This window comes from Myotis nattereri (assembly GCF_964212035.1).
Source record: "Myotis nattereri genome assembly, chromosome: 5".
Classification (NCBI taxonomy): Eukaryota; Metazoa; Chordata; class Mammalia; order Chiroptera; family Vespertilionidae; genus Myotis; species Myotis nattereri.
Window position 1 is genome coordinate 70,197,211 of NC_138080.1, and position 72,089 is coordinate 70,269,299.

The 72,089-nt window shown below is 38.9% G+C and overlaps 1 protein-coding gene across 1 annotated transcript; it reads left to right on the forward strand.

Moving 5' to 3' along the window:
- Window positions 1-28,803: 28,803 nt before the first annotated feature.
- Window positions 28,804-57,730, forward strand: ANKRD50 (ankyrin repeat domain containing 50). The gene is made up of 4 exons (XM_081093214.1): window positions 28,804-29,371; window positions 42,794-43,023; window positions 49,865-53,415; window positions 54,772-57,730. The coding sequence occupies exons 1-3, from the start codon at window positions 28,827-28,829 to the stop codon at window positions 53,410-53,412; spliced, it is 4,323 nt and encodes a 1,440-aa protein (XP_080949340.1). The 5' UTR covers window positions 28,804-28,826; the 3' UTR covers window positions 53,413-53,415; window positions 54,772-57,730.
- Window positions 57,731-72,089: the final 14,359 nt, after the last annotated feature.

Sequence of the window (72,089 nt, forward strand, 5' to 3'; positions counted from 1 at the left end):
TGTGGCTGTAGGTGCTGCCATCTTTGAGGGCGGGACAGTCACTTAGCATATTCCCTCCTTACTGGCTGTGGGTGCTGCCATATTTGAGGGCGGGGCAATCAGTTAGCATATTCCCTCCTTATTGGCTGTGGGTGCCATCTTTGTGATGGCATGAGGGTCAATTAGCATATTCCCTCTTTATTAGATAGAATATATATAAAAAGCTAAGTTGAGTTGCACATGTGCAATACATATACTAAAGCTCTCGCTGGCACCAATCACATGCATGAGTTTCGATCTGTCATTGTTGATCATGAATTTGGTTGACACTTCTATTACAGAGAAAGGGCAAATAGTGATATTAAAATATTTCTTCTAATTAATTTCCTTTCAATGTGCACGAATCCATGCACCAGGTCACTAGTACAATTATAAGAAAGAAAAGCTAAATGCATGAAAAAGTACTAAATGCTACAGAGGTTCAGAGGAATAAAGACTATCCAATTCAGTTAGGAACATGGATGAAATGAGACTTGAACTGGCCTTAAACATTGATAGATTATCCCAAATTAGAGAGAGAGTGGTTTAAGGTCCAAAAAGATCATATTACTCTCTAGTTGAAAGTCCTCCCCACAACCTTTCATACCTCTTGCAAACAAGGAAATACAATATAATATTCTGCATCATATGGGCCCTGTCTGCCTCTCTGTCTCTTCATCTCACCTCTTCTTCACTTTGAAGTCCATGCCCTTGTCTTACTGAACTATGTGCAGTCCCTAGTAGAAGGTCAGCACTCTTAATTTTGGACATTGAATCTGCAGCTCTTACTGCAAAGAATATAGTAGAGAACGCTTTCTAGTAAGATTTCACTCTTTAACACTGGGCCTGGTCAACTCTTTTCATCCTCACGAAACCCATCTCAACCCTCACATCCACCAGGATACCCCACAAGGCCATTATTTTACTTATGCATGGATTATTCCATGCCACGTTATCATCATGAGTCCAAAATTCCTCTCCTGTTGTGGGTATTTATTTATTACCTTTTAGCTCCTCACCCACTCCTGTCCCTTCCTCTATCATTTGCAACTAGTGCAATTTTTCATTTGTTTAATGAGAATAATTTTTATTTGTATATTTGTACAAAATGTAGATTGAGCACATGTATTTTCAAATGTACATTAATGTGTTGTTTTAAAATTCTCCCTGTTTCTTACTTTTCACTAAAAAATATGCATTTAAGCTCCACCTACGTTGCTCTGACTCCATGTGACCTATTATACCTAGTCCATCCACTCTCCCAGTGCTGGCCATTTGGGTGGTCTAGACAAACTTGCCACCACATGTATGCACACACACACTCATACTCACATATACACACACAAATACTCACACATGTACACAAATACTTGCACAGAGTCACACATACACACTCACTTCACATAGGCACAAATGATGCAATGGCAATACTTCTAAATGCCCGATTATGAACATGTAAGAACTTTGCTTATGGACCCTAAAGTGGAACCACTGAGTCATATACCATGTTTACACTAAATTTTTCCAAATACTCCAGCCTGCTCTCCAGAGGGTTCCCATATCCTCACATCTCTTCCAGCCCTTGGCATTATCCACTTTCTGTTTCCAGTCCCATAATTTGTGATACCTTACTGAAACAACTGCTCAACACTTACTGGGAATTGTGTCTCCTTGTTGTCTGTAGCCTGTAAAATTGTAGAGGCTATTAAAACACAAAGCTACTAAAGCATATTGAAAGAATATGCAAGGCTAGCCATGAAAAAGTGAATATTACCCAAATTCATTAAACTAGGAACTGGTTGAGGTGACATAGCTGTGACCCAATTCCAATTCTAATCCCATGCTCAGGTCCATATACCAGAAGGCAACATATCCATGCCTCATGTCAAGAATCATTATAAATGTTTTTGCATATTCCACTTTTTTGGTGATAGTAATCATCAACACCTCAAGGTCTTTTAGATAGCTCACGAATTCTAATACATCCCTGAAATGTAGAGTTATACGTTTCACAATATCATCAATGGGAATGGAAGCCAAGATAAGCTGTTCCGAAGCTGTCTTCCCATCAGTTGGATGAGCCTCTCAGCCTGAGGTTTCAGCCTCAGCAACTCCATCTGGCTCAGCAGGCCCCAAGCACCTGCTCGGGTGCTCCAGGCTTCACGGCATGAGGGCTGAACATCAGCACGGCCTCCTGCCTCACAGATGTCAAGATTACCCAAGGAATTCTTTGTTCTGACCTTTTCAAAGTTGTCATTAATTTCTACATTCAAAAAGTACTCCTTGAAGTATTTTGTAATAAATATTTTAGTCCATTTGTCATTGATTTATATCTTACTCATTCCAAAAGGAATTTTAAGTGGAAAAGAGTTTATCACTTTTTATTTCAATGACATATCTAATTTTATGTCCTTTTCCTATGAGCTGGACATCCCCCTCCCTAATGTCTTTTGTTCCTTCTTAGAGAAAAGGTCATACACATTTCTATGTGGCTCACAGTGGTTATCAGTGAGGGAGCCCACTATATATGTGTGTGTGTGTGTGTGTGTGTGTGTGTGTGTGTGTGTGTGTGTCAGCTTTTCTGAAAGATCTTTGATTTTATCCTTGGCAGAACTATAGAGAATTCTCTTATCCTGCAGCCCTGGGTAGCAGAGAATTTCTAAATCTGTGTGGCTTGACTAGTAAGAAGCAGGTGCACAAGGGACCAATAGCTTTGAAAGGCAGAAGCTCTGGGCTTGAGCTATTCTCCTGTGAACTCTACCCAATGATGTGGAGCACCTGACAAACACTCAATTCCCTCATCTATAATTTATAGTGATACACTTGTATTTAAATATAAATGTTCATTATTATTTATTGAACACACACTTTCCACAGAACTAACGATGTGGGAGATACTGTTCTTAGTATTTTACATATATAAAGTGCTCACATCCCCGGTAAACTCTATTAAGCAGACACTAACATTACCTCCGCTTTATAAGTGAATAAATTAAGGTCCAAAGAGGATAACTTGTGCAAGTCTACACAGTGTGTCAATACTGAAGCCAGGATTCTAATCCTAGCAGTCTAGTTATAGAGTTAGTGGTCCTAACATGTTTCTAACTAAACATCCTAAGATATAACATAAGCATAATAGTTTTCAGTCAAATTCCATAGGACTATTACTATTGCGTAAGAGGAACAGCTTACTCGGTAAAAAAGGAAGAGAGATACTACCCTAAGGAATCTACATCGTATAATGTGGCTTTCTTTACTTTCCTAATTAAAATTTTGCTAACAATCTCTTGAGGATTATAGTGCTACAAGACAAATTGGACAAATCCCTCACTTCCTTTAAGCCTGTCTTTGTAATTGCCATTGTTACCCAATCTCTTTGGACCAAAAATACCACAGCATAGCCCGAAATATCATAAGTTAAAAGCACTCCAATTTGATCCAAATCTAGCCATCATTGTACCAAAATTTATATATCATTCAGTTATTTGGTATAGAAACATAAAAGTCACCTTTCCACCATCAATATTTCATATTTTACTAAAAAAGACAATCATATATCATTTACCTTTTCAAGTGAACAAGGACATGTCAATAAACCTTTATGAAACACTCACCATGTGACAATCACTGCACTAGGAAGTGGGAATGCTGAGATGAATAAGGAGTACCTAGCCTCTGAAAATACATATACACAAAACAGAAAAGTTAAAACCTGGTGTAGATTCCAGAAACCTTTAGAGGTAAACCAAGGTTTATTTTTTTGTTGAGTTTATTTGAATTATAAGCATAATATGCAGAGCTTAATATATTTTTAATGATAAAATAACCATAAGAACTTATTTTAATTAAGGATGTAAATACATAAAGACTTTCTTTTAGGTCTTATATAAATTAAAATAAAAGGACCTGTAGATTAAGACCAGTGGTTCTCAACCTTCTGGCCCTTTAACTACAGTTCCTCATGTTGTGACCCAACCATAAAATTATTTTCATTGCCACTTCATAACTGTAATGTTGCTACTGTTATGAATCATAATGTAAATATCTGATATGCAGGATGGTCTTAGGCGACATCCTGTGAAAGGGTCATTCGATTGCCAAATGGGTCGCGACCCACAGGTTGAGAACCGCTGATTTAGACTGTTTTCCAAGGTGAGGTTAAAGACATTTAGAAAAACAACCTCACTTACCAAGTTAACACATTTGAACAATTTATTCAAATGAAAATTCTAAATCATCCCCTTTTAGGCCTTCTATGTTGAAAACTTCATTTTTTGATGTTTTTAATAGATTTATGTTTTGATTTTGTGCCTCTTTAAACTCACACATTATTCCTCAGTGTAACAATGTGTCTAAAACAGGAATAATGTAGTGATGTCATGGTAAGAACTGGAAAGGCTTTCAAAACAGAGATAACAAACATGTTATTCTGTCTACCCATACATTCACCGATACAGAGTCAAACCTAACGGAGGAAAATTTTGGTTAACCTTGTGACCTCAGTCTGCAATGCTCACAGCTGGTTACTACTCATTCCTCAGATACAGCCTTAAGCTCTCTTTGGAGAGTTTTCCCCTGATCACCATCTAAAGCGGGCTCTGTACACATATTCTCTCAAGTAACCCTACACTTTTCTTGTATAGTACTTTATTAGTTAGCTCAGGCTGCCATAACAAATTACCAGAGCCTGCATTAAATGCACTCTCACAGTCCTGGAGGCTGCAAGTCTGAAATCGGGCTGCCAGCAAGATCTAGTTCAATAAGAGCTCTCTTCCTGGTTCCCAGGGGGTTGTCTTCTCCCTGTGTCCTCACAAGGTGAAGAAAGCTCTGGTGTCTCTTCCTCTTCTTGTAAGGACACCAGTCCTATCAGATTAGGGCCCCACCCTTATAACCTTATTTAACTTTAATCACCTCCTGAAAGGCCTGATCTCTAATACAATGGTGGTGGTGGGGTTAAAGCTTCAACATATGAATTTAAGGGGGGAGGGGCACTCATAGTGCAAATTCAGTTAATAGTGAGTAATTACCACAGTTGTTGTTTTTTCATCATCTAATAAGTTATTTATTTGATGGCACCCTCCCCAACTCAATTATAGGCTGTAGGAATCAGGGATCCATTAGCTCTGGGCACCACTGCGTGTCCAGCACTCAGCATAACACCTGGTAGAATATACTCTGGTTGAATATGTTTTAATATTTTTATTGATTTTAGAGAGAGAAGAAGGGAGAGGGATAGAGAAACAGAAACACTGAGCTCTAAACATGGGCATGTGCCCTGACCCAGAATCAAATCCATGACCTCTTGATTCATGGGTCGATGCTCATTCACTGAGCCATACCAGCTGGGGCCATAGCTACATCTTAAGTATATACATCAGTATCTATAGAATATGCTCATTACATGTTTTGTGACACTGGGTAAATTAGTTTAAGAAAATAATATAGACAACTAAAATATAAAACATAGTGTATTCATCTTTCATTCTCCAGAGCTAGTAGCTATTACTAGTAATACTTATACTTTAAAACAAAGGCTCTACAGCAAGAGACAAACAAGGACCCAGCAATTCCACTCTGGGTATTTATCCGAAGAGACCCAAAACAATAAATCAAAAAGACATATATATCCATATGTTCACTGCAGCCTTATTTGCAATAGCCAAGATATGGAAGCAACCTAAGTGCCATCAACAGATGAATGGATAAACAAGAAGTATTCCATATATACAATGGAGTATGACTCAGCCATAAAAAATAATGAAATCTTGTCATCTGCAACAACATGGGCGGACCTAGAGAGTTTCATGCTGAGTGAAATAAGTCAGGCAGAGGGAGACAAATGTGATATGATTTCACTCATATATGAAATATAAAAAAACAAAACAAAGGAACAAGCAGAAAAAAAACAAACTCCTAAATACAGAGAACATTTTGATGGTTGCCAGATTGGAAGGAGACTGGGGGAATGGTTTAAAAAAAAAGGTGAAGGGATTAAGAAGTACAAAATTAGTAGTTAGAGAATAGTCAAGGGGATATAAAGTACAGCATAGGAAATATAATTAACTAGAGACCCAGTGCGCAAAATTTGTGTACTGGGGTCGGGGAGGTCCCTCAGCCTGGCCTGTGCCCTTTCACAGTCCAGGGGCCCTCAGGGAATGTCCGACTGCTGGCATCCTTAGCGCTGCTGTGGAGGTGGAAGAGGCTTCCGCCACTGCCGCTGCTCTCGCCAGCCATGAGCCCAGCTCAGGGCTTCTGGCTGAGTGGCACTCCCCCTCTGGGAATGCACTGACCACCAGGGGACAGCTCCTGCATTGAGCATCTGCCCCCTGGTGGTCAGTGCACATCATAGCGACTGGTCATTCTGCTGTTCAGTCGATTTGCATATTAGCCTTTTATTATATAGGATAATGTTGTCAGATGAGTATTAGATTTATTGGGGTGATCAGTTAGTAATTTATATAATGTCCAATCACTGGTTGTATACCTGAAATTAATATAATGTTGAATGTCAATTGCAATTAAAAAATAAAAAGTTATTTAAAATCAAAAAGTAATTCCTATAAAGAGGAACATGGAAAATTAACTGCACTGGTTAAATCAGTAACTAAAAACTAATTATCTTGGTCTGTTTATTTAGCCTCAGAACATAGAAATGATCTAAGCAGCATCTGAAGAGAAGGATTTGTGGTATCAATTATGTCCAGTATGAGCTTAACAAAACACTCTTGTGTTTTATCTCCCCATTTTACTCTAAAATTTCAATCTAATGTATTTCAAAGTTTTACAGTCACCTTTTATTTAGTTCTACCAATACAGTCAAGGCTACTTTTTTCAAATTTATCTCAGACAGCCTTCATTACCTTCCCTGAGAGAAATATCTGTTTCAAAGATTCTGAGACATCTAGATTTAATGTCAGAAGCACTGAGCTTAATTGACATGAATTTTATCTTTAGTATTACCACATCTTATAAACTAGATCTGTTACTTTTATATTACTCTTTTTACCCACCTAAAAAATGAGGATAATAATATTTAGATAAAATTAAATGAGGAAATTAACATAAAGAGCTTTTCAACTACAGAGGACTTTACAAAGTTAGGCAATTATTTTCACCAAAGTACTATGAATTAAGGCACTAGCATAAAGAATTTATGCTCATAAAATTGCATGAAGCATTAGTGCTAGAGCAATTATTTCCCACCTTTAATGTAGTCTCCCATTATGACACTCCTGGCCTCTTGCTATTCTCTCACTCAATTTGCTTCAGGCAAATTTGGATCACTAATCAGACTGTTGAGTTTAGAGAAAGAAAGTTGGTCCACATAGTTTGGCCTCACCTTCCTCTTTTTTTTTTTTTTGGTAGTGAGTTCTGTAGAAAGTCATGCATTTTCTCTACTGAGGTCATTTTCAAGCCTTTTCATTTCATGGCACACATAAACTAATTATTAAAATTCTGTGGAAAACCAAAAACCTATTTTGGGCTGATCTGAGAAAAAAATAGGTATGATTTTGATTCATTCACACTGGACAGCTATTATTGTGTTGGCTATTGTCATATTGTTATTCTATAATCTATGGGAAAAGAGGTCAGGTATTGCATGTTTTAAAAATTCTTATGCCACATCCGTTGAAAATCACTGCTCTACTGTGTCCTCCCAGTGGCAAGTTCAGGGACCTATGGAGAGGCCTGCCCCAGTTCAAGACAGCTAGTGACAGAGGGCGTGGTAGCCAGAACCCAACCTGGCCATCAGTGATTCATGCACCTTAGTATCCTTGCCATTCGGGTAGCCCTATCCCACACTGAAGCTGTCTGACTTGTAATACCAATAACATAATGCAGAAATGACAATGTGTAACTTTAGAGGCAAAGCCATGAAAAAAAAATTGTGACTTCTATCTTGCATTTTCTTGGGTTACTCCCTCTGGGGGAGGCCAGCTGGCAACGTCATAAAGACATTCAAACGGCCCAATGGGAAGGAACTGAGGCCCACTGCCAACAGCCAGCATCTGCCTGTCAGAGATACGACTGAGCTCTCGCGAGCAGGCCCTCCAGGCCCAACCAAGCTTCCCACTGCAGTCCAAGCCAACGTTTTGGCTGCAACCTCATAAGAAAACCTGAGCAAGAACCAGCCAGCTAAGCCATTTCTGAATTCCTCATGCTTAGAAAAGTGATATAATAAGGGTTTGTTGTGGCTTAAGCTGGAAGTCTTGAGATGTTTGCACAGCAATAGATAATTAATATAAGAGATTAAATTTTATATCTTTTAGCAGATATAAACTATATTCTCCAATATCAGCTTGAAATATCAGGGGTGAAATTTTACCTTCCAAACACTGAATCTTGTCTGTTTTTTGTCATTACCTCAGAACTTGAGCAGGAAAGATTTTTGTGTTTTTTTGTTTTGTGTTGGTTGTTTTTTTGTTTGTTTGTTTTTTTGCAGGAAAGTTTGATTCTAGTTATTGAGCCCTCTCAAGCATCTAAATACTATGCCTTGCATTTTATCACTTATCCATCTATTCAACAAGCATTCTATCAAACATCTACTAAATTCTAAGTACAGTGCAAAAGCTTTGAATACCAAAACATTTAGATCTTGAATAAGAACTTCCACTGAATCTGAAGTTTCCAGAGACTATTTTAAAAAGGCAGAACTTCCGTACACTACCAAAGAATATCATAGAGAGTCAAATTTTAATTAACTCATCAATGGAGAATGAGGGCAGGAAGAAATTTCAACAAGTATAAAACTGATTTGCTATATTTACTTAAATTAAAGCTAACTCCTGTATGCATACATGATGTTTTATATGCCTGAAGAGCAAAGCACAGTGCTGGAGTCAGGCTTCCAGTTTCTGTCTTAGCTCTGCTTTTTGGGACCTGTGTCACCTTGGGCTACTTATTTCAACTTTCCTCAACTGTCCAATGGGGTTATTTGAGGACTTAAATGAATTTATATTTGTAAAGTAATTAGAATAGTGTCTTGTACTACATTATTGTTTTATATTACTATCAGGATTTATAAAATAATTTAATTATGTTAACTATGGTTAGTCTCAACTTCCTCAAACTGATTCATGCACATAAGAGTCAAATTACTCATCAAAGTTATTTTCACTAGTTAGTTTGCCAAACGATATGTTAGAGATGTTATCTAACTTCCCATGATTTTTCACCTCTTTAAAATTTTACAAAACTGGGCAAAAATGCAGAAGAAACAAACTGATCATTTATATTTTTTAAGTAAAGAATCAATCAAGCAATCCCTAATTCATGTTCTAATTCAAGTTGTTCTGTAGTCCCTTCTTTCTATAGTTCTTCTAAATCATTACATTTCTTTTCTGAATATAAAGTACCAGATATTTGTAATTGAAACAAACATTTTAATTACTGAGCTATATATTTGATGGGCAAGAGAGATCAGCTTTCCCACTCCGTATTAGCTATAATATTGCATCTTTTGCTCATTGTAGTTTAAAATAATACAAGTTTTTACTGACTCATAGGAGTTTCATATTTTTCACTGATGCACTGTCTATTCTTTTGACTTTGCATAATCTGAAAGTTACTTCTATCCCTGATTGATCAAGAGTGTAAAGTGACATCAGCAAGGTGATTGGATAGGAAGTTTCTATCCTCTTCATCCCAAAGAACACCCAACTGACAATCACTCACAAACAAGAATACCTCTCAGGAGTCTAAGGATCCAGCTGAGAAGTTCCAGCACAACATTGGAGAAAAAAAATCTGAGGTTAGATACATTGAAGACGGTAGGAGGTAGAGTTTTACCTTACTCATGTCAACCCACCACAAGGCAATACAATTCAGTGCCAAGAGAGATCCCCTTGCCTGCAGTTTTCTTGACGGGGGACGTGAGAGTGTGTGAGCATCTGGCTTCCCACTGTGTGGGATGCTGACCAAGAGGCTCACTTCTTTCTTGCTCTATCCAGGACACTGAGGTGCTCTGCATGACTGGGGGGTCAAGAAGGGGCTGGAACATAGCCTAAACCTCTCTAATCATCAGATAAATGCAAATCCAAAACACAGTGAGACATCATCTCACATCTGTTAGGATGGCTACTAACAAACTGGTAAGAGATAGCAAGTATTGGTGAGGATGTAGGAAAAGGAAATCCTATACATTGTTGCTGGGATTATAAATCGGTGCAGCCATTATGGAAAACAGTATGGTGGTTTCTCATAGAAGTAAAAGTAGAACTACCAAATGATCCAGCAAGTTTGCTTCTGATATTTATCCAAAAGAAATGAAATCAGTGTCTCTAAGAAATATCAGTATTCCCTTGTTCATTGTAGCTAAGATATGGTGACAAACAAAGTATGCATAGACAGATGAAGGGATAAAGAAAATGTGATGTTATTTATATGAATACACACAGATACATAATGGAATATTCTTCAGCAATAAAAAACAACAACAAGGAAATCCTGCCATTTGTGACAACATGGATAGACCTAGAGGACATTATGCCAAGTGAAATAAGTCAGAGAAAGACAAATACTGTGTTACCTCACTTATATGTGAAATCTAAAACAGAAATGTCAAGCTCATACAAAGAGCAAAAAGGTGGTTACCAGGGACTCAGGAATGGAATAACTGAGGAGATGCTGGTCAAGGGATACAAGCCTGCAGCTAAAAGATGAATAAGTTCTGGGGATCTGATGTACAGCATGGTGACTACAATTAATAATACTGTACTGTGTACTTAAAATGTGCTAAGAGGGATTAAATCTTAAGCATTCTCAATTTGGAAACAGCCTAAATGCCCATTAGCAGATGAGGGGACTAGAAAACTGTGGTACATCTACACAATGGAATACTACGCTGCTGTAAAAAAGAAGGAATTCTTACCATCTGCAACAGTATGGATGGAAGTGGAGAGCATTATGCTAAGCGAAACAAGCCAGTCAGAGAAAGATAAATACCACATGATCTCACTCATTTGTGGAATATAAAGAACATTATAAACTGATGAACAAAAATAGATACAAATGCAAAGAAGCATCGAACAGACTGTCAATCTACAGTGGGAAGGCAGGGGAGGATTAGCGGGGGGGGAGGGGGAGGGGGTTAGAGATCAACCGAAGGACTTATATGCATGCATATAAGCATAACCAATGGACGCAAGACACGGCGCGGGGAGGAGGGCATGTGCGGGGGGAGGGGAGGCCAGGAGGAGGTCAATGGGGAAAAAGGAGACATATGTACTACTATTTGTAATACTTTAAACAATAAAATAAAATTTTAAAAAGATCTTAAGCCTTCTCACCTCCCCACCCCCACATACACACACACACACATGCACATGCACACGTTACCTATGTTAAGTGATGGATGTGATAATCAATTCACAATGTATATCAAATCACTACATTGTATACTATAAATATACATAATTTTATTTATTCAATTATACCTAAATGAAGCTGGGAAAAATATGAAAGAATAAAGTGATAGTAACTGTAAAAAGAAAGTACTATGATATAGGCATGAATAAAATCTTAAGGAAATACAGGAGAGAGTATATTTTTAAACATTAAAGAACATCTGGAACAAAAAGACAAAGGAGTTAATGAGCATGACAGATGTGTAAGGGCCATTAATTGCATGTTAGGTGGATTAGTATTTAGCTTATACACTAAGATTGATAAATATTTGCCCATGGACTAAATCTGACCTGCCTCCTGCTTCTGTAAGTTTTATTGGATCACAGCTATGTTCATTCAAGTGATGCCCAGGACAGCTTTCACCCTCTGCACTCAGGGTTGGTAATTATGACAGAGATCATGTGGGCTGCAAATTCTGAAATATTAACTATCTGGCTCTTCACAGAAAAGGTTTGCTGACCTTTGCTATAGATGACAGCATCAAAGCGAAAAATGTTGAGCAGAGGAGTAATAAGATAACATATTTAATGAGGTTTTTTCCCTTAATATTAGTTTTTAGAAATATAATATTTTTATTATCATTTTTAACGAGTGCCGGGGAGCGCAATCGCACTCCTCCTGTCTTTTGCCAAAAATGCCGGGAGCGCTATCAAAGCTTTGAAATGGCGTCCAGTTCTAAGTCTGCTTTTATTAGTGATGATGATATTGCTAAATATGTCAATGTAGTAAAGGTTTCCTTAAGTTTTTGAATATGTAACTTCATTTACTTGCGATTCATAATTTTTTTCCTAAACTGCTGTAATATCAGCAAAAATGCCTTGCAATTTTAGCATAGTTCCTAGGATATTGGTTGACACTCAAAGGGTTAAAAGATAGAGAGAGGAAACACTAATATGTTGTTCCATTTATTGATGCATTCATTAGTTGGATTCTTATATGTGCCTTGACTGGGAATCAAACCTGCAACCTTGGTGTATCCGGATGACGCTCTAACCAACTAAGCTACCCGGCCAGGACCCAAGAAAAAGAATTCTTATAAATAAATAAAATGTAGGCACAGCCATCCCCCTTTACCTTTGGGGAATACATTCCAAGACCCCCAGTGGATGCCTGGAGCCCTGGATGGTACCGAACCCTATATGTACTGTTTTTCCTGTACATACAAACCTATGAAAAAGTTTAGTTTATAAAGTAGGCACAGTAAGAGATTAACAACAATAACTAATAATCAAATAGCACAATTATAACTGTAATAACTGTTATGTGACTATGGTTTCTCCCTCTCAAATAATCTCATAGGACTGTACTCACCCTTCTTGTGCTGATGTGAGATGATAAAAAGCAAAACTCTTCCTGAATCTGTGTAGCCGTCCCTTACTTGCAGCAAATGCTTGGGCTCACCTGATTCAGGTCCTGTAAAGGCTCATTGCTTTCAGGTGCAAAACGTTGCTGTCAATCAGAGCACATTTTCCGTTCATGTCTTCCACCCACAAACATAATGCCTTTTCCATCTTAACTGAGCTGTATCATGCACTGTGGCCATGACTTTGGCAGTTTGAGGTGCAACAGCAAAATTGTCATGCACTTCTTCCTCCTTAATCACAGTTTCATGAATAGAAGATTCGTTCATGCCATAGATCTTAGCAACTTCAGCATACGACTTTTTTCCTTTCCTTGTTAAGTAGAAAACTTTTCCCCTTTCACCTAAAGGAAGCACTTTACAGCTTCTCCTTGGCATATCTGAATCCCCGGCATCACTGCTCGTACACATCGGGCCATTACGAAGTAAAACAAGGGTCAGTTGAACACAAGCACTGAGATCCCAAGACAGTAGCAACCTTGCAAAATAGCACAACAACCCCAAGGTTGCTACTGCGCGGCCAACAGCTGCGCGCACGCCTAAATCAGCCTGGAGACGCTGCAAATGGTGGGTCACGTCTGCGCAGGTCCTGCGAGATTTCATCACGCTCCTCAGGACGGCATGCAATTTAAACTCATGAATTGTTTATTTCTGGAATATTCCATTTCATATTTTCAGACCATGGTTGAAGGCTGGTAACTGAGTCTGCGGAAAGCAAAATTGAGGATGCAGGGAGGGGCTCCAGTAGTGGTTTTATGTGTATTTTTCTCATTTAGAAAAACTGCAGAGTAAATATTAATTTATAAATCCATTACCTTGGAGTAGGTAGTATCTAATCCATCAAGTAAATATATATATGTATACACATTTACTTTAGCAAAAATTAAGACAATGGAGAAATCAAAAAGACATAATTTTTAGTGGAAAATGAATCAGAGAGGTGACAAGACAGAAGAGCAGGAAGACAGGTATTACTTAGAGAAGGGAAGTTTCCCATAGGTCCAGAAAGAAGCCAACAGCAGCTAGATAGGCAGAGGAATAGACTGAGAAAGAAGTTGCTAATAAAAATTGGATGAGTCATGAGAAAGGTAGAGTGCTGAAGAAGAAAAACCACCCGCATCACAATTTTTCCTCGAGTTCACGCTAAATTTACTTTGATGCTTGAAAGAGTTGCCTGTAACAGCTGCAAAGTGTTAAAATTAATTAAAACTTCAAGAGCTGATGGTTGTTTTTTGATACAATAGGGAAAGCTCTAGTTAGCTTCAATGTCATGAGAAGAAAAAGGTTGATGAATCTTAAGAAATCTTTGGCAGGAAACTTGAAAAGCGTATTAATGCAGCTCAACAAACCATGACCATGAACAGCTTCTATAGAAACGTCCCCACAAATACTGAGGTGAGTATAATCTTGATTTTTATTATTTTAATATTTGAATGATATTTTTATTATGATAATAATAAAAGCTTACAATAAAAAATAGATGAATATGAGCAAAACTCAATCACAGCATCCAGAAATATCACTGTTAACATTTCGATGTATATCTTATCAAATATATATTTTTGTAAACAGAGTTGAAATCACACCATACAATTACATATCTCACTCTTTCTATTTGCCATTTTGCAAATTAAGCAGACCCAAGTTTTATTTAACCCTATAATACCATTTGTTAACACAGTATTTCATCATCTCAATATACTAAGCCTTAACCATTCCCCTATTCTCAACATTTAGGTTGCTTCCAATTTTTCACAATTATAAATTATACAACTTGATAAGGAACATCTTTATGCCTGAATCTTTAACGACATTTAAAATTACCTCCTTGAGCTAGCTTTATGGACGTGTGATTATAAGATAAAAGGCTGTGACCCTGGCCAGGTAGTTCAGTTGGTTAGAGCATAGTCCCGTATGCTAAAGTTTCTGGTTTGATCCATGGTCAGGGCACAATCAAGAATCAACCAATGAATACATAAGTAGGTGGAACAACAAATCAATCTCTTGCTCTTTCTTCTCCCCCTCCCACCCCCACCTCCTCAATCTCTAAGTCAATAAATAAAATTTTAAAAAAGAAAAGAAAGATAAAAGGCTATGGATATTTTTAAGCATTGTGATCCTTCATGCCAAAATGCTTCCCAAAAGAGGTGGATCATCTTACACGACCTCCTCCCAGCAGTGCAGGGGAGTAAATAGGCAGCATTATGATGTGAGAGAAACCAAGTTCAAAAAAGGAAGGACAGAAATCCAATTCACTGGCAAATTTTAGCCTAATGGGAAAGGTCAGAAAAAGGGAGTGAAGCTTCACCTTTTGCAGAGAAAACAACTTTTACAAAAGGGTTATAGAAACAGCGAACCAGGAATTCTTCCAGTCGCAGTGGAGAAGTGACCTGCTTTTTCCTCTGCTCACCAACCTGGGCGACTCCCTATGTTCACTTCTTGTAGGACAGAGGGCTGATTAGTGGCACCAGCCAGCCCCCTGGGGACAGATGGCCTTGCCCATTACATTCTTCATCCAAAAGGCAGAAACAGGCCAGTAGGAAGAGACCTTAAAGATTCTTCAATCCAACCCCTCACTTTATCAGATCCAAGCCTAGGAAAAATCATGGCAAATAAACATAAAACAATGCTCCACATCATATACCATCAGGGTAATTTAAATGAGAACAAGAAAGAGATACCACTATACACCTATTGGAATGGCCTAAGTCTGCAACACTGACAACACCAAATGCTGATGAGGAAACGGAGCAACAGGAACTCTCATTCATTGCTGGTGGGAATGCAAAATAGCACAGACATTTTGGAAGACAGTTTAGAGGATTGTACTAAACTAAGCTTACTCTTACCATACAATCCATCATCACACTCCTTGGTATTTACTCAAAGTAGCTGAAAACATATGGCCACATAAAAACCTTCACATAGATGTTTATTGCAGCTTTATTCGTATTAGCTAAAACTTGGAAGTAACTGAGATGTTCTTCAGGAGGGAATGGATAAATAAACTGTGGCATATCAGACAATGAAATATTATTTAGCACTAAAAATAAATGAGCAATCAGGCCATGAAAAGACATGGAGGAAACTTAAATGCATATCACTCTGTGAAGGAAGCCAAGCTAAAAAAAGTGCCTGATTCTTTAAAAGGCAAAACTGCGGAGAAAGTAAAAGATTAGTGATTGCCAAGGGTGTGGGAGTGGGTAAAGAATATGTAGATAGGAGAGAATTTTTAGGTTAGTGAAACTACTCTAGTATATATTGCTATAATGGTGGATACATGTCATTATAATTTTGTCCAGACTCATAGAATGTACCATGCTCAGAATGAACCCTAAAGTAAACTATGGACTTAGGGTAGGCAATGTTGATAATGGGGAGACTATGCATGTTGGAGGAAGGGATTTGTGTGAAAAACCTTCCTCTCAAATTTGCTGTGAACGTAAAAGTGCTCTAAAATATAGTCTTTTAAAAATAAATTTAAATAAAGTAATAAACCAAATTGCTTACCTGAGACAGGGGTATTATTGCATGGAGGGGCTATGATAGACCTTTCCAAGTAATGGAAATGTTTGTTCCTTTTTTAATGGTGGTAATGGTTACATGGGTATATACATTTGTCAATGTGGTGCAGTTAAGATTTGTGCATTTTATAATATGCAAATTATTCTTTGTTAAAGTTGATTTTTTTAAAGTAAAAAATGTAATTGCCAAATGAAGAAAAATTTAATAGCCTCTATGAGATAAAAGAGATAGATAATCTGAATAAATAGTATATAATAGACAGAAAATATTAAAGTATAAGGGACTGATAAAAAAAATAACACCTTCCCCTGGTACAAACCATGTTGTCAATATATTAACTCTCCTCATAGAAATAGTCAATATTACTCAAAAATAAATAGGGACCAAGCCTTAGATGGGGACTGTGTTCAAGGGAAGAATCCTGAAGTTTAAGAGTCATAAGCTTCCATCCGGTATTTACATTTCTCATGAGTTGAAATGAAAATTCCATAAAGTTATATCCTGTGAAATCTAATTTAATAGAATCCGCCTAGTTCAGGTTTTTAATTAACGTATGCTTATGGCCCCATTTGCTTTATAATGAGAATAATTCCAAATAATGATATTGTTTTATTTTATTTGTAAATAAAATTGGAGTTAAAGTCAGGGAGAAAGGAAAAGTTTGCTCAATTAAATTTGCAATGTTGTAGCTTAGGAATTAAAAGAAGTCAACGGGAACTGGTTTGTGATCTTTTTTTTTCCCCTTTTCCAAACACATTGCATCATTCATTTAACCCCATTACTAATCCTACTTAAAGTGTTTTCTTGATGTGATGTTCAAAGGATTTTGGGTTTCTCTTTTCTAATCTAGAGAATGAAAGGTCGCTACCAATGATGTAACTGAAATATTTTCAGTGAAGTTCCAAAGTATGATAAGATAAATGTAAGTGTTATTTCACACAACAAGATCATCCCAATGTGAAAACATTTCTCTAATAACATGGAAATTGCTTGCAGTAAAGTGGGAGCAAGAGGAAATAAGAAAACACAAACCACCATTTTAACCTCTCTGGCCTTTTCTCCACTATGTATTCAAGTCAATTAAAAAAGGGAGTAAAAAGAAGTCTCAGTGGCATATCTCTTGTAAACAAGTAAAATTAGCAATCGGAAACCAGGAAATGAGCCTCCCTGAGTTTAAGATGGGAAATGGTGTTTTATAACACAGACCTTGTAAAAAAAAAAAAAGCTAAACTATCCCATATAATAAAAGGCTAATATGCAAATCAACCGAATGTCAGAACCACTGGTTGCTATGATGCGCACTGACCACCAGGGGGCATACGCTCAACACAGGAGCCTTCCCCTGGTTGTCAGTGTGCTCCCACAGGGGGAGTGCCGCCCAGCCAGAAGCCAGGCTCATGGCTGGCGAGGGCAGCGGCGGTGGCAGGAGCCCATCAGTCAGACATCCCCTGAGGGTTCCTGGACTGCAAGAGGGCACAAGCCAGGCTAAGGGACCCTCCCAGTGCATGAATATCATGCACTGGGCCTCTAGTATTGAATAATCTGAATACAACTTGCAACAAAAAATAATTGATTGTATATCTGCATTTAGATGAGTTACTACTAAACTTTAAAGATAAAGTAAACCAGTGGTTCTCTTGGCAAAAGATGGCAATCCACATCATAGTCTTTGAAAATTCCCATCTACCTCAAGTTGTTTTCCACACTATCTTCTCTGGTCCCCCCAAACAACCTAGATTACTGGAAAGTCCTGGTGTTGTGCTGATGACATTGATGTATTTGAATGGAGGTTGGCACAGAGATTTATCCTCTGTGCCAATGTTTGTTTCATTTTCCCCTTTTGCTTCCAAAAGCCACGATACGAATGGACACATTGTGCTGGGATAGAGAGAGATAAAATATGATAACCCTAGAGATGGCCCTTGATTTTTAGCACCTTGGCACCAATAGTGTAAATGTTATTCTTACTGTAGACATGCATAAATTATAGAAATTAATTATAAAGCAAAAGGGTTTATAACACTAACTGAAAAGTATGTCTGGCCTAGAATTGGAAGATAAGACTGTAGACATCAGAGCACCCTAGGAAGTTGCTTGAGCCAAGAGGAAGGAGAGTCATGGACCAATGGGAACACATCATGTCTTTATCTTTGAGTGGCTATGCTGTTTATGATGACATCACTTTAAAAGTGTTTTTAAATTTCAGTTGTATTTATAGTGTGTGGATCATTTTTAACATGTTTCTTTAGAAAACAAAAATATGCTTATTGATGATATAAGAAAATCGAGTTCAAATGCAAGAATAAGAAAATGTTGAATTCCTGTTTTTCCTATTAAGTACTCAAAAGTCAGAAAACTTCCAAAGGAATCAAGGAAAGGTAACCGGGATTTCGTTATAATGTTTTTAAAAGTGGCTGTAATGGAAAGCAAACTGGGCCTTGCATACATTTTCTTATCCAGAGCCTGTCCTGTGAAGCATAGCTTTCATTGTTTTATTTTCTAACCCACTGATTTAATTAAATGCGTCTGCAAACTAAAGGGAACTTTAAAATTATAGATACACATAATGGGGGAAACTCCAATGGCTCATCAAGCATATTTTGCCATTTCCCCCACGCTGAGAGTTTATGAAAAGAAAACTACATCTGGGTGATTCATCTTCTAAAGTTTTATTGAGAAATTACCTTTTCTTCTTTTTTTTTTCACAATAGAAATACACATTTCTTAAGAATATATATATTTGATAGCATATTCTTTAGGCATGTACTCTGTGCAAAACTGTCATAACAAACCTCAGCACCATACGAACTAGGTCACTAGAATAGTTCCTACAGGCTGTCCTTGTGTCCTGAGTCCATTAGAATTATGAGATTTTAATGTTTCCTCAGTCAACACAGTTCACTGACCACAGAATCATTTGTTAGCTAAATGGGATTTATTTTTTTTTAAAGAATAATAGTCTTTCTTTAAAAAAAAACAAAACAAAACCACTTTATTCACAGGAATTAGCATAGTGATATGCCCAGGAGGTCTCTACCCTGAGCAGGCCAGCCCTGTCTATGGTGTGCCACCATCTCTTGCAGGAGATAGTCGAGCAGGATGAAAACTTTATGCAGAGAAAATTACAAAGTAGTAATCAGAGGGCCAGTATGAAATATCACCAAAGAAAAGCAGAATGTGAAATGAACTTAAATTTAGCTATTGTGCAGAAATAAAGATTATAATTTGATGATAGTAAGATGAATGGAATTTGTTAATACTCTGAAATTACTTGAGTATTACTGGTCTATAAGGTGGGGACTACAGATAGGATATTGCCAATTCAATGGTTGTGGTATAAAATATACTCACATTTTTATTGAACTGTAATACTTCTTACTACTTGATATATTTTATGTTAAGAACATAAAATTTGCATATCATCCCAGGGACAGACACTCCTTCATCCTCTCACTTTAACAGTTGCAGGTTTTAAGGGCATTGGGATGAAAAAATGATGTTAATCATTATTGAAAAAAGCCAACTCACTTGTCCTCATCATTGAAAACAAACATAAATATGTTTCAAGATGTCATATTTAGAAACTACAGAATGCTGTGTTGTTTTCTTAATTTAATGAAATAGTACATTTAGGCAAAGTTTAGCATTCTATGTGTGGTGTTGGTTACAAATTTTACTTTTTATTAGTAAAGGAAATTGAAATTCTGGCTTTATTATTGTTAATTTATAGTCATTATTCATGGCTATTCCTTTGCAGTGAACAAACATAATGTGTTTTATACCCCAAGAGATGATTTGACAATTGGATATATGACTTAAAATTTAAGAAATAAAGAGGTTCATATTCTATAATTCAAATTAATTTATTCCTCAATTCATTTCCACAAGAATTTATCATGTGCCTATTGAATGACTGTATGAAATACATCCTGCTATATTCTGTTTTTAAAATTTATTTCTATTTTTATTGATTTCAGAGAGGAAGGGAGAGGGAGAGAGAGAAACATCAATAATGAGAGAGAATTGTTGATCAGCTGCCTCCTGCACACTCCATACTGGGAATCGAACCCGCAACCAGGGCATATGTCCTGACCAGGAATTGAACCGTGACCTCCTGGTTCATAGGTCGATGCTCAACCACTGAGCCATGCCGGCAGGCCTCCACCAGATTCTAAAGGCACACATTTAAAAAATATATATATCTGTGTCCCCAAAGGGTCTAATAGCAAAGTAGATAAACACAATGCAATTGCTTTAATGGACAGACATACACAGAAGAAGAGCTCAGACTGCTGGAGGAATCAGGAGAGGTTTCACAAATAAACTTAAAGCTGAAATGTAAGAGTTTTTCTGATGAGTTGAAGATGTGAGAAGGAAGAATTCTACAGAGATTGCCTCTGCAGGCATGGAAGTATCAAGAGCTCGAGTAATTTGCTGTATACAAAGCATACATGGGAAAAAAGCCAAGAGATAATGTGCACTGCCAGTTAGGGGCCCTAACAGGAAGAGCTATAAATAGGTTAGGGGCAGCCAATTTAAAAAAAATTAACAAAGGAGCAAGATGTCAGCTTTTTGTATTCCACGGGTTATTTTGCAATAGTGTGGGAGATGGAATGCATGAGGTAGGAAGACCAGGAGAGATGAGAATGTGAACTAAACAGTAAGGATGAGAAGCAGAAGTGAGGACAGATATAAAAGACAGTAAGGAGAAAAAATAGTTTAGTACAGTGATTCTCAACCTGTGGGTCGCAACCCCTTTGGGGGTCGAATGACCCTTTCACAGGGGTCGCCTAAGACCATCGGAAAACACATATGTAATTACATATTGTTTTTGTGATTCATCGCCATGCTTTAATTATGTTCAGTTTGTAACAATGAAAATACATCCTGCATATCAGATATTTACATTAAGATTCATAACAGTAGCAACATTACAGTTAGGAAGTAGGCACGAAAATAATTTTGTGGTTGGGGGTCACCACCACATGAGGAGCTGTATTAAAGGGCCGCGGCGTGAGGAAGGCTGAGAACCGCTGGCTTAGAATGAAGAGTGAGAAAAGGACGACGTGCAGGGTGATTCCCAGGTTTCTGTCTTGGGCAGCCGAGTGGATAAGGTAGCCGAACAGTAAGAGCAAATCCAGGAGGAGGAACAGGTTTGTGTGCGGTGGGAAGATATGATCATTTGAATTGAAATGAAAATATCATGTTCTGGGTATTTTCAAGGAGGTGGCTTTCATAAAAGTAGTTACGTGGTTGTCTGCATTAGTCATGGTACATTTATGTATTCGACATCCTTGCTGAGGAATTACAAGCCAAGGGTAATGGGCGGGGTGGACGGTACAATAAGCAGTGTGCGTGGCCCCTGCCCTTCAACAGCGTATCTTTGGGTGGGAGAGTGGCAGTAAACCGCGTGCCTCAGCAGCTTGTATCAGCAGAAATGTCCAAAATGGTGACTGTGAGAATTCAGGCAATCCTTTCCCATGAGGGGTGTTATCAGCCCGTTTCCTGCAGGAGATGGTGGGATGCTGAGAGTCTCCTTTTATGTCAGATGCTTTCTGTCCCTGTTAGTCCCAGCTGGCAGTGCTCCTGGTGATAGAGTATCACCAAGCCCCTTGTAGCTTTATGTGGATTTCAGGGGAGCTCGCTCTATTAGACAGAACGCTCATCCACAGGTTTTTGTTTTTTTGGTGGGGGGAGAATAATTCCATTTGTATTTTGGGCATCAGCTGAGATGGCTGAGGGGCACTGCCAATAAGCTTTTTGGAGGCTAGAAGACAGAAGAGACCAAGTCTCACCTTTAAAACTTTGCTTAGAAACCATCTCAACTCAATTGATATTCAAGTTCATCATTTACAAGTTCTGCTCACTACCTCGGGTAATTTTTCTAAACTTCTCACTGCGACCTAACAATAATCTCTCTTCCTCCAGTTTCCAGGATATCTTCTCACTTCCCTCTAAGCCCTCACCTGCAGTATTTGGAGTGTCCTTATTTCTACTAACAGTCTTTGCCAAGCAAACTGCACTGCTTACACAGTTCACTCCCTGATTTCAAAAACCCTTTCTACTTTTGGGGGTATCTTTCATGTTAACTCTTTCAGTACCAAAGTCTGTATTAGTTTTCTATTGCTACAAAATAAATGATCACAAACAAAGGAGTTTAAAACAATACCCACTTATTATTTCACAATTTCTGCACATCAGGAGTCCAGGCAGGCTCGAGTGGGTTTATGTTTTCAAGGCTGAAATCATGTGTTTTCATGAGGAACTCAAGGTCCTCTTCCAGGCTCATTCTTGTTATTGGTGGAATTTCGTTCTCTGCAGTCATAGGAACTAAGATCCCCATTTCATTGTTGGCATTTAGTCTGGGTCACGCTCAGCTGTTTGTGGCCACTCTCCAACCCTTGCAAAGGCTCTCTCCATCTTCACAGTCAGCAATGGTGCATCAAATCCTTCAACTGGAGTTTTTTATTTCAATTTAGTGTACAATTTGTGGACTTTGATTCTGATATAACCTCCCTACAATGAACTTTTCAAGAATTGTTTCTGCCTTGATCTGAGAGCATACATTGATTAAGATATTTTCCTCTCTCCAGACTCTGGGTTTTGTTATCAAATGGCAGCACCTTGTTCCTCTCAAATTTCAGGAACCCTATGAGGGCTTCCTTTATGCGACCTGTGTACATATTTGAAAGTCTTGCTTTTATCTTATCAAGGACAGATTATAGACTGAAATGCCAGGCACCTACTTATATGACATTTCCATCTTCTCTGAAAGCAAATAATAAATGTATATAAGCAAATACAAGTAATAAAATAAAAGTCTTCATTAATTTTAATTGGAATTTAGCCACATTAAACTACCATTGGAAATGTGACCAAATATCATAATATAATATTAAATAGATATATTTCAAGAAGGTATTACATATGTCAGTTATTAAGTGTGAAATTATTTTGAAAATGTTCATGTTGATGTACATTTCAATACACACTAATTAATTTACTCATTTATTTATTAATAATTAACCAAACTAAGCAAAAACTCTACTTGACTTTCCTATTTGAAGGAAAAATTCCTTCAACCACCAATGACTAAAAAAGGCAAAAATTTGTTTTTAACCTCTTTAAAAGAATTTAATCAGAGGTTGAGTGATAGGCTAGTTAAAATCAGAACTTTCTTATAGAACTAGAAAAGAGAATTTGTCAAAGTCAAAAAATTATCAATCTCTGTTCAACTATGATATTCAAATTTCCTGAACCTTAACTCTTTAAGGTCCCATTATGTTGAATAAAAACATAAATTTTGATAAACACAGAACTAATACTGAGAAAAGTAGTGTAAATGGATATATGTACATATATTTGGACTGTATTCCTATTTATTCATGTTAAGTAGCTCATTGAATTTAAGAGAAGCTGTTTTGTAATCTGGAGTTTTGTGACATAGAAGGGCATTATTCCTTTATAATAACACAGACTGTATATGCCTGCATTTTTTTATTTTTCTGGTGGAAAGTTTAAATTATGTGTCAAATCCTAAAAGGTTTCCATTTGTGGCACTTCAAAAACATGACCGTAATATTTTGCACTCATTCCATCAAAAGGTGGAGTTTATTTTGCCCCTTGAGTCTGGCCCGTCCTAGTGAACTGCTTTGACCTCCAAACTTGGCAGAAATGACACTGGGTGAATTCCAGAACAAGGCCTCAAGAGGCTTGCAGATTCTGCTTGGGCGCTCCTGGAGTTCTGAGACCACCTTGCTGTGGAGAAGCCATGGGGAGAAGACACATACACCTCCCTCTCTGCAGCCACCCTTTCTCCCCAGTGAAGCCAGCTGAATGCAAGTGCATGAGGGAGCCCAGGGGAGACCATCTGGAGCCGCCCAGTCAATCCCCACATTGTGAGAAATAATGTCAGTTTTGTTTTAAGCCACTAAGCTTTAGGTTATGATATATGATGTAGCAACAGATAACTGGCACACCAAAAGCCTTATACCCCGCGAGAGGTTGATTTAGAGGTAAAAACAAAACAAGTTTAACTTCCAACACTACCGAGCCTTTTTGGCAAATATGCTAGAAAAGACTTTTGTCAACATTTTAATGATGTTTTCTTCTAATACTAAGTCAAAATGTGGTAATATTGATTTTCAAGATAATTTGATTACAACAGTTCGGACTTTTAAAAATATTTTTAAATTAATTTTTATTAAACATTTAATTAAATTTACTAAAGATTTTGTTCTATTTGTATAAAGTCAAAATGCCCAGGATCATTTTATCAACACAAGTCATATTCCGTTTCTTCAGATTAGGCAGCCACTTTTACAGATATATTTGCTCCACTCTATTACTGTCTGAAAGGTAGAAGGGGGAGGCCTGATGGCACTGCAGAGCTAGTTGGCCACGCCATCCGGGCTTTTTATTACATAAGAGAAACAAGCCCTTAGGTATCAGACCATTGGAAGTGGGTTTTGTTCAAGGTGCTCAAGCAAGATCTGTAACTGCATCCACTACCTGGAGACACTGCTCTGAGAAGTGCAACCCGGTCCATTTGATTGGCGCCCCCTGTGGTTGTGCAGTGCACAGCCGACACAGCTGTATGTGGTGGCTCTGGCCAAAACCATACTTTCCTAAAGCATGAACCTCCTAGTGTTGCCATGGTGCCACCTTACAGACAAGGAATTGGGGGGGGGGGGGCGGGGGGGGGGGGAGAGAGCCATAAGTATGAAATGTAAGATAAACTTAAAAAAAAAAGTCTAAATGAGTCTGAAGATTACAGTTTAGCTATCCCTTATGTTATTTAAAACAGCATTCATGATGGTTAGTTAGCATTAAAAAAAAAACAGTCCCACTTCTCGATTGGGCAGAAATGATTTTGATTATATTGGCAAATAGTTTTAATGGAAATAATATGTTGTAAATATTTCTCATTTAATTTTTTGTTCTCTAAACATAATTTAACAACCATGAACCAGAGGGAGCCCATGACTTATAACGCTGCCCGCAAACTAGCTGTATAAACAATTGACTTGGTAATGAAGTGAGTCAGTGAACGTAAATAAAAACTGTAGATTTTTTAAATCAATTTTCATCACTCTAATTCTAGAGAATTAGTCTTCTGCCTTTTTTTTTCTTGTGTTTTGGAAAACAACCTCAGAATTCACAGTAAATGAATTACGGTTAAATATTCAGATCAACAATGGATGGGGAGGAAAGAGAATGGAAAAATAAGCACGCCCCGTTTTTTTCTAAATATGACAGCTATACTTTGAAATTCCTAAAACCAGATGGAAAATAAAAGCTTAGTATTTGCGAAATAAACACATGCAAATGAATGAAGAATTGGAGATAGAGCGCAAGGTTTTAGCAAAATAACACAGTACGTTTTCTACTCTATCAGTTGACGGTAAGTACATTTACTGTCCCCGCAGAAATCGGAGATCTAAACAACCCAGGTCCACGCGACGCAGACCGGCCCGTCTAATCCTGGTGCCGCTGGGTCCGGGGCGCGCTCATCTCAGTCCCCTTCTGACCGCGACCTTGGCCGTCCGCCCCACAACGGCCTCCGGAGGCATCACCCCGCCCAGGGGGCATCACCCCGCCCAGGGGACATCACCCCGCCCAGGGGGCATCACCCCGCCCAGGGGGCATCACCCCGCCCAGGGGGCATCACCCCGTCCAGGGGGCAGGGGCTCAGCCCGGACCGCCTTCCACCTCCATCGAGTGAGGCCACGCGCTGGTCCCGAGGCGGCGGTAGCGCCACGCAGGCCCCTGCGCTTTCTATTTGTGCACTTTCCAGTCTTCCCCTTCCTTCTCCTAGTTCCAGGCCAAGAAAGTAAGAGAACCACCGGAATTGAATGGATGGAAAGGCCACCCGACGACTGAAGAGGATGACGAATCTGGAGCGGCCCTTAGGGACCGGCGGCTGAGACGGGCAACCCCCAGCCCCGCGGCCCGTCCTCCGGGCGGACATGGCCCCCAAAGCCAGCCAGTCCCAGGGGCCTGGAAGACAAAGGAAGGCGAGGGCCGAGCGGGGACGGGGAGGTGGGAGCAGCGACTCGCGTGAGCGCGGGGACGTGAGAGCGCAGCCCCCGCCCCCTTCCCGCCCCGTCCCCGCGAAAGGCGGGGCCTCCAGGACACCCCGGGAAAGCGCTCCCCGCAGCGAGCGCCGAGGGTCCCCGGCGGCCACCCGCGTCCCGGCAAGGGCGGCGCCAGGCCCGCAAGGTGGGGGAGGGGCGGGGCGGGGGGCGGAGCCGGCGCGGAGACAGACAGCGGCCGGCGGGGCGGGGCGGGGCCTGGGCGGGGGGCGGGGCCTGGGCGAGGAGGGGCGGAGCCGGCCGGTCCGCGGCTGCTTGAGACAGTCACTGCCCTGGCGGCGGCGGCGGCGGTTGGCCGTTGGGGGCTGGGAGGAGCTGGACCCTGGCTGTCGGCGCAGCTGGAGCTGGCAGTTGCCGGGGCCAAGCGGAGGATCCGGCGCGGGGAGCGCGCCCCAGGCCGGGCGGAGCCTGCGGCTGCAGCGGGACTGCCGGGCGCGCTGGCCTCGGCGGCGTCTCCAAGAAGCAAGTGTCTGAGGCTGAGATTCGGCGGCGGCTGGGGCGGAGGTAACCGAGGGCGGCGGCGGTGCAAGCGAGGCTGCTCCTGGGGTCGGGAACCTGGGGACTGCAGCCGGGTCGCCGACCTGACCCACCCACGCGCTTTCGAGGCGGGGACCCCAGACGGCGCGGATCCCCTCGCTCCGCGGAGGGCCAGGCGGGGGCGGGATCGGCGCGCGGGTCGGGGGCGAAGAGCGGGGCAGAGAGGGACGCGGATTCGGAGGCGACCCCTCGGCACGGATTGGCAAGGACGTGGGGCACCCCTCCCCCTTCGAAAGACACACCCCAATCTCAGGGCGGGGCGGGCTGCCGAGGATTTCCCAGCCTCTGCGAGGGAAGACCTCCCGGAGGAGGCTGCACCTCGGTCTGGGGGCCCCCTCTCCGCTCCCCAGCTCCGAGGTGGCCCCCTGTGGCTCGGTGGGGCTGCTGAAGCGGAGGTGGCTCTGTCGCCGGGAATCCCGGAATTCCTTTTGTCTATCAGCCGAAACCAGCGGCCGGAACTGTAGGCAAACACCCACCGGCGCTGGAGCACTCCACTCCTTCTGCCTTTCTGCCCGGGGAGGAGTTCTCCCGGGCCGCCTCTTCTCCGTCCGCAGGAGTCCCTGGCACTCCTCACCCCCATCCCAAACCCTCATCTTTGGCACCGAGCAAGGAAAGATTCACGTTGTACCTGTGTTTGGATTTATCATGCGTGTGAGATCATCCCCCTCCGCCCCTCTTTTTTTTTTTTTTAACCCTTTGCCATCCAGCCCCCTCGCTGGGAATCATCCCCGTAGATTTTGCAAACTATCAACAAAGAAGTGTGGCTAGTGGAGTAAACAGAGTCCTTGACTGGCTGGGCTGTGCAAGTTAACAGAGCTTCGTTCGCTGGTGCCGATCTAACCCAGCTAGTGGAACGATCTTTTGGGCTAGGCTTAAGGATGTCACTCTAGGGTGCACGTTGTCTTTTTCCTCCCGTCTTCAACCCTTTTACAAATCTAGGGTAACGATTAAAATGTAGCTCTTTAGGAAGCGTGACCGTAGTGGAAGAAAAATACAGAAAGAAAAATGTAATCATTATTTTAGGGTAATTGTCCAACTTTTTGAAAGTGCCAAAAAATGAAAATATGGATTTTGGGGATTAACTGGTAAATTGTATCCTTTGATAAGGAAGCTTTTAACATATATTTTTTGCACAAAAATATTTTTGTTTTATTTCAGTTACTTGTGGAAATTGTTGATTACCGGGACACCTTATAAGAGGAACCTGTGAACAGGTTCATTAAGCATCTGTCTTGAAAAATGCATTTTATGAATGCTTTGAAATAAGAGGTGTGAACAGTGGCCTGTCACATAAGAGACCACAATCTACACAGTTGCGTCCCTGGCAGTTGTCCCTGTGCCTGAAAGTGGCAGGATCTGGTAGTTGGAGGGGCTATCCTTCAACAGGAAATATAGAGCTACCAAATATAGAGCTACCTACCTACTGTATAAATATAATCTCTGATGACATTTACTATAATGGACACCTTTTCTGATCTAGTTCTCAGATACAGAATTAACAATTTGAATCTGGAGAAGCATTTTGTACAAATGGAAAAATTGGGCTTTCTCTTTCGTTTTCCAGATGTATTGTCTTATCTGCATACTTGAAGGATCTACAATCACGTAAACTCGCTTGTAACCATGGAGCCATGTGACCCATCAAGACATAGAAAAAGTGCTGCTGAGCTTGGGAACCAGGCACTTGTTCACCAGTTCAACAATTAAACTAATATATTCTCTGCTGATAATCAAGAATAGAGAGCCAAGTAAAGTCATGCACATTCTATTGACAAATGGACTCTGGCTGTTGAATTTTGCTGTAACTGGTTACTCTGTCATTCAAAGTCAACTTACTATGCCAGTTATGCCCTAGTGGATGTAAAGACCTGTGTTGATGTATTCTGATGTTAGCAAATGTTGAAGATAAGAAACCTATTATGACTAATCCTTGGGAAGAGAAAGTCTGCAAAATGGCTCAAACGAGTTTACTGCAGGGGAAGCAGTTTTACTGTAGGGAGTGGGTTTTCCACAAGCTTCAGCATTGCCTCCAGGAGAAAACTAACTGCTGCAACAGCACTGTCAACACACCACCCCTCTTAGTGAATTCTGGGAGCAGTGCTAGTGTTGTCTCTGGAAAAGGCGCTGCCTGGGGTGTGTTGTTAGTAGGAGGGCCTGGCAGTGGCAAGACAGCCCTATGTACTGAGCTCTTGTGGCCAAGTTCACCTACAGGCTTGCAGAGAGGTTTACATCGCCAGGCTTTGGCCTTTCATTTCTGCAAAGCCCAGGACTCTGACACGTTGTGTGTCGGAGGGTTTATTAGAGGTCTTGTTGCCCAGATTTGCCACAGTGGGCTACTCCAAGGATATGAGGACAAGCTGAGGGACCCAGCCATCCAGAGCCTCTTACAGCCCGGGGAATGTGAGAGGAACCCAGCTGAAGCATTTAAAAGGTAACAAGAATGAAATGGTGTTCTAGTTCCTATGCAAAAATGAAAATTAAATTTTTTCGATTATTCTAGTTTTTTTATAAAAAAAACTTTGTGGAGTACCTGTACTTCTGCTGTAAATTTGGGGATAATCTGTGGTTGTGAGTGAACATGCTTATTTGAATATTGAAGGAAACAAAATTTAAGCTCTGTTTGCACAGGATATGGATTAAAAATGTCTATAACAGAATTTGAAGTACTGTAGAAACATTGTTTTTCAAATGTATGCCAAATATTTGCTTTTCTAATATTACTTATAATTGGTAAGGGATATCTGTTCTTGTGTAGTGAAGAACATTTAGCTACTTGTAGTGAAGAACGTATACCTGCTTGGAAACTGGGCTGCATTTTTAGGAAGGGCCAACTATACCTGGTCCTGAGTTTAGAGGAATTCTCAGCATAGAATCTACCATCTTCTTTGTTTACAGTATTATTCCTTTAAATAAGAAAAGTTCTCTTTGAAAGAGACCATTGAGAATCTGAAGAAAATTTGCTAATATGTTTTGCAAGTAAATGAAAAGTTGACTGATGAAATATGTGATCTTTAGAAAATAATGGAAATTTGTCCTCATTTTTAGTACTTTTAGTGAGTGATACAAAAAAACAATTTTAAGTTGTTTTTCAGAGTGGTTCCAGATCCAAAATGTGTTTTAAAAAAATGATTACTTGAAAATGTTTTGCATATCACTCCTCTACTCATTGTAAAAGGAGGAGGAGGCAAATAGTTATTCTGTGCTTGCTGTTATTGCCTCCCTGCTGCCTTAGTCATTTTGTCATATACTTTTATCACCTACACAATAAGTAGTTCTCAGCTGGCAAAAGTTTGTTTCCCAAAGACAGGTATACTCTGCACTGAAGGTTAGTGTGCGTGTGTGTGTCCCCAGTCATTTGAGCAGGCTTTGAATTGCTGTGAAAGTGATTTTGTTCTTTTGACGTCCTCAGATCTAATGGTATGAAATCTATTGAAAATAATAATAGTAGCAAGCACTTTGTGTGAGTCGTCGTTTAAGTGCTATACCGGTATTAAATCATTTAATCTTCACAACAGCCCTGTGAGGTAGATACAGTTATTAGTCCCACTTCATAGATACGGAAACTGAGGCACAGCCTAAGTAACTTGTCCAAGGTTACAGGCTAGTAAAGGGCAGAGCTGGGCTATGAAAGGTGTGTGTGTGTACAGGTTTGTAATCGTAGACAGCCTTTGGAGGACTTACGGGAAGAGGAATAGGTTTGAAGTTTGTGGAGAATGGGTGTTTGTCACAGTTGTGGTTTGAGTGTAGTTTTCAGATTACCCATATAGGTGATCAGTGGTTAGTCTGGAATGATCATTATGAATAGAGGCACACAGTTCCAACAGGTGAGGGGTTGATGAAATTCAGCCGAAGGGTTGTATCTTTGAGAAGTGTGATATTCTTGTAGACCTTTTAATGTATAAGTGCCATCCAATCAAATCTGTTATCTTTTGCTGTTAGCAAAGTCTGGGTTAAAACTATTATATCATTCATAAACCAATGAGGAAATCTGCTAGCACAAATATGAGATGCCAGGTTTGATGGACAATGTTGAACATGGACTCACTATTTCCATATGAAATCAATAATGTAGGCTTTAATATAAAACTTTACTTCCTAAGAGACTTCAAGCCTCTGTACACAAATAACTCTTCTCTTGACGTAATGCTTTTTCTATCACTAGTTGAAGAGCTGAATTTGCATTTCATGTAAGTTGTTTCATAAGCTATCTGGATTTATTCACACCTTAGAAAATCAGTTATAGAGTATAGTCTAACTAAATTTAACTTAGCCTAACTAAATATGTACTTTATTTTATTGGAATTCATATTAAATTTCTAATACTTTTAAATATTTGAAATCATGTCTGATAACTGTATATTTTTATATATTCTGATCCTGAGCAAATCTTTATAGTATCATAGATTTTCCTGAAAAAGATCCTTCTACTCAGAGGATCCTCTTATTTTCGTTTTCCTGTGTGAATTTTAGTGTTTAGCTAATTGGAGAGAAATAAGAAGCACCTGGAGCTGTGTGTAAAATCCACACCAGTACGGATTATCTGATTGGCCGAAGGAGCTAATGAACACTTTGTACTCCCAGTCTGTATTTTGGTAGAGAAAACCTAGTGTTTCTGCTTGGACCGTCGTGATGCTCTAACTTAATCTCCTACTAGATCTTTCAGAAACCTGAGTCACTTTTTTTTTTTTATAAAGTAATCAATCATTCAATAAATTAGGTAATTTTGGTATTGGAACAACTGTTTCTGATAATTCATTAGATGTATACTTCTTCTATGATTGGGAAGCTGTAATATAACCATAGTCAAATATAAACATGAGAACACAATTCAAAGTTAAAAGAAATATTTTTGCATAGTCTATGGCCTTAGATGGTTGTAGGCCTCTACTTTGGGACAGATAGTCAAGGTTTTATTGTAGGTTTGGTTAGTGACTGCAACTGACTTGTTAAATAGGTCCTTTAGAGAATTTTAATCGGAATGTATGTTATTTAGGCTGGATAGAGGTAATTCAACAAGTAGACAATGGGCAGAAGATCGTTTGATCATTGTTCTCAAGGAGTTAACAGTATTTTGTGGGAGATGGAGATCAAAGTAGCTAAATAAAAGAGAAGGATAGAGGCACCTGAGTTAAGGAATGAGGGGGTGGGGCAGTGGTTTTGGGTCCTATGCCTGGTTTAGAAGCACAAGTGAAGATGGCTATTTAATTCATTCAACCATAAACTCCCTTTTGAACCTGCTGTCCCTACTGTCATGCCTTGAAGCCAAGGATCTTTTTGGAGATCATATGTATGTGTCCTAACTTTTATTTGTTTAACAATCTGCAAGACCAGGTGTGAGTTTTCTGTGTATGATGCCAATTTTCCCCTGTTGAGTAAAAGATTGTGCTCTGTGTGATGATAGGAATGGCTTGTTAGGATAGGAAACTGGAAGTCTGAACTCTGACAATTTGTTTTTTATCTTGAACAGGAATCCTTAGATGGTGTAATCTTTTTTCTATTCATCTCCTTCTCCTTGACATTTATAATTATTCATGCATATCTCTTTAGATTTTAACTTTTTTTGTAGTTATTTATGCATGTATCTTCTGTTATCTCCTCTATATGGCATATGCTTCTTCATGACATTATTTATGACTGATTAATTTTTTATATTTACCATTGTGCTTTGAACAGCACTTTTCATATAGTAATTGCTAAATGATTATCATTTGAATGACTGAATAATGCTACTTACCTATCTAGAATATGTTTGAATCTAATTGAAGGACAGCTGAAGTTCTTGCATATGAAAGGAAATTGAAATGTTTTATCACTTAGGTCAGTTTTCAGTGCAGACCAGAGTGGTGTGGTGATTATTAATTTATTGACTTGCTGTCTGTTCCTTAGCACGTGTGTATATGGCATTGTTCCAGATAGTTTTAAGTGGCCAGATGTCTATCTTCTGTCTCTACTGGCTCCAGGTATTTTTGGCAAACTCAATAAAAGGATGAAGAACAGAATGGGACTAGAAAGGGTGCTTCCTTCTTACCCTCACTAGTGGGGTATTTTCAAGGCAAAAATATTCCCTTTTTATTATCTGCCTCATATAACTAATACTATTTACGATAACTGTTATCCATTCTTAAAATAATGTCAGAGTAAAAGATCTTGTGAAAGTGTCTTTACTGTTCACATTTTGAATAAAATAAATGAATAAATATAATTTTCATAATCAAAATTCCATATTTCCTTTAGTCTAAGATGGTCACTTTTCAGTGAAATGTCTGTTGTTTCCAACATTTAACTGTTATACTTATTTTAAGATGGACTTCCATTCATTCAGACTCTTCTTTCTCTTCCTAAAATCTTCCCTTTCTTCCTTGGATGGGCTTTCTCTTTTATGCTTCATGTCTAAGTGCTGTTTCCTTTGGTCCCTGGTACTCTATCATTTGCTGAACCTTTATTAATCACTTCTGCATTATAATGGCACAACATATTGCTCCCTGCTTATACCATGTAATGTTAGCCACATTCTTAGTTCTGCTTGGCCATGCTTTTATTTGTGTACTTCTCGATAACTCAGATTTTTTTTTAGACCAGAGAGAGTAAAGTGGTGCCCTACAGGGTGAATATGTTTTTTACCCAATTCAGGAAAGTTCACACACATATCCGGCTTTTTGTTTTTTCTTGAGAAAAAAAAAGGAAATTTTGACAATATTAGGCTCTAATTTCTTTGGAGCAATAATCTGGTTGAGCTGAGTTAGCTGCTGTCTGTAGATGGGCTTACACACTAATTTGATCCAGTCGTCCCTTCTCACCCCTATCATTCTATCCAAGACCATTTCATTTGTTTACTGTGCCAGCCTGGCTCCGGTAGGCATTTTCAAATATGAATATGTTTCCTATTCCTTTGAAAAAAAAAAAAAAGAATCACTATATTTTATCTCCCCCTAAATATGCCTTCATGTTATCACGAATTTGTGTATACAAATGCTTCTTCCCTTCACCTTGCTTCCTAACTTACTGAGACCTGACCTCTCTCTACATATGCACAGGAAGTTATTCAGGTAAAGTAGCTTCTGAACTCACTGCTCTATCTTTAGCCTTGGGTGGTATGTTTTAGAACAATATTTCATTATCTGTATTTTGTTCCTTTCAGAATCCCCTCTCCAGCTGTGTTCTTTGGTGGCTGTTCCTCTGGATTGTGCCTGGATGTTTACCCAGCAAAACTTACTTAGATCTTCTCTCCTCATACTCATTCCTTTAAATATTGTATTTACTTACATGGATACCAATGCTTGTATCTATTAAGATAGCAACCAAAGCTGCATCAACAGCTTTTATCTTCACTCTGATCAATATATATCTTTTTTACTGGAGTGTCCCTCAAGTACCTTCCAGTGTTCAAATCAGCATCTCTTTCAGCATTTCTGTTCATTGACTCATTCATTCATTGCTTAAATAAACATTCAGTTCCTGCTATGTGCTCAATATGTGCTGAGTGACAGGGCTAAAAAGGTGAGCCAAACAGGACACTGAATTAAGTGTGTGTGTGTGCGTGCGGGGAGGGGTGGGGGGGGAGAGGAGGGGCAGGGATTGCATTAAACAAGCAATTACAGATATAAAAATTCAGCTTTGATAAATGCTAAGAAGAAAGGAGACAGGATGTTTAAAATACATGTTATGAAGCTTGAGCATTACTGGGAATTCTGGGAAAACTGATTATCTAAGTTGTTTCATAATTATTATTATTTTTAGACCCTTTCTCCTTAAAAGTGTGATCTCAAGATCAACATATTGGCAACTCCTGGGAGGTAGTAAGAAATGCAGAATCACAGGTCTACTGACTCTGAATCTGCAACTTAGATCTCCAAGTGAATCCTGTGCACCGTGATGTTTGAGAAGCACTGCCCTGGGCTAGATTCTAGGGTGTTCTCTATTTTCTATTATATTAAATTTTAAGGTATTTAATCTTTTTCTTGGAATGTTTCTTGAATTCTTTTACCCTGATCTAGAATGTTTATTCATCTACTCCTGCTTGGTCTACTTAATTTTAGCCCCTCTTTATTCTGATTCACTTGGTTCCAGTTGGACAGTTAACCACAGTAAAACAGTGCTTTCTTTAGGTCATTCCTCGGAGCCTGTGATAATCTACACAAGTTCAGATTTCTCTGCCTGGCTTTAAAAGCTCTTGATAATGTGGTTCTGCTCCATCTAAAGTATGTATCATGTTTCCAAACTTCATCAAAGCACATTAAGCTCATTTATTCTTTCAAGAAATATTTCTAAGCATCGGAGATAGTATTAAGTTGATAGGGAGATATGACTAAATAAGAATATTCTTATTTTTCTTACTGTTTAGTAAGACCTTCATATATATATAATAAGGATTTGGCCTTTAATTTTGTTATATAGGTTGAAGATTTTTTGGTTTGTTTTTTAGCCCTTCACTTGTTTTTAGCAATGTTGCTTTCTTAAAAATGTTTTATGAAATAAAATGGTTTTTATACAGTAAAATAATTTGGGTTTATGAAGTAAATAAGCAAATACTTATTTTTCTGTCCTTAAAAAGCTTTGAAGTGTATTCCGATTTGTGGCCTGTCTTTACTCTCTAGTTGATCTAGTGATGTCTTTGACCACATATAATTGTCTTAAATTTCAAACCACTTTCTTTCATGTTGTCCTAATCTCTGAAATACTGCTAATGTCATTTTTCTATTATATACATGTATAACTAGTCTTTTATTATAAAATACACTTTGAAAATGTTCATGTAATTGCTTAATTAAGATAAGTATTAGTTAAGAGAACTAATTATGTCTTACCTGTGGTTATCTTGAAAAAAGGTTTGGAGCTTTCCTGAAACTGGTGACCTTTTACAATTCGGACTCATTTGCATATGTAGAAACTAGTGCTTGGACTCCTCTGCCTTTGTTTCCATCGCTCCGGGCACCCTTGCTCTTTGCCATGCGCTATTGCTGATCCTTGTGTAGAACTGTACTTCTCTGCCTTTTTGTTTGGGCTCAGCCATGTGGTTTCCTTTGGCCAGTGGGATGTTAGCAGACAAGATTCAAACAGAGGTTTAACATGCAAAGGAGTGGTTGGGCCTGTCCTCTCTGTGTTGCCATCATATGAGGGGGATATGTTCTGGCGAGCTTGTTGGTAAAGAAGGAGGAGGAGAGAGAGATGGAGCAGACAAGACCCATCCTGCACCATGACTCCAAGTCTAGAGTAGATCAACAGACACAGGAGAAAGTACAAATGATTATTATTTTAAGCTAAGCTAGTGAGTATTGGGGTGGTTTGTGATATAACAATAATGTGAAGAAAAAAAACTAACAATATAAAAACTAAGGAAGTAATATTTTAAATAGGAAATCATTAATTTTCACAAAAAATTTAGGAGTCCTCATTGATTCCTCAATTTTACTCACCCTCTACATTGATTCATCAGCTGCCTTTGTTCTATCCCAAGATAAAACAAATACATCCCACTCTTCTCCATCTCCCATGGCTGCTGCTCCTATGATCTCTTGCCTAGACTCCTGCACTGGCCTCCAATTTGGTCTTCTTGTTGCTATTGTTGTCCTTCACAGAGCAGTTGAGTATCAGATCATGTTACCTCCCAGGCTTAAAGCTTGCCCACAGCTTCTCACTGCCTTTAGAATAGAATCTAAGCTTCTCCCGCTGTCCAGGCCTTGCCTAGCCTTTGACCTCAGCTTGTACCCCTTCCACCCTTGTTTATTGCTGTTTATCCACTCTGCCCTTATTCTATTCTGAAGTAGGTCAAGTTCTGGCTGGCAGATTTTTGTGTGGCTACTTGCTCGGTATTACTTAGGTGGATCAACTGTATTATTACCTCAGAGAGCTTCCCCCGTCCACTGAGTCTTTAGAATACTCATCACATCAGCATACTTTGTTTTCTTTGCTCCCTAATTTTCAGTGTCTTTCATGATTTGGAATTTTTTCTGCGTTTGTTTAATTGGACTTCCTGCCTACTTATGGGAATGAGCAGAGTACTTGTCTGTCTTGTGCCCTTGGTATCTCCAGGGTTTAGAATATGGTAGAGACTCAGTTTCATTTAAAACATTATGATTTGTCACACTGATAACTTGTATTTTATCATTTAAAATTCATATTCATTTAGAAAGGAGGAAAAACTTTTGTAGCTTCAGTCTCAGTTAATATGCTTGTTAAATTGTCTCTTTTTAAAAATTTTTTATTAAGTTATTACATATGTGTCCTTATCCCCACATTACCCCCCATTACCCCCCACTCATGACCTCAACCCCCTGTTGTCTGTGTCCATTGGTGTCTCTTTAGAGAGAGAAGCAGCTTGCAAATCATGGACTTCACAGGAATTGAAAGGGTAACACTAATGGCACCAAAGGGGAAGAAATGGTTGTAGAAAACTTCAGTTTATGGGGCTTAGGAATTGCTCCTACCCCCAAAGTGTTTCAGTTAGTCAGAAAAGTAAGTAAATAAATAGGGAAACAAACACACATGCACCCATTTTGCCACATTTGCTTTAAGTCTGGATTTTCTGTTTTGTTTTAAAGAAAAATAATCCACATTGGAAGTCCCCCAGTCCTCGTCCTAACCCTGACCTACTCACTCCCGGTATGTGGCCCCGCCTGTGGATTTATGTGGCTTGGTAGTCTGTGCAGTTGACTACGCAGGGAGGCCTGTGTGTTGACACACATACTTGTGATCTGCTCCTGTTTTGTATACTTTTGATTTCATATCAGTAGTTCTCAAACCTTTATATTCTAGGTATCATTTACACTCTTAAAAATTATTTAGGATCTCAAAGAACTTTTGTTTTGGGGGTTATATTATATCTATCAATATATACTTATTTGAAATTTAAACATAAATTTAAAATGTGTATTAATATAGTTAATAATTATAAATTTATTACACATTAACATAAATAATACTTAATAAAAGAAAAATATCTTGTCCAAGACAAAAGAACACTTAAAAGAGTGGTATTGTTTTACTTTTTTTGGCAAATCTTTTTAATATTAGGCATAATAAAAGACATCTGGAGTATCATAACTGCTTCTGCATGCAGCCTCTGGAAAACTCCATTATATTCTTGAGAGAGAACCAGAGTGAAAAAGGCAAATAACATCTTAGTTTTATTGTGATCTTGAAAGGGTCCAGAGTGTAGGAGACTCCCAGGATCCCTAGCCCACACTTTGAAAACCACTATTCTGTGTGAATGGAGTCTATTCTGCAACATTCTGTGCCTAATACTATTCTTGTGTATTTACCCGTGTTGTTACCTGTGGATCTATGTAATTCCCGTTAACTGCTACATTGTATGTAACTCATTTGTTGTTGTCATATTGATATTCATTTAAGATGGATTTAGCTTTTTAACTTTACACTGTGCTGCTGAGAACTTGTTAGAGTGTTTTCATGGTTACATTCCAGGTGCATTGAAAACTGATTCCAAGTTGCATACTCACAGGTGAAATTCTGGATGATATGGTGGTATGTTTATCTTCAACTCTGAGATAGTACCAAGTTACCCTTTAAATTATATCAGCTTACACCAGCGGTTCTCAACCTGTGGGTCGCGACCCCTTTGGGGGTCGAACGACCCTTTCACAGGGGTCGCCTAAGGCCATCGGAAAACAAATATATTATTACATATTGTTTTTGTGATTAATCACTATGCTTTAATTATGCTCAATTTGTAACAATGAAAATACATCCTGCATATCAGATATTTACATTACAATTCATAACAGTAGCAAAATTACAGTTATGAAGTAGCAACAAAAATAATTTTATGGTTGGGGGTCACCACAACATGAAGAACTGTATTAAAGGGTCTCAGCATTAGGAAGGTTGAGAACCACTGGCTTAAACCATTATAGTGTGTACTTGGATTTACAGACTCAAGTCACCAGCACTTGCTCTGTTGTCAAAGTTCTTTATGTTTTGTAAGGTGTGAAATGGTATCTCATTATTTTAAATATATCCAACCCCGTGGCTGACCATTTTGTGTGTGAATTTTTTTGTTTTGAAGTGTAAAAATGAATATAGGCAAATATATCAGTCTTTTTCTGAATGATTTCCTTTATGGATTAGTCTTTTTGGGTCTTAATATTTTAAAACTTGTTTTTTACCTGATCCAGCAACATTTGTTAATTGACTGGCTCATCTTTCACTATTAATTTGTAATACTACCACAGTAAGACACACACACACACACACACACACACACACTCACACACACACACACAAATATATGTATGTATTTCTGAGTTCTGAATTCTACTTTGGTTTATTCATTCACTCACTGGTTTATCAAATATAATTACCAGGAATATACCAGATGCTATTAGTACTGGGATATGTTAGCAAATAAAAGTGGCAAGTGTAATCTGTGTTTGTTAGAATTTTAGGGTTGGTGTGTGTGGTTGGTAGAAAAAAATAAAACTTAGCATATCACTTGGCAAGAAGGGCTATGTGGAAAATGAAAGTAGAGTAAGGAGGATAGGAGTGAGGTGCTGGCTAGGTTGGGTAAAAGGGGTTGCCATTTAAGTAGGAGGGGTTAGGGTGTTTTGAAGGAAGTCTCTGGCAAGAGCATTCCAGTCCTGAGGTGGGAGTTGGCTTAATATTATCCAGGAAAAACAAGGTGAGCCTGTGTGGCTTGAACAAAGTGAACAAGGGTTGAGTAGCAGGAGACAAGTAGAGAAGTTAGTTAGGAGCCATCCAGTGTATGGACTTGGAGGCTGTGGTAAGGACATTCATTTTTATTTTCACTTTGAGAAGATTGGAAGCCATTAAAACTTTTAAACAGAGGAGTGACATAATCTGATTTAAGATTTTAAGGCTCACACTGGCTACTGTGTTGAGACCTGTGGTGGTGAAGGTGGAAGCAAAGAAACCAGGAAATGGCTGGTGCAGCAATTGAGGTTGGTGCTTGAACTTGGGGGAAGTGTTGGATGTAACCAGAAGTGTAGTTTTATTTTTTTCTGTCTAATAAGTTTTGATCTTATGTTAGCCAGTGTGTATTGTAGAGTTCCAGACAATGTCTTTTCATCAGAGAAGGTTTCTCTTTTTCCGCTGGGCAGACAGGCTGAGGGGACAACACAGTCAGGATCTAGCTAGGCCAGTGGCGCCTTTGTAGTTTTAGTGAGATCACTGGCTTATTTCTGTCATTTTGGTGTGGTCCTTCTGAGCTTTTGATTGAGAGTTTTGAAGAGACTATTTATTGATAATTCATTTCTTCCCCCACAAATATTTGTCCCTTGACATTAATCATATAATAATTGTAGCAAAATTATTAGGAACACCTACCATCTACTAATTTTCTGGAATTTCAGTGTTGAGGCAAGTGACTTTTAGTACAGAATCTGTGGCAAACAGACATGGATGTTTAATACTCTCAGGAAAGTAGAATTTGAAAAGTAGCATATTCAGTTAGAAGATCTTAAAATATATAGTTTTGCTTTTCCCATGAAAACGTTTTCAGGTAATTTAAATGCGAAAAAATTAGCCACTTACTAATTTAGTCAGGTTGCTCTAAGGACTTTACTGTTTAATTGGACCTTAAGCTCATATGTATATATAATTTTTTGATATTTTCCTAAGCAGTTTAGCATAATAATTAAGAAGAGGAACTTTGAAACTTATCAAATTCTATTCCCTCTGCCACTTACTACTTGTTTCACTTTGCAATCTACTTTCCTCTGTACCTTTGTTTTTTCATCTGTGAAGTGGGAATGATAGTAGTATCTCTGTTATAAGATTGCTGTGAGGGATAAACTGGTAAGTCCATAGAGATTACTTAGCATCATGCTTCATACTTAGTAAGCACTCAGTGAATGTTAGGTTTACTATGTTTATTTCCCATTTTTATATTTTAAATATTTGGTTTCCCAAATAAAACAAACATACAATATATATATATTGTATTCAGACATACAATATATATATTGGTTCAGAAGACAGATGCATTATTACATCCTCTACCATCAGAAAGCCGTGCTGTTTTAACATAGCTAACAGTTCAGTCATTTCCAGACCTGGATCTTAGTTTCTGACTTTGAGTGTTAGTACCTGAGAATTTTGGTTTGTTACCAACTTCTAGAAGCAAAGCAGCTTGAATTAATATACTGCTTTCAAGTAGATGGGAATCAGTAATTTTGATTGCTGTTGTAGGTTTATGAATAAAATTCCTATAAGCATTCATGTACAGATTGTTGTGTAGCCTTAAGTTTTCACTTCACTTAGGTAAGTACCTGGAAGTGGGATTGCTGGGCCATGGGGTCGGTGGGGTAAGTGTACATTTAACTTTTTAAGAAACTGCAAAACTTTTCCAAAGTGGCTGTACCACTGGAAATGGCAGTATCATTGCTCCATATCAGTGACAGCACTTGGTATTTTCAGGGTTTTCATTTACTTCAGCAATTCTAATAGGTGTCTAGTGGTATCTTCCTGTGGTTTTAATTTGTATTTCCCTAATGAGTTAATTGCATGATGCGAGACCTGAAGCACATACCAACAGAGGAAACTGTAAATGAAAAGGCCTTTTATAATTGTGTCTGATGAAAGTCATTGAAAGAAGGCCACTGTGACTGGACTATCATTTTGAAAAGGATACTCCGGCTGCAGCAGGAACTCTGGGAACATGTGGTTATTATGGTGGCCCAGGCAACAGATGACGGTAGTTTGGACTAAGGCAGCGATTTTCAACCAGTATGTTGCAAGAATTTTTAAAACATGCAATACCTGACTATTTAGTTAGGGGCACTGACCTCTTTTCTCTTAGATTGTCAAATAAAGACAATAGCCAACACAACAATGGCTGTCCGGTGTGAATGAATCAAAATATATCTTTTTTTGTCCAGTTGTCAAAAAAATAATTTTTTTTTCTGGTGTGCTGCAGACTTTTAGTAAATAGTTTGTGCCACAACATGAAAAAGGCTGAAAATCACTGTTATATGCTGAAGTGGGCTTGAGGGATTTTTTTTAAAGAAATATTGATAGGACATAATGATAAACTGGATCTTGGATGCTGTGGGATTGAAAGATTAAGAAGACAGTCATGGAAAGGATTATCTTAAGTTTATGGTATTTGTAATCATGTGGATTATGTCCTCCACTACTGTATATTTCAGCACCTTACTCAGCACAAGGCATGTATGAAGTAAATATTTGTTGAAAATGAATGAGCATTGTTTTAGTTATGAAAACATTATATTCAACTGCAATATAAATTATGAGTAGAAAATATATTCAGCAGAATTATACCCAATAATTTATTCTTTACATTGAAATTTAAAAATACGTTATACATCCAGTGGGACCTAGACAATAGTTTATCTTTGTACACTTTTTCCTAATAACATTTGTGTAACAAGCTAGCATGCAGTACAGTCATTTTATAAGAGAAATAATGATAAAACACTTCAAACTTATACTGAATCTTTACTATTTTTCTTATTATGACAGTGGTTCCCAAATTTGTTCTCCCAGTGCAACACATTTTAGCTTTGCCATAAACAATTCTAGCTTTTTACCGATTCAAAAAATTAGAAAATATTGACATCTAGTTTCCTCAAGTTCCTTCTGCTCTTCTCAATTATGCTGAATTACTAACACACACACACACACACACACACACACACACACTCACACTTTACTGTGGAAAATGTTATTGGCACTGCAAACTATTTTGGACAAGTATTCTCCTTAAAATAAGGAATTGAAACCTGTACAATATTTTTAGTCTAAAACCTTAATTCATTTTGTAAAGCATATTTGTCAGTAGTAATATCAATGTTTGGATACTAACTGTTAACAGCACAGGCGACAGTGCTCACACTGCTTGTATGGATGTGCCTTACAGGTGTGTTCTGCTCCCGCTTTTGGGAATGAAGCCTCCCCAGCAAAGCCTGTATCTGCTTGTGGATTCAGTTGATGAAGGCTGTAACGTCACTGAAGGTGAACAGACGCCCACCAGCTTCTCTGGGACTGTGGCAGAGCTTTTAGCTGGTCACCATGAGTTCTTCCCACCATGGCTGCTGCTTCTCTGTTCCGCCCGGAAACAGAGTAAGGCCGTTACTAAGATGTTCACTGGTAAGCATGACCCTCCTGCTACCCTCCGGTGGTTTTCGTGGATGAGCTAGCCTCTGGGGCTCCTTAGAGGAGAGCACGCCGCGGAAAATCTGGTGGTTGCTTCTGGCAGCTCTTTGCAACAGTACTTTTTTAAAGCTGTGTTAAAAATAAGCCATGGGATGTTTTAAGATCCTTTAATATGACCTTTTTCAATATTCTTTTCCTAATTTTCTTAGTGAAGATTAGGAGTATTTCATGCCATGGTAGCTGCTATAGCTCTATAGAGCTTCATTTATTATGCTGTTATATCGGTTTGTGATATTCTAACTAGACTAAGCATCTTGAGAGTTGTGAGTATGCCTTTTTACAAATCAGTGGTAGCCCTGGCTGATGTGGCTCAGATGGTTGAGTTGGTTGAACGTCGTCCCATGCACCAAAGAGTTGCTGGTATCTTGGTCAGAGCACATGCCCAGGTTTCTAGTTCAATCCCCAGTCAGGAGTGCGTACAAGAGGCAACTGATTGATGTTTCTCTCTCTTCCTCTCCCTCAAAAATCATTAAAAACATATTAAAAAAGTAAATCAATGGCAGTTACCAAGAAGGTTTTCCTGGTGTGAGAGGAGAGACAGAGGCAACAACTTTTTAGGACACCTCTTGAAATATATCCTTTTTAAAAATCCTTTTCTGATATGTGAGTAAAAAATTGATATAATGTATAAAAGTACATGATCAGTTTTTTTCTTTTTTAACTTTTTTTCTGACTGAACTTTTCTACTTTTCTTACTATCACAATAAAGTTATGATCCTATTAGATCATGTAAAGCATTCTTTGTGCTTTATGAAATAAAAAGAGTGTAAAACAAGGACCACTCACAGGATTTATAGTTGGAAAGAAAGTAATTAAGTTATTGTAGTAGCCATGTCAGTTTTAAGTAGTTCTATGCACTTTACAGTATGGTAAAACCTTACTAATTTGTTCAAATGATTTCCTCCCTCTGTGGGTTGTCTCTTAGATTTCCTTGCTGCTAATGGCAGCACTTTTAGTTTCCATGTGTAGTATTTTTTATTTTTGATAAAAACAGTTGATAAGTTTGGGGTGAAAATGACAAGAGTGAACACTGATGGAGCACCTCAAGCCATCTCATCATGTAGGCACTGTTTCATCTCACATTATCACAAGAAGAGAGAGACCATATTCACGTTACTTTCATTACATTATATTGTTATAATTGTTCTATTTTATTATTAACTATTGTTGATCATCTTTCTGTGCATAATTTATCAATTAAACTTTATCATAAATATTTATGTATAGGAAAAGACAGTGTATATAGATTAGGCACTATTCATGGTCAGGCATCCACAGGAGGTCTGGGGATGTATCCCCTACAGATAAGGGGAGACTGCTGTAATTCTTTTGAAAGCTATTATATGTAATCTATGTATTGTCTTTACTAGGATAATTTATCAAACCACAAACTTATTTTCAGCACTATTTATTGACTCTCTTTCATCATACAATTAAGTTCAGGTATGTGTGCATATGTATGTGTCAGTGTGTTATTGATGTATTTCTAAACTATGCTTTTCTGAACTGTCAGCATTTTTATGCCAGTGCAACATTGGTTAAATATTTTTAATTGTTTGGTACAGTTACTTCCTAGACCTCTTTGTCATTAATGTTATTCTAAATTATATATTTTTACCTATATTCCTCCAGACTGAGTTTAATAGCATATTTTCAAAAATTATAACTACCCATGATATAAACCAAAAATATTATTAGATTTGGTTTAAAATTTTAGTTTAGTTTAGGAAGAGTTTGACATTTAAAATATGCTTTTGTTCCATCTATGAACATAGCTTATATTTTGATTTTTTTCAGCTTTTTTCTTAGATTTTTCCGTATTTCATTATATATATATATATATATATATATATATATATATATATATACATACCTGTGCACCTTCCTGCTCATTGCTACTGTTGTAAGTTGGAATATGTAGTTTTAAATTGAGAAGTATGCATTCAAATTTAAAACTTACAGGCGCATAATCTTAGGACAGTAACATTTTTACTATGTTTAAATCAGTTTCATCTACTCATATCTAAGCACTTAACATTTTGTGAAGAGAATTTTTTTCCTCATGTATATACTGTACTGACCAATAACATTTTTGTTAACAGCTTCATATTAATGTAATGAAAAATCCCTTTGGCACTAAGCAGAATCTTGTTTAAATATGAAGGTATTATCATAAGCTACTAGCTATTGATACTTGTTATGGGACTAAAAGAAATAGCAGTCCATTTGAAAACATTTTGTGTATAAAAAAATTTAACTTCAAAGATTTTTATACATATTTATTTTATCTGATTAAAAAAATAATACTCCTGACCAGCATGGTTCAGCGGTTGAGTGTTGACCTATGAACCTGGAGGTCACGGTTTGATTCCTGGTCAGGGCATGTGCCTGGGTTGTGGGCTCAATCCTCAGGAGGAGGTGTGGAGGAGGCAGCCAATCAGTGGTTTTCTCTCATCATTGATGTTTCTATCTCTCTTTCCCCCTCCCTTCCTCTCTGAAATTAATAAAAAATATATATCAAAAAAGTTTTAAAGAATACATGCTCCATGTAGGTAATGTTTTAAATGACAACATACTCAAATAGTACATCATTCAGAGATAAAGTAATAATTAGCCACTCTTGATCACTTTGGATTAAATTCTGTGTATGTTACCCTACCTAGTTGAAATCATGCTTTCTGTCAATTCAAATTCTATTTTGTAAATTTAACAGTTACAAGCCTTCAGTGTCACTGTATTTTCTTTTCAATAGTTATTTTAATGGATACATAATTTATTAGTGCATCAATATGCCAGAGTTCACTTAACTTTCTTATCATCATGCTGTTAGGTTTTATTATATTTTCCATCCCCACAGATTCATCAGGATAACAAATAATTGCATTGAGCATCAGTTTATAAGTTTTAGCACAGGTCCTATCATTCTATCATTCTACTTTCACCAGCACTGAGTAATCTCACATCCTGAGAAATGTCTTAAGTAAGGATATAAAAGTGGTCAAACATTTCAGTAAATCGTGTTTATATTCGCCTAAAATTTTTGAGCATTTTTCAGCCTTATAAAAATTTTTAAAGTGTTTTAATATAATGTACTAAAATTGTGCATGTTCCTAAGAAGGGAATTACATGTACAATGGTCAGAAGTTGCACTATAATAAAAGCAATTATTTTCAGTAACTTTAACTCGAGATATTCAAATTTTTAGTTAGATATTCTTAGTTATGTATTAATGAACAAATAACTATCATTAATGATGAACACATTAATTGATTCTATGTAGATTCATATTACTAAGTATATTTAGATTTGGGAACGCTTCATTTTTTTAATTGCAAGTATTTTATATCTATACTTGATGACATTTTCTCTGCTTTATTTTAGAATTAATCCTATGGCTCTATCTTCTACCCTTCAATCCCCTATCAAGCACTTGCACTTTCTTTCACAATTTTCTCTGCCCATCGCCATCTTAATGTAAAGAGCAAACTTCAAAGTCAAAATAATCAGAATTCTGGATCTATGATTTACCAGCTGTGCTACTTTGGGCAATTAACCTGGCCTTTATGAGCGTCTTCATTTTTATTTTAATTTTTAAAAATATATCTTTTATTGATTCCAGAGAGGAAGGGAGAGGGAGAGAGAGAAACATCAATGAGGAGAGAGAATCTTTGATCGGCTGCCAGCTGTATGACCCTACTGGAGATTGAGCCCACAACCCAGGCATGTGCCCTGACTGGGAATCAAACCATGACCTCCTGGTTCACAGGTAAATGCTCAAACACTGAGCCACAACAGCCAGGCAGCTTCTTCAGTAGGGAAACTTATCTCACAGGTTTGACATAAAAAGAAGTTAGATATGGTAAGTATTTGAAGTGCTGCTTTAAAACTAGTTGACTCAGTAATTGTTGCTCTCTCTTATTTGTTTCTCAGGAACTGAACCTGTTATTATGAGGTTTAGCCTGTTTTAATTATCTCAGGTTTCAGTTGTGGTATCTTAGGTTAAGTAGGTTTAATTTACAAATGTCCTATTTAATAAAAGAGAAACATGTAAATTGATCATCCCTCCGCTAAGCTCACCAGCCAATCATGAGTATGCAAATAAACCTGACAAAGATGGTGGGTTAATTTGCATACACAGACACCGGGTGGAGAGCAGAGCGAGAGCCAGTGGAGAGTGGCTCCCCAAGCCGCCAGATAGAGAGCAGAGAGGGAGAGCTGGCGGCTTGGAGGACTTGGCAGAGTGGGAGGCCATGGGATGGAGACAGAGAAGGAAGGGAAAACCAAGAGCACAGGGAGCACCAGGAATGCTGGGAATCGTAGTTCTGGTGGCAGACGGATCTCATAGCCCAGCGGTTCTCAACCTGTGGGTCGAGACCCCTTTGGGGGTCGAACGACCCTTTCACACGGGTCGCCTAAGACCATCAGAAAACACATATATAATTACATATTGTTTTTGTGATTAATCACTATGCTTTAATTATGTTCAATTTGTAACAATGAAAATACATCCTGCATATCAGATATTTACATTACAATTCATAACAGTAGCAAAATTAGTTATGAAGTAGCAACGAAAATAATTTTATGGTTGGGGGTCACCACAACATGAGGAACTGTATTAAAGAGTAGCAGCATTAGGAAGGTTGAGAACCACTGTGGTGGTTTTCAGAACCCCCAACCATAAAATTATTTTCGTTGCTACTTCATAACTGTAATTTTGCTACTGTTATGAATCATAATGTAAATATCTGATATGCAGGATGTATTTTCAGGGGTCGCGACCCACAGGTTGAGAACCGCTGGTAGAGCAAAGTGAGCCTGGAGCAAGTTACTGTTGCGGTGGGGGATGGAGGGAAAGCAAAGGTGAGAGACATAAGTAAAATCAGAGTGTCTAGGAAAAATTAAAGGGAAGTTATCCTAAAACTTCTGGGAAATCTCCACCAATGAAGCAAAGCAAAAAAAAAAAAAATGCCTCTTATTATTCTGTGAGCAACTAACCAAACCGAGTTGGGGTCTCAGACAATTCACTCACATGATTACAAAGACAGACAGAAACTCCCGGATTGGAGAGGGCTCCCCTGAGGGCTCCCAGATTGGAGAGGGTGGCAGGTCGGGCTGAGGGACCCCCACAACCCCCAGTGCACGAATGTTGTGCACCGGACCTCTAGTTTATTCATAATAGGTACTGTAAATCAGTCAATATCTACAAGATCATTTTGGAAACTTTAAAACTTTATAATGTAAGATAGTTATTAAAAAATTTTTATTAGCAACATTCCAGGTGTTTTTCTACTTAAATTGTTTGATGATTTTATAAAGCCAAGAGCAAATGAACACACAGAAAAAAGTTAAGAGGCAAGTTACCTCATGTCCTTGGTAAATGTAGATTGTTATAAATTTCAGTGCATGTTTTAAACTCTCCTTGGAACAAAAGTGTCTTTGTTATAGTTAAAATTACCTTTTAAAATTCTGTTGAAAAGCATCTTATTATCTGTACAATTAATTAATAATCAGTTGTACATATATATAGATTTTTATTTTTATATAGACTTAAAGCTATGCAAATTTATTTCTTCATATGTCATTTTTAGTAGCTTGTGTTTTCAATAAATTTATATATTTCATGTAAGTTCTTCAAGTTTAGTATCACAAAACTGAATTTATCAGCTTTCTCTCCAAACCTATTATTTATCCTTCAGTGATGTCTTTACCATCCTGTTCCATCAAGCCAGAAATTAAGTCAATGTTGACTTCTCCTGTCTTTCCTTCTCCATACTCGCTGAGCTCCGTGCATCTAGCTCTTAGCAATAATTTCCAAACTCATATTTCATTTGTATCTGTTCTGCTGTGGTTGTTCAGCCCTTAGTGATTCTTATCTAGACTGAATCACAGACTCTTTGAAAAGTCTTGCCCCCATAGTAACAGGTGACCATCTCTAATCTCTGCTCAATTTCTAGAGTTGTTTCTCTTAAGGGAATTCATATACTCAGCAGTATTTTTCTTCTACAAGAGGAATACATGTGTTTAATAAATTCCTGTCTGTAAATCAAGATATCATCTCCCTTTAGAAAATAAGATTATGGTTCCCTTTAAAGAACTTAAAAGTGAATTTCAAATAGCTGTAACTAGTATATTATATTGGTTTAAATATATTAAGCTGCTTTATTTTTACAATGCTGAAGTTTTGTTAGCGTAATTTGACCAAATTGCATCTTAAGGTTCAAGCTATTTATTGACAACCTGACATTTAATTTAACAACATGTAAAATAATGTTACTTAAAGGCCATGACAGGTGATATTCTAATTGGATATGAATATTCAGACCCCTAATTAAAGCTAGTATATATTTAGTGGAAATATATAAAATTTTTATATGAAAATGATCAGCTGTAGAAGTAAACAAATCTTATTTGTTGCTTCCTGCACTTTTTTTCCTAATCATTTGAGAGTTCAGAAAATCTTAATATGCCTTTATGGATATGTCTGTAAGACTGTCTAATGCTTATCACTGAAGTTGAGAGGAGCACAGAGCCACTACAATATGTCCCATTTGTAAACTGGAAAATGAAATTGTTTCTCTGCTATCAGTGTGTTATAGAAGGAAAAAAAACTGATTTCTATACTAACAGGTATGGGTTTCTTAGTATTAGTTCATGTATCATTGATTTATTTGCTTATTAGTTTATTATATACTGAAGACATTTTCTTTGAGTGTATGGCAACTTCTATAATTATTTTCAAATGATGACATCTATTTTTTTGTCTCCTCTCTAGGTTTTCGAAAAATAAGTTTAGATGACCTTCGGAAGGCATATATTGTTAAGGATGTGCAACAGTACATTCTCCATCGTTTGGATCAAGAAGAAGCTTTGCGACAACACCTCACAAAAGAAACTGCAGAGATGTTAAATCAACTGCACATTAAAAGCAGCGGGTGCTTTCTTTATCTAGAACGGGTTCTAGATGGAGTTGTAGAAAATTTTATTATGTTACGAGAGATCCGTGACATCCCAGGAACTCTAAACGGTCTCTATCTCTGGCTGTGCCAAAGACTTTTTGTGAGAAAGCAGTTTGCAAAGGTTCAACCTATTTTGAATGTGATTCTTGCTGCCTGCCGACCTTTGACCATAACGGAATTATATCATGCAGTATGGACCAAAAATATGTCATTAACCTTGGAAGACTTTCAACGCAAGTTAGACGTGCTCTCCAAACTCCTTGTTGATGGACTAGGAAATACTAAAATCCTGTTTCACTACAGCTTTGCAGAGTGGCTTCTGGACGTGAAACACTGCACACAGAAGTATTTATGCAATGCAGCAGAAGGACACAGAATGCTGGCTATGAGTTATACCTGCCAAGCCAAGAATCTAACACCATTGGAAGCACAAGAATTTGCATTGCACTTAATTAATTCAAACTTACAGTTGGAGACAGCTGAGTTAGCTCTGTGGATGATATGGAATGGTACACCTGTCAGAGACTCCCTGTCAACCTTAATACCCAAGGAACAAGAAGTGTTACAGCTGTTGGTTAAAGCTGGTGCTCATGTGAACAGTGAAGACGATCGCACATCATGCATAGTCCGTCAAGCCTTAGAAAGAGAGGATTCCATTCGGACCTTACTAGATAATGGAGCTTCAGTAAATCAGTGTGATTCAAGTGGGAGAACATTATTGGCTAATGCTGCTTACAGTGGCAACCTTGACGTGGTGAATTTACTTGTGTCTAGGGGAGCAGATTTAGAGATAGAAGATGCTCATGGGCACACACCACTTACCCTGGCTGCTAGACAAGGACATACCAAGGTGGTTAATTGTTTGATTGGGTGTGGAGCAAACATTAATCATACTGATCAGGATGGCTGGACAGCATTAAGATCTGCTGCTTGGGGTGGTCACACGGAGGTGGTTTCTGCACTACTTTATGCCGGTGTAAAAGTGGATTGTGCGGATGCTGACAGCCGAACGGCTTTGAGAGCAGCAGCGTGGGGAGGACACGAGGATATTGTACTGAATTTGCTACAACATGGTGCTGAAGTCAACAAAGCTGATAATGAAGGTAGGACTGCTTTGATAGCAGCAGCATACATGGGACATAGAGAGATTGTGGAACACCTTCTGGACCACGGAGCAGAAGTGAATCATGAGGATGTTGATGGCAGGACTGCGCTCTCTGTAGCTGCACTTTGTGTGCCTGCAAGCAAAGGACACGCGTCAGTTGTCAGCCTTTTAATTGATCGAGGTGCTGAAGTAGATCATTGTGATAAAGATGGCATGACCCCACTGCTGGTGGCTGCCTATGAAGGACACGTCGATGTGGTTGACTTGCTTCTAGAGGGGGGAGCAGATGTGGACCACACAGATAACAATGGCCGTACACCCCTCTTAGCAGCTGCTTCTATGGGCCATGCTTCAGTCGTGAACACACTTTTGTTTTGGGGTGCAGCTGTGGATAGCATTGATAGTGAAGGTAGGACAGTCCTCAGCATAGCCTCAGCCCAAGGCAATGTTGAGGTGGTACGTACTCTACTGGATAGAGGGTTAGATGAAAATCACAGAGATGATGCTGGATGGACACCTTTGCACATGGCAGCTTTTGAAGGTCATAGATTAATATGTGAAGCACTTATTGAACAAGGTGCTAGAACAAATGAGATTGATAATGATGGACGAATACCTTTCATATTAGCTTCACAAGAGGGTCATTATGATTGTGTTCAGATATTACTGGAAAATAAATCCAACATTGATCAAAGAGGTTATGATGGTAGAAATGCACTGCGGGTTGCCGCACTAGAAGGACACAGGGATATTGTTGAACTACTTTTTAGCCATGGAGCTGACGTTAATTACAAAGATGCTGATGGTAGGCCTACCCTTTATATTTTGGCCTTAGAAAACCAACTTACAATGGCTGAGTATTTTTTAGAAAATGGTGCAAATGTAGAAGCAAGTGATGCAGAAGGAAGGACAGCACTTCATGTTTCCTGCTGGCAAGGCCATTTGGACATGGTGCAGGTTCTCATAACCTACCATGCTGACATCAACGCCGCAGACAACGAAAAGCGATCTGCCTTGCAGTCTGCGGCGTGGCAGGGCCACGTGAAAGTGGTGCAGCTTCTGATTGAGCATGGAGCTGTTGTTGACCACACTTGTAATCAAGGTGCAACTGCCCTCTGCATCGCAGCCCAGGAAGGGCACATCGATGTCGTGCAGGTTCTCCTAGAGCACGGTGCTGATCCCAACCACGCAGATCAATTCGGACGCACTGCTATGCGCGTGGCAGCTAAAAACGGACACTCTCAGATAATTAAATTATTAGAAAAATATGGTGCATCTAGTTTGAATGGCTGTTCCCCCTCTCCTGTTCACACAATGGAGCAGAAGCCTCTACAATCCGTGTCTTCAAAAATGCAGTCGTTAACAATTAAATCAAATAGCTCGGGCAGTACTGGCGGAGGGGACATGCAGCCTTCACTGCGTGGCTTACCGAACGGGCCGGCGCATGCCTTCAGTTCTCCTTCAGAATCTCCAGACTCTACGGTCGATCGTCAGAAGTCATCCTTGTCCAATAATTCTCTGAAAAGCTCAAAAAATTCATCTTTGAGAACTACTTCGTCTACAGCAACGGCTCAAACAGTGCCAATTGATAGCTTTCACAGCCTGTCATTTACGGAGCAGATCCAGCAGCATTCGCTGCCCCGCAGTAGAAGTCGGCAGTCCATTGTGTCCCCGTCTTCCACAACACAGTCCTTGGGGCAGAGCCATAACTCGCCCTCGAGTGAGTTTGAGTGGAGTCAAGTCAAGCCCAGTTTGAAGTCAACAAAAACAAATAAAGGGGGGAAGTCAGAAAATTCCAGCAAATCTGGGTCAGCTGGGAGAAAGGCTAAACAAAATAATTCCTCACAGCCAAAGGTTTTAGAATATGAAATGACTCAGTTTGATTCAAGAGGGCCTGCAGCCAAACCCGGGTCCAGCACACCCCCTAAACAAATACCCGCAGAATCTCAGTGCAAAATTATGATACCGTCTGCTCAGCAAGAAGTTGGACGATCTCAGCAGCAGTTTCTCATTCACCAACAAAGTGGGGAACAGAAGAAGAGAAATGGAATAATGACAAACCCAAATTACCATCTTCAGAGCAACCAGGTGTTTCTTGGTAGGGTTTCCGTCCCAAGAACAATACAAGACAGAGGGCATCAGGAAGTGTTGGAAGGATACCCTTCGTCAGAGACGGAATTGAGCCTTAAACAAGCCCTGAAGCTTCAGATCGACGGTTCTGACCCTAGTTTCAACTATAAGAAGGAGACACCATTATAACAGGTAACATTTCATCAACATAAAGAATAAAATGCCAAAAGTCTGATTGCCTTTACTTAGGAATTTGAACTTTCCCAGCTCAAGCACTCCCTTTCCTACTTTTATTGTCCCAAGTACTTACTATTTCACATACTTTACATGTTTTATTTATTATTGTGTTTATTATTTGTTTCCTTCCAACTTAAATGTAACCTTTGTGAAGGTAGGGATTGTTACCTGTTTCACTGCTATATTCCATGCATTTGGGATACTGCTTGGACTTATAGTAGTTCCTCAGTAAAAAATGTGTTGAATAAGTGAATAAATGAATGAATGTACTATTTATGGATCTCAGATTAAGAATTCCTTCTTATACAATCATTTTCCTTCTTAAAATTTATTTGATGGTAACAGAGGGAGGGGCTATTTCTGTAATACTCCTTGGTTTTAATAAAATAGTGTATGTAGTGCTTAGGAGATGGATAGTAAATATTAATTTCCTAACTTTTCACCCAAGGAGTCAAAGATTTAATCAGCAAAAGGTAATTTTTAGTAGGACAAATTCTTAAGACTCTTAAAGTAAAGTATACACACACCAGGAATAGGTGTGAAAAGAAGATTAATGGCTGTATTGGCAAGAGAGTTTTTAGGTCCCACTATATTTAGACATAAGAATTAAATGTTTAAACCTCAAAAATAAATTCATATTTATTAAATAAAAACACTTTTTTCTTCTTCCCACCTCAGTGGATGATTCATTAATTATATAAGGGAAGTTAATGGGAAAATAGATAACATGATTTTATATTATCGATACTTTTTTAAAAGCACATTTTTGGTATTGGAGATAGATCAAAGATTTCATTAGGAATATTTTCCTACTTTTATTAAGGTATGTTTATCCCAGTTTACTTAATTATTTTTATCCTCTATTGTACTCTTTCCTTTTAGAAAATGGAAATCTCTTATGTTTCTTTTGTCTTTGGAGATACAGTATTTTAGGTGACACATTATCATAAACTTTGCTATACCTTCTAATAATAAACACTTCCATGTGACTCTAGGAACAACTGATCAAATCTCATTAAAAAACAACATGTACAAAGTAGTTAATTCATTCTCCATTGTTGTTTGTTTTAAAAATACTTAGTTCTGATACTGTCGCTCTCCAACTCTCATGATAGCTTTTGTAAAGGCAAAGTATATTAAACAGCAAAACACATGAATTAAGGTAAACATTCTGTGGAATCTTTGAAAGTGGTTTATAAGTTAAATAATGAATCTCAGGTAATCTACTTTTTTCTTTACATGGTAAGTAAATATAGTTAAATAATAAGTATAATGTAGAAATTAATATATTTTTCTTAACTTTTGCATTAGTTTCCTGTTCTGTGAGACAGAAGACATTGTGATTGGAGTGGTTCCTCAGCTACTGGATGGAAACATAACATGCCTGTTGATTGCTGAAAAAAAAAAGAATGTGATATTTGCAGTTCAGTTACCTTAATTACTGTAATGTGCCTAATAGCAAGGCTGCCTTCTCAATGTAACCCTCTGTGCTTAAAAATGTCATTTAGTGTGCTTTGTATTCACTACACAAGAATAAGCACTTTTTTTTAAAAATGCAGGTATATACTGCAGTTCCCTGTTAAAAGCTGAAAAATTTTTAAGTATTTTAAGTTAAGATTTGATAAATGTGCATGTGCCATGATCAAATATATATGAAAAGGCAGTGTTCCTTGTATTTATTTTTTTTTCTTTTTGTGGCAAACAAAAGTTAAGCCTACTGTTTCAGTCACATTTGCATTGCTATAGTGTGTGGCTTGTTTCCTGTATTTTTAAAAATGTCACTCATTAAAATAAATCATGCAACTATTTATACTCACTACACCTTCAGCATTGGTTGAAAATGAACTTCTATTTAATGCCATTGAGGTGAAGAAAAATGGTTTCTTCGTAGATTTAAAAATAATTTCTAGTATTTTAGGGAGCTGCTCTAAGTAGTTGAAATTTGGATTTCCCAGTAGTATCCTCCTAATTTCTGGCTACATGTGTCAAAAAGAAAAAAAAGACTATAGGCAGAACAAAGTTCTGTTTCATTCAATGGGGTACAATTTCACCTTCCATTCACTTGTCATTCCACCTCCAAGAAGACAGACTGTCATTCTTGAGGCATGGAATGTCTCAGGACACAGCCACGCTGCAGCCACGTGTACGTGGGAGGAGATATGCCTGTCTCTCTGAGGGTAGATTTTTGATCCCTGAACAATTCATTGACTACCCTTATCTCTACCGTCCAGTTGAATCAAATACAATTTACCAGTGTGAATTTTAATACTGGCTTCTCTCTCAGTTGCCTCTGTTTTGTAAATCACTGCATGATGGAGATAGCCCCACTCAAAGTCATTTGGATCAATTTTAGTGGTTAGTTTGATGAATATTCTTGAATGTAGTAAGTGCTGTCCTTCACAGATGATACCACTAACCTGTCAGTCATAACACGTGTATTTTTTTATTATTATTTGATAAACAAGTTTTTGTTCACATACTCTTTCCTGCTTTCTTCTTTGAACAATTGTTTGCGGGATGACTGAATGTTATGGTTAAGGGTGAGGTCTGTGACCAAGGAAAACAAAGTTGACTGGCTCAGACGAGCATGTGACCCACAGCCGTGGCCTAGATGGACTCTCACCCAGTGGGGCAGTTGAGTGGGTGGGTGTATGTCTGGAAAGGTTCGAATGTGCTTAGAAGCCAAGGGTGTGGGTTTGATATTTAAATAAGCCCTGAAAAATCTCACAAAATCCAGAAGTTCTGTTCTTTCCATATACTGTTGATAAGGAGGAGGAATGAGGAAAGAGAATTTGGAGATTTAGCACAAAACTTACTATTGGAAAAGAATATTTAGAAAATGTCTTAGTAACAGAGGTCAGTAATGTCATCTTAAATGAAGGATACATATGTAGTGCATTGTTCACAGAAACAAACGTGGAATTGGTTGTGATAAATGTTTCACTTGGATCTTTTTTTAAAGTCAGCAACACTCATTTTGTTTATGTCATCAAGTCATAATCAGGAGTAGGAAATGCATTAATAAGTTCACTCGCTATTAAGGTGACATGGCAATATGGATAACTCGAATGTGAATGTTTCAAGTATTGAATTTTTGTCCCTATGGGACATTTATTAAATACACTTAATAGGACTCTTGCAAAGTAGCCTTAGAAGTGTTAATGATTCTATTAATAAATATGAATATACACTATTATGAGAACCATTCTTACTCATATCTCAAATACAGTACATTTACATTACTGTAGAAGATGAAGCTCTAATGTTTTATTAGGTGTATTTTTTTTAGAAAGAGAACCCTGAAAGCTGCCAGTTTTTCTATTAACCTTGAATTATTGGAATTGTATTTATTTAATTTTATTGTTTTTTTGTTTTGTTTTTTACAAAAATGCACCTTGTGGCCAAAGGGCAAAGATATGACTCATTACATAAGGGATTTATGTTTTTCAAAGAGCTAAATGTTTTCATGTCCACATTATATTACCACTTGAAACAGTTGGTAGGAAGAGAACCTGTTGGAAAAAATAAGATGTTCAATATGATGTTTTTATATTGTTTGGAATAGGACAGAAACGGCCTTCAGTCAGACTGAGGATGAGAGGGTGCTGAGATGCCTGACTGCTGATTTCTTTCTGTACTGATTTAATACTATGATTGAAAATGGCTTTTAATCCTTAAGAAGAGTAAAAATAGTCCCCCAAATATAACTCCTAAATAGCTATTTTAAGAATTAAAATGTTTAAATTTTGTAAATCACTTGATGCCACTACAAACCTATGATGCCATGTGCTTATAACATTTTTATAATATTCCATCCGTGTCCATCCCTAAAAGTCATGAGGTGGTAAAAAGGGAAGTGATAAAAAAAATACAGTACTGAAGAATGAAAACCTGAATGCTTGTAGGAAAGGTTTGACCTGAACTCTCTGTACTCTGTAGCACACAGTATCTTTTGTCCCTTATCCTTGCCCCTCTCCTACTGGAATCTTCACCAAAAATAATTCCTACTTACAAAACAGGAGTAAATACTTTTCTCAATATTGTCTGGCTATGCAAATGTTTGTTTTCCTTCATGTCTCCATTTACATGTCTCAGCAAATATAGTTGCAAACAAATAGTTTTTTTTTTTCCATTGGTTTGGGGTTTGTAAATAGCCTAAAATGTACATTGAACTTCACAATGTAAAAGTTTTATTTTATTCCTTGTATTATATTAAGCAAAAATCCCTATGTATATGAAAGTGCATAATAAATATATTTGCTTTACAGAGGATATCTTGTTTTAATTTTATTTTTGAACCAATAGAACATGCATGACATGTTTACAGTAAAACAACTGTTACTTGTTTTACATTATTAACTTATTTTAAATAAATACTCACCAAATGAATTTGGAACTATTTTTAAAAAATGAGACACGATCACTTTCCAAAGGAAGGCAGAGAAAAAGGTCTAGCCTATAAATCTTCCTAAGAGCTTCTGGAAGGAATTAATGTTTGCTTCTCCGGACTTACACAATGCCGCACCGTGTTAGGTGTCCGGCCCCTGAGATTGCACTAATCCAGTAAATTGTGTGCATGTATGCTCCTTGACCATCAGAACATGATGGCCATCTTGCATTTGATATTTTGGAGTTTTATTGCAAACATGGTCATTTATTTTCGAAATAAATTTCTTTGTATTCTTCACTCAGTAAAATTGAGTCACTTCTTCACAACCTTCTGCTTCCCCAACCAGAGCACAATGGTGTGTATATAGGTGTGTGTGTGTTCTATTACTCCAAAGAGAGGTTTCTAAAAAGGCCAGCAAGGTCTTTTTTTGTTAGGTCATTTTACAATAATTACAGGGTTCAGTAACTACCTTATATTCTTTATAAGTTTGTTGAATTAATAGAAACCTTATTCTAAATTATTTAATAATGTTTAAACACAAATGGGTGATTTACATAGAAAAATTTAAAACAGACTGGTTGACTAAATAAACATGGAATTTTCTAGCTGGTGGTCCAAAAAAATGCACTGAGAACTTGGCAATGACTAATGTTTTCACTCCTTCGCTCTAGTACTTGGAAGGATTCCAACTAATAGTACTGAGATACACACTGAAGGCTTAGATTGCTGAATTCCTGGGAAAATTTCAGTCATCATGCAAATATATGCCACTAATCTTATTTTCAGGAGAAGGCCTCTGCCTATTTTGCTATTATAATAAAATTAAAATTATCCAAATTAAAATGGAGTCATTTGAAATTTATTGTATGTTTAGGTTTCTACTCTTATTTTTACTTTTATTTTTCAATTACAGTTGACATTCACTATTATTTTGTATTAGTTTCAGGTGTACAGCATAGCAGTTAGATAATCATCTACTTTACAAAGTGATCCCACCAATATTTCAAGGACACACCTGACACTACAGTTATTACAATACTAGAGGCCCAGTGCACGAAATTTGGGCATGGGTACGGTCCCTAGGCCTGGCCAGCAATCAGGGCCAATCAGGGCCTTCCAGCTGCCGGCCAGAGCATTCCTTTGTCCTGCGCCACCCTCTGATGGTCAGCGCATGCCATAACAAGCAATCAAACTCCCAGTAGAACTCCCGAGGGGACACTTTGCATATTAGCCTTTTTTATATATATATATATATATATATATATATATATATATATATATATATATATGTTATTGACCATTTTCCCTATGCTGTACTTTACATCCCTGTGACTATTTTTGTGATTATGTTGATATATTAGAGGCCCAGTGCATGAATTTGTGCACCAGTGGGGTCCAGCTGGCCGGGCCCCAATTGGTGGATCAGGGCCTGGGCCTGTTGGGAGAAGGAGATGGTGGGAGGTTGGCTGGCCGGCCCGCCCCAATCAGGGCCCAATCAGGGCTGGGCCGGCTTGGGGGAGGGCTGAGGGCTGATCAGGGTGGTGGGGGCCCACTGAGGGTGGGGCCGGCCAAGGGGAGGGGCTGCAGGAGGTTGGCTGGCCCCACCCCCTATTAGGGTGGTGAGGCACTTGGGGGTGGGGCCAGCCAACCTCCTGCAGCCCCTCCCCTTGGCCGGCCCCACCCCCAGTGGACCCCCACCACCCCCATCAGCCTACAGCCCCTCCCCCCGGCCAGCCCCATCCTGATCGTCCCCCCCAATCGGGCAGTTTGCTGGCCGCAGTGGGCATCATAGCAACCGGTCATTCTGGCATTTGGGTCACTGGCTTTTTATATAGAGAGATTTGTATTTCGTAAACCCTTTACCTTTTTCACCCAGCCACCCCACCCCTCCCATATGGCAGCCATCAGTCTGTTGTTCTCTGTATGTGATTCGGTGTCTGTTTTGTTTACTCCATTATCTTATTCTTTAGATTCCACATATAAGTGGACTCAAATGGCATATGTCTGACTGATTTAACTTAGCATAATAACCTCCAGGTCCATCCATGCTGTCACAAATGATAAGATTTCATTCTTTTTTATGCCGAGTAATATTCCATTGTATATATGTACCACAATTTTTACCCACCCATCAACAATTGGTGTTGCACAACTCAACACCAAAAATTAATCCAATTAAAAAGTAGGCAGAGAACCTAAATAGATACTTCTCCAAAGAGGACATACAGATGGCCAATAGGTATGAAAACATGCTCAATGTCACTAATCATCAGAGAAATGTAAATTAAAACACAATGAGGTATCACCTCCTACCTGTCAGAATGGTTATCATAAAAAAAATCAACAAACAACTAGTATCAGTGAAGATATGGAGAAAGGGGAACTCTCCTGCACTGCTAGTGGAAATACAGACTGGTACAATATTGAGGGTCCTCAAAAATGAAAAATGGAACTTCCTATGATCCAGCAATTCCATTTCTGGGTATATATCCGAAGAAACCCAAAACACTAATTTGAAAGAATGTATGCACCCCTATGTTTGTTGCAGCATTATTTACAACTAGAGGCCTGGTGCACAAAATTCGTGCATGGGTAGGGTCCCTAGGCCTGGCCGGCGATCAGGGCCGATCTGTGGGGCGGCTGGCAGGACGATAGGGGGACCCCCGCTGGCACCCACCTTGGCTGGCCTGGGGCCTACGGGCTGGGGGCAGCTCTTGCATTGAGCATCTGCCCCCTAGTGGTCAGTGTGTGTCATAGCAACTGGTCGTTCTGCTATTTGGTCGATTTGCATATTAGGCTTTTATTATATAGGATAGCTAAGGTAGGCTTTTACTCTTAAATATGCACTGTCATTACCACATTGCAAAATTTAACTAAGTTCTGAGAACCATATTCCTTAAAAAATGTATCTGTAACATTTAGAAGAAGCCCCCTAAGTATTTATAGCTTTTACTTATTCTTGGTTTACATGTGTGAAAATTGATATAATGGTATGTCCTATAATTGATGCTATATTTTTAATGAGTGTCTGATACTCTGATTTTGTTTATAAACTTATGGCGAACTATAAGGTATATACAGGAAAAGACACAAATCCTAAGCTACTGTCCTATAAATTTTTACAAATTGAACATACCTGTCTAACTGTCCACCCTGATTAAGATGTGGGCCATAACCACACTCAGAAACCTCCCTTACCCTTTGCCAGACATTACCCCTAACAAAGAAAACCCCTATTCTAGTTTTCATCACCATAGATCAGTATTAACTACTAGTATTTTAAACTTCATATAAATGGAATCAAACAATATGTCCCTTTTGTGCTGGTTTCCTTAACATCATTTTGTGTAACAATGATTTGCCCTTTTCCATTGCTATGTAGTATTGTTTGTCCTTTTTAAATTGTATTGTATGGCTTTGTGTGAATACTTTTAAAAATACATTTCACTACAAGTGGACATTAGGATTGTTTCCAGGTTTTGGCTCTTAATACTTCAGGCAATAACATTTTTGTACATGTTTTTGGTGCCCATAGTACATATTTATTTTTAACTAGAGGCTCAGTGCACAAAATTCATGCACAGGTGCCGTCCCTAGACCTGGCCGGGGATTGAAGCGTGAGCATCTGGCATGAAAGAGCAGGTCCCAGCTTACCTCTGGGCCCTGGGAAGCACCTGGGCCCCCGGGCCCCCACGCACCCCCTTCTGAGTCACAGTGCCCGAGTCCTCACGTGGAGATGTGGTGAGTGTGGCTGGATGCTGTGGGCTGGGGCACAGCGTGGGCCTCTGGGCCGCCCAGCAGCACTGCACAGAAGCCAGGCGGGAAGTGCACTCTCTCTTGGCCAGCCTTGCAGACAGGCTCCTGTGCGAGCCCATGGGGAGTCCAACCAGCCCTTGCGGTCCTGGCGGCTGCAGCCTGGCTCACCTGGAAGAGGCAGCATGGGTGTGGGGCAGCCTCCTCGTGGCGCATGGCACCTGAGCACAGGGGCTTCCCTGGTGCAATGAGCCCTGGCGTCCCGTGGGAGGGTAACAGGGAGAGTGAGAGTGAGCTTGGTGGACACCCTGCATTCTTACCGCACCTCCGTTCCCATCACCCCTGCCCCCAGGTAGCCGGCAAGAAGTTGCAGCCCTATCGCCATGACACCACGGGAGGTTGGTCACTGCCATCCACCCCCAGTTCCCCGTCCCAGCCCGAGGCCCGGCCCCAATCAGGTGATCAGGGCCTCCGGCCACTGATCGCCATCTGTGGGGTGATCAGTCAGGGCCGGGCCCCCCGCTTGGCTCCCTCAGTGCCTGGGAGCTGGGCAGCAGCCCCACCCCCCACTGCAGCCGCTGGCTGCCATCTGTGGGGCAATCGCTGAGACAATCAGGCCCCCACTCGCACCTGCCTTGGCCTGGTGCTGCCCGCTCACCTACTCCACCATCCTGTAGTGGTCCCACTCTTGTTGGGGCCCAACGAGGCCGGCAGCACCTCCACTGCTGCCTGTTGCCAGCTCCTTGTTGCTGATACTCGCCATGTTCTGCACTGCCCCCTGGTGGTCAGTGCACATCATAGCGAGCGGTCGAACTCCAGGTCAAATGACCGACAGAGGGGACAATTTGCATATTAGGCTTTTATTATATAGGACTAGAGGCCCAGTGCACGAATTCGTGCATGGGTGGGGTCCCTTGGTCTGGCTGGTCATTGAGGCTGATCAGGGCTGTCTTGCTCAGTCTTGATTGGGGGCCATCAGGGCCAATTGGGGCCAATTGGCTGGGAGGAGGGACCACAGGAGGTTGGCTGGCCACAGGAGGTTGGCTGTGGGAGTGCACTGACCACCAGGGGGCAGCTCCTGCATTGAGCTTCTGCCCCCTGGCGGTCAGTGTGCATCACAGTGACCTTTCGACCAGTCATTTGGTCAACCGGTTGTAATGGTCGCTTAGGCTTTTATATATATATAGATAATATGAGTGAAACTACTGAGTCTTAGGACATGAGTATAAGTAGCTTTAATAGATAACATCAGTTTTACCAGGTGGTGGTATCAGTTTTATTCACACCAGCAGTAGAAGAATCTGTGCTCTACATCTTTGCTAATATTTTGTCACTTTGTATTGCTTAATTCTTTTTTTCTTTTTGTAATTCTGTTTGGTTGTGCACTTGTATTGAGGTTTGAATTTGTATTTTTGAGATGACTGATGAAATTGGGCACTTTTACATAAGATTTTTGTTTGTATGTCATATTTTTAAAAGAAATTTGCCTTTTTTTCCCCCCTTGGGTTTCTTGGTTTGTAGATGTTCTTTTACATTTTGGATATAGGTCCTTTTGTAAATATATGTGCAGTGCAAGTATCTTCTCAGGTTCTGAGCTTTGTCCTTTCACTCTCACAATAGCATGTTTTCATAGCAGTTCTTATTGAATAAAATCTAATATTTTTTAGTAGTTACAGTTTTTTGTGTCCTGTTGTGGAAATACTTGCCTATCCCAAGGTCATGATGCTGGAGTCTTCTTTCTTTTCTTCTAATAGCTATTGTTTTACCTGAATCAATTATCAAATTAATCCCATATTTCTCAGTCTTTTACTATCACCTTTATTAACCAGGTACTCTTATATGGATGTGTCTTTTTGTCCATCCTTGAGCCAATATCAGAGCCATTAAATTACTATGACTTTCTTATAAGTTTTAATATTAGGGAGTATGAATCCTCTGACATTTTTCTTCAAGATTGCCTTGGCTCTTTTTAGAATTCTGTGTTTCCATATAACTTTTAAAACTGGCTTCTCATTTCATTTAAAAAAGAAACTTGCTGCGACTTTGTGCGAGATTGAATTGAGTCTACAGATCAATTTGGAGTTGGGTGAACTGATTTGTTAATACATTTAGTCTCCCAATCAATGAACTTGCTATATCTTTCATTTATTTAGATTTTCTTTATTTTAAGTAATTTTATTTTTATTTTTCTGTGTAGAGGTAGGTGTACCAATTACATTTATTCCTAGGTCATTTGTTTCTTATTGATGTTGTTGAAAATGGCATTTTTACTTCCTATTCTATGTGCTGCTCTATAGAGAAATAGCTTGTCTCAGTTTATTGATCAGTTATTCAGAAGTCTCCCTAAATTTATTTTTAAGGAGACTTTTATACATACATAACTTTTATACATAAAATTCATATTTTTAAAGGATAGTTTGATGAATTTTGACAAGTCTATACAACATAAACCCCATTGCAGTTGAGATATACATCACTTCATAAAATTTCTTTATGCATGCCCCCTAAAAGCTATTCCCTCCTCTCACCCCAGCCTTCGGCAACCACTGGTCTTGATTTCGGATAGTTTTGCCTTTTCAGAAATGGCTGTAGATAAAATCATACAGGCACTATTGTGCCTGGCTGATTTCACTTCGCACAGTGTTTCCAGATGCACCCGTGTGGTGGCATAGGTGGTGGCACGGCTTTTCCTGCTGAGTGGCAGCCGGTTTCCCACTCTGATGCCGTACCATGACGCTTGTCATTCCCATGGTGATAGATATTGAGTTGTTTCCCGTTGTTGGTGATAGCGAATAATGCTTTTATGGGCATTAGATATCTGTCAGCCTATGATTTCATCTGTCTTGGGTGGGATTACTGGGTTGCAGTAAATGTATGTTTACATTAATAAGGAACTGACAAAACACTTTAAAAGGTGGTGGTACCATTTTGTATTCTCACCGACAATGGATGAAATTTCTAGTTTCTCAACATTTTCACCCACACTTGGTACTGTTGGTCTTTTTAATGGAAATTTTTATTGAGATGATTGTAGACACATATGCAGTCAAAAGAAATGATACAGAGAGCCTAAGTACCCTCTCTGCAGCTTCCTCCCATGGGCACATCTTGTGAAACTGCAGAACAGTATCACAGGCAGGATACTAACATTGACCCAATCCACCATGTTACTCGGATTTCCCATTTTACTTGTACTCATTTCCATGTGTGAGCACACACACACATTTAGTTTCATTCAATTTCAGTACATGCATAGGTTGGTGTATCCACTACCACAGTCACAATACACAACAGCTCCATGACTACCAGGAGCCCTCCTGCTGCCCTTTTGTAACCACACTCTCCTGCTTCCTGCCCAGCCCCTCCATTCCTACCTCCTGGCAACCACTAATCTAGTCTCCATTTCCATAATTTTGTTATTTCAAAATTGTTATGTAAATGAAATCATAGAGTCTGTATCCTTTATAAACTGGCTTTTTCACCCAGCAGCATTCCCTTGAAGTTTATCCAGCTGTTTGTATCATTGGCTTTTCTTTTTATTGCTGAGTAGCATTCATGGTACTGGTATGTATGTACACATTTTATTTGGTTATCTATTAATGGACATGCAGACTGTTTCCTGTTTTGAGGTATTCTGAATAAAGTTGCTATCAATATCTGTGTGTAGGTTTTTGTTGAACATAAGGTGTAATTTCTCCAGGATAAATGCCCAGGAGTACAATTGTTGGGTCACATGGCAATTGCATGTTTAGTTTCATAAGAAACCACCAAACTTTTCTAGAGTGATGTACCATTTTACATTTCATCAGCAATGTATGTGTACTCTGATATCTTCCCATCCTTGCCAACAATCGGCATTGTCACTTTTTACAGCCACTCTGCTAAAGGGGTAGTAGTTCTCCTTGAACCCCCTTAACCAGGACTTGTCTCCTTTGTGCTGTGCCTTCTCCAACCCTACAAATCAATGGTAGGTAAATTCTCTTAAAGCATGGCTGTGATCACAGTGCAGACTCCAGCTGGCCTTCAGTCTGTCTCCTTTGTGGTCTGTCCTTCATGGAGCCACTAATTCTCTCTTCAGCACATCACTCTGACTATGGTATGCCTCTCCCTCTGCACCTGCAATAGCTGTCATTCCTTACCAAATGGCAACATGACTGCAAGGCACAGAAAGCCCTTCACAGACTGCTCTTCACCTGTCTTTCCAGCTGCTGCTGCTTCTATTTCCTCTCCCCATCCAGCCCACTGGATGTGCACCCCAACCCCTGCTCCCATTTCCCACAGACCACTTGCTATTGCTAGAATGTTCCATGGTCCTTCACAGCTATATTTTGCTGCTCACATTGATTTTTGTCCCAGTCTCCAAGCCAGAGAGCACTTCTTTTTAATTACTATTGTATTTCATATTGTCGTTTATGGTTCTTTTCTGGCCTTGTGCTAAACACATTGTTTTCTTTTCTCCCAGGTTAATCTTCGCGTAGGCAGTAATAGAATCTTACTCATGTTTGTATCTTTTAAATTGTCTTGTTCATAATAAGTGTTCAAGACTATTCTTTTTATTGCACTTTCTTTTCATTCAAAAGGAGTTGTGCAGTGAGAAACATTTAAATTCTGCTATTTTAGGCCACTTATTAAAACATACTCTTGGCTTAAACAAGCTCAAAGAGGGATCAAACTCGGTATAAAATAGCACTGATTCCTCTCCCATCTATTCTATTGACTCAGTTTGTGTTGAATATAAGAGAAAAAACAGGCAAATTAGTTATTAGTTTAAACATATCTGATTGACTGCTAGATTGCTTTTGCTGATAACCTGACCTGACCTCTTTGTCTTAGAAACAATTAAGTTGAATTCAGTTGATTCTTTTAAGACAAACTTGGTAGCTGTCACTAAAGTCAAGAAAATATATCCATTTGTCCTTTAATTATCCAGCAAGCATGGACACCAGAAGTTTTCAGGGATGCAAAAAGAGTGAGTCTGGGCTGTCAGCCCCATGCCACATCACAGACACATCACTTCCCGTCTGACCAATCCTTTCTCTGAGAATCCACCATAAATTCTCCTGGTGCAATAACAATTGGCATTTGATCAGAGACCTAGGAATAGTTCATCTGATATAAATTTTAATGGAAGCTGAAATGGAAACTGTTGGATCTGTAGCTCATTATCCTATTTGATAAAAGGCTAATATGCAAATCGACCAAACAGCAGAACGACCAGTTGCTATGATACACACTGACCACCAGGGGGCAGACGCTCAATGCAGGAGCTGCCCCCTGGTGGTCAGTGCACTCCCACAGGGGGAGCGCCACTCAGCGAGAAGCCCTGAGCCGGGCTCATGGCTGGCAAGCGCAGCAGCAGTGGCAGCAGCCTTTCCTGCCTTCATAGCAGCGCTAAGGATGTCCGACTGCCGGCTTAAGCCCTGCAGTTGGACATCCCCCAAGGGCTTCCAGACTGTAAGAGGGTGCAGGCCGGGCTGAGGGAACACCCCTGAGTGCACAAATTTCGTGTGCTGGGCCTCTAGTAATGAAATAAAAATAGTGATATACAAGTGTACCAGGATGAAATATAAAAGAAAATTTGACTTTAAAACAAAAAAAAGAGACTTTAAAAGAAAAAATAAACAACCCAGTTGAGATGACAAAAAGCAATCAAGACTATGATTTTGCCTTATTTTAAAGTTATGGGTTATATCTCATTTGATTTGTACAAAAAATATTTTCATTAAACTGTAGATTAAATTCTATTCCTATATATTTTTTAATTTGTATTTTTCTCATTTATTAATTTTTCTATTTAATTGTAATCACATTTACTTTCTAGCTAAATTCTTATTTAATAAGGAATGATTTTCAGTGTCCATTGACCACTGAGAATTTATTACGTTGATACTGAGAACTATTAGACTTGCCTCACATAAATGCAAAGAGAACTTATTTCTTCATCCCCTTGGGTTCCACTGTTTTTAATTTCTATCTTGGACAATTGTTTATGACCAATAATGCAGATATTCAGTGGCAGAAACTTCTCATTGAAAATAAGATCATTTACTTAGTCAGTAAATTTTTTATTGAATACTTAATATCTGCTAGTTATCATAATAGAAAATAATAAACAAGAAAAGCAAATTTTTTTGCCCACAAAGGATTTATATTTTAGACTTGTGAGGTGATAAGACCTAGACTGGCTGTTTATGTTAGAATTCTTTGGTTGAAGGAAATAGCAACCAACTCAAGCTAAAGGAAATGTATTTTGAGGATATTAAAAGCTCACAAAATTCATGGGAAATGGTTGGGACCTGGTCTGGTCACAGGCAGAGTTCAATTAAAGTATAGATTCTAGAAAGAGGATGGGCAGAAATAGTGGGGAATAACTGTTTGGGGGTTGAGATTCACCCCTATTGTAGCATGTGTGGGTGGCATGGCTTCCCTGCTGAGTGGCAGCCAGTTTTCCACTCTTTGTGTCATTCTGTTTAAGTTCCAGTGAGGTTAGCTCAGATCATGCTCCCATCTCTTACCTAGGAAAGAACAGAATTCCTAATTACATTCATGAGATAGTATTCAATAGGGAATATAGAATTCTCAAGAGGGAATCAGGGTGTAATTAGGAAGGGAAATAAATGCTAGAGAATGTCAGCTATACTGCTTATGTCAACTGAGGCATATCAAGAATTGTGACAACTCTGATTTTACCTCACTCACAAGCTCACCAGTCAGCCTGTCAGTCTCATAGATGCCAGCAGAAGACACGAGACTTGGGTCAGAAATAAAGAACTTTATCACTCAGAACACAGCTAGCATCATGACCTTCATGTTTGCATAAGTTTTGTTCACAAGCTCTACAGGGATGATGCAGAGGCAGCCCCAGAAAGATGCTTCATGCGCCACAGTGATTGTGCATCACACCTAAAACACTCTGAGTCTTGGAAATTCTCAGTCATATAAAGGGACTGCTAGCAAACTTGCCCCACCTTTGCCTTGAAGAGAGCCATTGTCTTTATTATCTTGGATGGTTGAAAAAAAAAGTCTTCCCTCTGCACTGAAAGGAGATACTATATTTCTAAGATTATTTGCTACAAAAAAAAAAAAAAAGATGTCACAAGATAGGCAGAAACATGAGACCTCCATGGAGAATTGTCTACCAATAAGGTCAGAGGATGAGTTGAGCGGGACAAAGAGACATTGACAGATGAATGTCTGATACAAATCAAAGATGAAGAAAAAGGTCAATGTCCAAAACATTAGAACTCAAGTTCAAAGGGACTAGCAGATAAGATAAGATTAGGGACCCAGAGCTGAGAGAGTTGGGTTTTATAGGTTCAGAGAGAACAGGTGGTGATGCTGGTGCTGGTGTTAGAGGAGATCTCAAACCCTGATTGTCATTTGTTGCTGGTGCGGGTCAGGCAGGCTTGCAACACCTATGACAGGGTGAGAATTGTGTCAGTTTGTGCCTCCATCTCTTTGGCAGAACTTGAAGAATTACACAAATGTACTTATAAAAGAAGATGCAAGAATATGTGTAAATCAGGCAGCGCTCAGTTTGGAATTCAGCCAAGAGACCAGCTTCATGCTATTGCCTTAGTGACAGAGTAGTCACTGAGCACAGTGAGCTATTCTTCGGAATGAATTCCCACAACAACACCTGGGCCTTGCACTGTTTCCTAAGATGGACGAAAACTGGCCATCATGCTTTGAAATGTTTTCCCCATCAAACCTCATTATGTTTGATATCAGCACCTTTCTCTGTCCACGCTCACGGGTACTTCCTGGGAGAAAAGAAGCCAATCTTTGTCCTTGTCAGTCCCAGCCCCTCCCACAGGGCAGTGATGAAAGTGTGGTAAGTGTGGGACTTGAGCCAAGAGCAACACCCTAGAACCTTAATGGGAGAAGATGGGCAAGTGTGGGCAATGTCCCTGTAGCTGTTTCTCCGTAAGGTGCTTCTCAGGAATATCCGAAGGAATAGTTCTTGGTTTCTGCTTTAAAAACATATCAGTTGGCTTAAGGGTAAAAGTAACTATTAAAGAAAAAACTAAACAATCTGAAGGTAAACATTTTTTTATTAACTGAAGCTTACGTTAATAAGTTTAGACTAAGGTGAAAGTCAGGTCTTCAAGCAGTTAGCCCATGTGAATGGATGCTTCTACCTAAATAATTTAAAGCTGTTCTATCCAAACAATTTAAAATAGACATTTTAAGGGAAAGAAAAATTACTCACTCTTAAGGGAATGCTTAAGAACAAAGATTTAAAGGTGACCCAGAATTTCCAGTGGATAAAGATCAATAAAAAAACAAAACACCTCTCTCTAAAGTCTGGAAATGTGTATATATAGGTTGGTTAAAGAGCTCTCACTTTTTCAGCGGGTTGTTAGCTGGAAATAGCATTTATCTCTGCAATGGATGTTGTTACAGTCCTGCTTAAAACAATAATTTTGCTGTAAAAATTTACCTTGGATCAGTAGATTTCCAAACCCAGCTGACCATCACATCACTTCCTGGCCATTTTGAAAATCAGCCCTGGTTGTGACACATAGCTTTGGGTCATCTAGTTCAACTTCCTTCTTTAATAGAATGACTCAGTATATTTAATCTCAGTCATAGGACAGATCTTAATCTAAGTTGAAGGATTTCTATCCCTGCCTCAACCGCTAAGGTTTTATATTCTACATTTCCCATAGATTATTCTAACATTCTTCCTTTCCCACAAGGGGATCCACAGTGAAGTTTATTTCAAAGGAAAGTGGATCATATTTATTTCTTCAAGCTGTCACAGTACCAAATGAAGATACCTGTTTTCCCATCAGAGGTCAGTACAGGAAACAGTAGCATATATCCCAATTGTGAGCAATTTTTATCAAAATTTTCAAGTGGAGATAATGCTGTATGAAAATAGAACCACAACATGTATGAAACAAACATGAACCTTGAATGTGCACAGACAAAACAATATTATTGGATTTCCTATTATTCATAAGCCTATCTTAATATCTAAAAGGTCTAAGTTTCTATATGAAGAAGTAAATCATATATAATCAAAGCCTAATATGCTAAGTGTTTGGTAGACTGGTTGGCCGTTCAACCAATCAAAGTGTAATATGCTAATGATATGCTAAGGCCACTAAACCACTCGCTATGACATGCACTGACCACCAGGGGGCAGTTAGTCAACCGGTTGACCAGTCGCTATGATGTGCACTGACCACCAGGGGGCAGATGCTCCAACTGGTAGGTGAGCTTGCTGCTGGGGTCTGGCCAATCAGGACTAAGCAAGATGGGCTGGACATGCCCTGGAGCCCTCCCGTGGTCCCTCCCCAGCTGACCAACCTCCCACATCTCTTCCTGGCCCTGATCATGCACTGGTGGGGTCCCTTGGCCAGGCCTGTGCCCTCTCTAACATCCGGGACCCCTCGGGGGATATCAGAGAGGCGGTTTTGGCCTGATCCCACAGGGGAAGCATCGCTCAGCCAGAAGCTGGGCTCAAGGCTGGCGAGCAGAGCGGCAGTGCCGGGAGCCTCTCCCACCTCTGCGGCAGTGCTAAGGATGTCTGACTGCTGGGCCTAAGCCATCAGTCGGACATCCCACAAGGGCTCCTGGATTGCAAGAGAGCACAGACCAGGCTGAGGTACCCCCCCCTACCCCCCCGCGAGTGCATGATTCTGTGCACCGGGCCTCTAGTCTAAGAATAATCAATCTCAGGACAAGAGTTTGCTCAAATACAAGCAAACTTTTTATTTTACTTATAATAATGGTGTTGAGTTCTCATGTATTCTTTACCTGGACTCACTCTATTTAAAAGATGATAGACTATTTGTGTTTCCCAAGTTTTTACACACGCTCTTTTTCCATTTTTTTATAGTTCTGTGAAAACTTCACTGCTCGCCCTTCAGTCTACAAATGTCCAAGTACATACAGCTATGCATGATGATCAGTGACCACCATGTCACTTCTCTCAGGGCCTGTTGGTGACGGTCACTGAGTACCTGAGATTTATTTCACCCACAGACAGCAGAACATGTCATTGTACTGTTTCCTTGTCTCCCAGTGACAAACCCGTGACATTTTACAAAAATGTATGATTAAATGCGGGATGCTTAATGAAGAAATATGAGCTACGTCCCATGAAAGTCAAGCATAAGTCAAGAAGGTTCACTGTCACCACTATTATTTAATATTGTTCTAAAGTTAGTAGCCACCACAGTTAGAAAAAAAGGAAAAGGTTGAGTTTGTAAAGAAGGTAAAGTTATCACTTTGTGTAGACACTGTCATCACCTACTTGGAAAAGTCTAAGTAAATCAACTGAAAACCACCATAAGCAATGCGAGATTTCAACAAAGCATTAAGGTTCACATTAATATGTACTTACAGTAGTTTTCACATATACAAACCATAACCAAGTATAACACATAGTGGAAGAAATACATTATCCGGCATTTTTGTGGTCTATCGGAATGGCAAAATTCCCCACATTTGATTCTTTTAAAAAACCTCTTTT

What these genes read in the sequence shown, in the direction of transcription:
- ANKRD50 (XM_081093214.1), top strand. Translation starts at nt 28,827, where the DNA reads ATGTTAGCAAATGTTGAAGATAAGAAACCTATTATGACTAATCCTTGG. An exon ending in CCAGCTGAAGCATTTAAAAG is followed by an intron (nt 29,372 to 42,793) that starts GTAACAAGAATG and finishes TGTGCCTTACAG; the next exon opens with GTGTGTTCTGCTCCCGCTTT. An exon ending in CGTTACTAAGATGTTCACTG is followed by an intron (nt 43,024 to 49,864) that starts GTAAGCATGACC and finishes TCTCCTCTCTAG; the next exon opens with GTTTTCGAAAAATAAGTTTA.